Genomic DNA, 72089 nt, shown 5'->3' on the forward strand with positions numbered 1-72089 from the left:
TTAATATATTTATTTTTATGTTTGGAGTCTGGTGTTCCACCATCTGTAGACTTATAGTTTAGGTATTCTTTACTTCATTCTCTCAATTTTATTTCTGTGTGTGATTTCCTGTGATTTCTGTGTGCAGCAATCACACACAGGTGTGACTGCAGGCAGAGCCATGCAGTCATGCCTTATATGGGGATTGGTGGGCGGCTCCCTATGGTAATTAGGATGAACTAGCACACCCCTTCAAGTTACGAGGATTGGGATTCATCATCATCAAGAACATAGTTACGAACAATTCTGCCTTTTAAGAACGTTTCATGAATCTGACTCAACTTCTCTTAGGAATTCACTTAGGAAGAAATGTAAGAGGAAACATTAGGAACTTATTGCTGCATGAGCCCATTGTTTCCATTCATCTGTATAAAAACTGCTGGATGAAATTAACATAAATGTCATATTCACATGGTCTATCGGCTTTCTATACCTCTCCCACTCTCCTCTTTTTCTTTGTCCTTTCGAGTACAAAAACTCACACGCGCACAAACACAAAGCACACACATACATACACATAAACATGTTGTTCGTGAGCAACGTGTTGCTCACAGGACCACACAATTGTGTTATTTCTTCTGAACCATAATTTATGAGATACGGTTTCTACAATTTTGAGAGGATTAGATCAATCAATTCCACAGCTTTATTGAATTATATTTTCTTTTATTTTCTTTTATTTCTGACTGGTCAATCAAGGCATTCTGCTCTTATCTAATATTGTATGTCATATGTATATATATATCTTACAAGGGAGCCCTGGCCAAGAGAGCGGCAAGCAGATTTGACCATATAAAATACAACAGGAATCATACTATGACTTATTGTTATCTATTTAAATTTTTTGACGTACAAAAAAAAAAAAATAACCTACATTTTTAAGTCTGCATTAGACCTTTAAAATCACCTACAGTAAAGGGATGAGGTGTTCCAGTTTAGTATCTTTGTGGAGCTGGTAGATACAGAATGGCAGATTCTGGGAACACAGGTTGTAAGAACTTGCAATCCGTTAAACATGCACAAATACGTAGAGGTCCAGTGGTGTGGCCTTCATCCTTATGGCATGTGCCGAACAACAACAAATTGCACAGGCGCCATTGCAGTTTGTCCATGACTTTCTTTGATTTGGCATTGTATGCCCACGGCTTGCTGGGAAAAATGCAATTTCAAGGTCAGGTCAGCATTTTCGTACAAATGGCAGGGATATGTGAGGGATTTAGCATTTGAATGTAAAGCTCTTGGCCTTAAGAGTGGTAGGAGAGGCCTGCTGCTTATAAAGGTAAGCATAATCAATATGAGAAATGTAACAACAACCACTCAAAATCATATTTCCTGATAGCACACCACTGTTCTGCCTCTGTATGGAATATTCCAATTTAAGCAAAAGAACATGAGAGGCATGTTATGGTAAATAACATCATGGCTGTGATGACAGGCACAAACAGAAGACTGTCATTACCGCTTTGTAGATCATCAAAGCTGTGATTTACCATAACACACAACCTCATTGGGTTTTTGATTTATATAGAAAATAAGGTGTGTGGCTAACACAAGCCTAAAAGGCCATTCACACTGAGCACTATAACTGCAGTATACAGTATCTATAAAAATATATTCAAGTGGTTGCTAGAGTTCACACCAACTATAAAAAAATACAATGGTGAACGATATAGTTATAGTTATCTTTATAGTTATAGGTCTCAGTGTGAACGGCCCTTAAGACTATTTAACATACATTGGGCCTCATGCAGCAACCGTTCTTAAAGGGCAAGACCACTTTGGTAGAGGTTTGGTTTGTGTAGTTACCTTGCCATGATGTAACCCCAAAGGTGGGCAAGAAATAAAAAATAATTGCTCCATTGATTAGAAATTGATAATTCAAAATATGCTCCCCATTGACTTGCATTGTATGGTAAAACAGCTCTCAAAGTCACTATTTTAGCACGTAAACGAACGCAAACAAAGTTGATTCAGACGATATAGAACATCACCAAACCCAGTACTGTTATTTTTTTTTATAAAAATGTCAACTTCCTGTTGATTTTGCCATTTTTAACAACTAGAAAACCTGGACTGGATCCACGGATCCGGATCCAGATCTTCAAATAGTAAAATCAACAGGAAGTTGACATTTTTATTAAAAAAAAAAACAGTACTGAGTTTTTAAGAAGATTTTGGTATACTCCAATGTTTTCTTAGCTGTGATCTGTTCTTAGGTAAGAACAGAATCTACGCACACTTTCTTAAGAGGACATTTTTTCTTAGACCCACTTAAGAAGTTTTTAAGAACATTTTGGTATACTCCAATGTTTTCTTAGCTGTGATCTGTTCTCAGGTAAGAACAGAATCTACACACACTGAAGAGCACTCTTAGGGTGGCCTTTGAGTTCTTAAGTGTGACATGTTTGTGCAAAAATAATTAATTCTCGAAGTTTCTTCAATTCTACAGTATAATATAGGATTTAAATTACAATAACATTTTTATCATAATTATCTTTAGAGCAAAAAAGGTTCTCAAAAGTGTGGTCTGGGGACCCCCAGGGGTCCTTGAGGGAGTTCCAGGGGGTCCACAGTAAACGAGGAACAGTTTAATCACTTTAACCCTATTTTATACTTTGTTTGAAAATAGCCGATCTACAAGCTCACAACGCGTCCCATTACTGGCCATTTTGAGCTTGTAGATCGGCAATTTTCGAAACATTTTGATCAATCTTGAAAACAATTCCCTAGCAGAAAACATTTTCAGGTGGGGGTCTGCAGCCAAATGCATGTCAATTTGGGGGTCCTTGACATGAAAATGTTTGAGAACTGCTTTAGAGTTTTCAACGGGTCTGACATTACAATCTAACCCAACCCACCCTCATCGCCCCCCATACCCCCACCCCCATAACTCCGACATTCACCACACCCCCATTTTCCCGTCCCCTTCCTACCTGAAAGCCCCCCTATACCCACCCGTCACATGTGAAGAGTCTGGTGTTCAACCGTCTTTAGACTTTAATTTAGGTATTCTTTACTTCATTCTCTCAACTTTATTTCTGTGTGATTTCCTGTGATTTCTGTGAGCAGCAATCACACACAGGTGTGACTGCAGGCAGGGCCATGCAGTCATGCCTTATATGGGGATTGGTGGGGTGGCTACCTATGGTAATTACGATTAACTGGCACACCCCTTCAAGTTACGAGGATTGGGATTCATCATCATAAGAACATAAGTTACGAACAATTCTGCCTTTTAAGAACGTTTCATGAATCTGACTCGACTTCTCTTAGGAATTCACTTAGGAAGAAATGTAAGAGGAAACATTAGGAACTTATTGCTGCATGAGGCCCAATGAGTTCCACCCGTGAAAATTATCAACTGTGAATTCTGGAGCTGTTATGTGCCTTTCCTTCCATCTAATTTATAAATTACAAAGTGTGTTGATGAGCAAAACGACCATATACCCTTGTTTACAATTATATACAAGTCATCGGTAGTACATGAGGAAGAGAATGATGCCAGCGCTCATGTTATGTCCTTCAGGGACTTCTTTATTTGAGTTAGGACAGCAACAGGACAGATGGACGTGTTTCGGCTCTAAGCTTTCTTCAGTGTAATGAATAATACAATACAGCTAAGTCAGTTTTAAGGGGACCTTTTTTTTTTATCTCTGTGCTGTACATACACAGTCCACATGGACATCTTAGCTAATAGTCTACATATTTTGTCTTGCAGAAAATAAAAATGTGCCAATGTTTTTGCACAGACCTCTTAAAATCCCTGCTAATCGGGGAAAAAGTGGAGGCCAACACATTCGCAACACCAGTACATCAATAAATACATAAATAAAGTGCTTGATTAACATAGAATTACAGGAGTTAGATAGATAGATTACAACACCCTGTCACGCATCACTGTGGGTCCCCATTGGATTATGTAGTCGTCGGATCAGAATGCACTCCCTGTCCTGGGTCAGTTTACTGTCACAAGGTACCTGACCATCCCCATGCCAGCCAAGGTCATGGGTCATGATGTTAGCCAGCCACGCTGAAAACCATGCCCTTCAGGCTGTAGCGCTTCTCCTCCAGTCCAGGCATGGTTGAATGCAGAGGAAATAGACATGTTGTACATGCTGAGCCATGCCGATGTCAGCGACCGCCAGGTTCACTGTCAGCAACTCAGTGGCTTTGATCTCAGTGAGACGACAGGCCAAGCTGATCAGAACCGTGGCATTAAGACAGATATGAGAGAGAGAGAGAGAGAGAGAGAGAGAGAGAGAGAGAGAGAGAGAGAGAAGAGAGAGAGAGAGAGAGAGAGAGAGAGAAGAGAGAGAGGGGAGGGGAGAGGGAGAGATAGATGGAGAAATAGAGAGAGAGAGAGAGAGAGAGAGAGAGAGAGAGAGAGAGAGAGAGAGAGAGAGAGAGAGAGAGAGAGAGAGAGAGAGAGAGAGAGAGAGAGAGAGAGAGAGAGAGAGAGAGATTTTGATTTTTAAGACCACTTTATTAAAACCTTTCCAAAGCCTTTTTGCAGTACAAGAAAAACAATCATGACGATCAAATGATTCTATCCAAACAACACAGAATTAAAACAACATCTCTTTTTTTTTTTCTTTTTTTTTTAGAAGGCAAGTTGTAAGGTGCCATCACTAGCGACTGTACATAGTGCCTCGCCTACACACCACACCTGTACAAACCCCCCAATGTCCCCCACCAGGCTGTAGTAGGCGTTCTCTATTTTGATGGAGCTGCCATTATCCCCTTTGCCATCAACAAGGGATCAACTGATCCCAGCCCCTGAACCTGGTTCCTCCTGGTCTTCCAGATGGCCAACTTAACAGTCCCATACACACAATTAACCAGTGTTACAACAGGTCTTCTCCTGCTGCTGTATTTTGGACCAAAAATAAAACTTTCAAGAGAAAAAATCTCCCCTAGTTGCCTAGTTATCCCTACTGCAAAGTCTAACACCCTGCCTAGTCTGGGACACTCAACAAACAAGTGATACACAGTCCCCTCCTGTCTACAAAATGGACACCCCACCCCATTACTAGGATCTAGGTGTGCCAGATACCTGTTCGTAGCTATCCCCCCATGTACAATTCTCCACTGGAGATCACCTACCCGTTTTTCAACGGGTGGTTTGTACAGGGACCGCCAGCTGCCTTTTGGGGTAGAGCCTGGACCAAAAAACCCGTCCCACCTCGATGCCTTCATTCCCCTCAGAGAAAGCCTGTGGGCCACCTTCACGCACGTGAGATACGCTGCCTTCTTGCTTGTGTCCTCAAAGTCCCCCAGCTCTGGAGTTACGAACGACAGGAAACTCCCATCCTCCTGCCAGTCCTCCACAGCAGCAGAGACAGTGAGTACAGGGAAAGTGTACTCTCCCTCCTCATCCCACTGGTCGCAAACAGTTTGTTGATCGATAAAGGCCCTATACAGTCCTGGCAGAGATCCACGGACCTCCTCGACCATCATCTGTAGCCGCCGCGACGAGCGTATTTCAGCCCTCTCCCCCAGCTCCTCCACCGATATTCTGGTGGCCTTGAGGAGATGACCTAACTTCACACAGCTTCCCGCAGGCTGTTACGTATACTGGCAGAGGATAGCACTGTTGATGTAATAAAGTCGTTATGGTTCGAATAGCCACATCCCATGGTGTTGCACCAGGTACCCGGTTGGTCTTTAGCACCTGCCAGGCTTTCACCACAGAGTAATAGAAAGGTGTGAGTCCCGTAAAGTCTGTCTCCTCTGATTTCAGCAGGAAGAGGTGCTTGTCGTAACCCAACTGTCCTCCTCTCCTCAGCAGTAGCCTAGCAGTATCTGCCCAGCTTACGCCATAGTGGTACAATAATCTTTGCACCGTCTGCAGCCTGAAAGCCATGACCCTCGATGGGATGTCTATCAGGCCCTGCCCTCCCTCACGCACTGGCAGGTATAGGGCTGCAGCTTTGATCCAGTGTTGGCCTGACCAAAATAAATTGACCAGCGCCCTCTGTTAAATCCCCTTTCTTTGGTAGCAGAGACAGTGCAGCTCTTGTGCATGTGAGGGGTACTGTGCCTCTCTGGAAGCACTCCTGTAGCACCTCGAGCAAGTCTGCCCCTATAACATTACAGTCTGTTAACTGTCTGATTTATGTTGTTGAGAAAGAGGTGTATTGCTGGCAAAACACTCTTATCTGTGCCTTCCCTATGTCCCACCACTGACTCACAGACTCAAACTGCTGCTTCTCTGCCTGCCACTGAGCCCAAAGGAGCTTAACATTTTCACAAAAGACCTTATCCAGGAGCAATTTATTATTAAAATGCCAGTAACTTCTGTGTCTCTGCGTGGACAAGAGACACATCTCCACTATCACCAGATGGTGGTCACTAAAACCCACAGGAAATATGTAGCTGCCCTTGAGTCTTGTGCTAAAGTCTTTACAAACAGAGAGAGAGAGAGAGAGAGAGAGAGAGAGAGAGAGAGAGAGAGAGAGAGAGAGAGAGAGAGAGAGAGAGAGAGAGAGAGAGATTTAAAGACCCCTCTTGTCTGTAATGCACAACATGACACTTGTACAAGGCCAGAGGCTCATTTGATAAAAAACTAGAGGGTGGCAAAAAGGTGACCACTTCTGCCCGATTAAAAAAATTGCAAAACATTGCCAATCTACAAGCTCACAACATAACGTGATGCAATGTGTTGTGAGCTTGTAGATGTTATAAAAAAAATAAAAAAAAATAAAAGGCCTGTAATGACATGCCCCAAAATAGGGAGGTCAGTTTTAAAGTGATTAATGAATGTGTGGTAGCAGAAACTAAGAAAACAAGTGTCTATAAGTGATTTAAAATCAGATTCATCTGCAAAAAAACATTCAGAGGTGGGGGAAATATATTAATAAAAGACCTGAATTCTATAGGAACCCAAATGACGCCCCTGGCTCAAGCCAATCAAAACAGGGACTTTGACTTGATGTTTGCTTACATGGAACAACACAACATGGATAGAGTGAAGGTGGTTAGAAAAACTAAAGTTGAAAAGGAGAAGACTCTAATTAGATCCTCTGAGTCATAGACATAGACAATATATGGAGGTTGACTCGTCTCCATGGCACGGTCACAATGGAAGTCGACTCGTCTCCGAGGACACATGAAGGTCAACTCGTCTCCGTGGCCTCCGTGAGGAGGACTCATGTGCATCTTTCTCAGCACTGAGCATTCAATAAGCTATTGACACAATGATAACCGAATAATCATGTTTTCTCTTCACTAAGCAGTGGTGGACAAAGTACTCAACCCCAGTCAAAGTATAGATATAGAAGTATAGTTAAATATTACTCGGCAAGTGAAAGTTGCTCTGTCAAATTTGTACTTGAGTTAAAGTACTGGAGTACTTTCTTTCAAAAGTACATTTTCTTTTTTCCAGAAAGTTAAAAATATATATATAAATAATAGTGAAAATAGAAGATCATGACATGTTGTGAGCTTGTAGATCTGCTATTTTCCCTATGTTTGAAATATTTGAAATAGGGCTTAAGTGGTTAATTCATAATATACTTTTTTCCCTTCCTAGAAATGTAGTGGAATCAATACTATATTTGCCTTGGAAGTAACACCTGGAACCAGAATTCTTTGTAGAAAAAGCAAGTGAGTGTTAGGTAAAAGGTGCCTGTCATGTTATCCCACGTGATGTTTGAGTATGTAAATGAGACAAATCTCTATCACATATCAACCATAAAATAGGGTTTAGCCAACATTGACTCAATTATACAGATAAGTTTGGCGATGTTTTAAAGATGAAAAATTGTTAACAAACGCCGGATCTAAAAATAAAGCCATGAAAGAAAAAATTGTCTACAGTACGTTTATGTAAAATGTATGGCCGAAGCTGTGAATAGTAGATTCCTTTAAAAGATGACTGCAGCATTAATTACTGAGAAACTGAATATTTAAAAGAGATCTTAGAGAGGGAACTCGAGAGCACATAGCATGTACTCATTATGTTGCTATGCATGAACACCATCACTATCACTCAAACATGTTTTTCCCTCCTTCTCCTTCCTGGAAACAAAATAGACGGATTAGAGAGGTTACCTCTATCTAACCTCTCCTTTGTGAGAAATTGTTGCACATATCGCAAGTGGATTTTCAATGCCATGAATATGCATATTACAGATCTGATCAACCTGAACAGAGGTTCATGATCTCCAATAATGACAGAACACAGACAGCAGTCTGCATGGCGTTTATCCAGATCTGCAGGTTGAATAGTAGTTGTAGAGAGATGTGCGATGTACCGTAGAATTCTACACCTCACCTAACATCTTTATTCGAACATAAAACAAGATGACAAGTTATTCAAGAAAAATATTAACTAAAATAAATCAGCGCCTCAATTGGGAACATTCAGGTGCAAGACATCTGAAATATAGCCATAATTAAAGGTAGGGTAAGTGATTTTCTTTGGTTAAAATAAGTGTTAAATAGCTCTATATTCTGATAGTACTCATTGCTATAGAGTGTTTGTTCAGTAAAAGGAGTCTCCTTGTCTCTCCAGCTCTTTATAAAACAGAAAATACATTTTCGTTTCAGTTTCATTTCCAATTTTATCCAATCAGGATAGAGAACTCAATCAGGATATAGATTAAACAAGAGAAATTGGAAGTGATGACACTAAGAAATGAGCAGGCAAAATTGTGATAGTGATACATTCTAATTGTATGCAACCATAAAGAGATATTCACTTTTAAATAATAGTGGTTATTATTAAAGATGGCTCTTTAATTACTTCAGTCATCAAAACAATGTATACTCTTACATGTAGGTTCGTAATGGATTAAATTACCAAGTGTACCCATACTTTTCCTGTGCTAGTAAAGCCTGATAAAAGTATCAAATTCCCTGTTAAAATGCACCCGTCCAGAATACAGGAAATTACATCTACTGTGTTAAAAATGTTCTGGGGGAGGATCCCCAACCACCCCGCCGAACTTGTCCCAACCACATTAATTTCACCTTATAATGTTCATGTCTATGTATCAAAACGTTGTCTTTACTAATTTAAATCACCCTTTTACCTTGTTTCGCTTACCTTTTTACATGAGAGAATGTGATGTTTTCTCATGGCTGGTCCAGAATGTGACCATTAGATGGGAGAGTGCATTGTGTCAAAGGAGGCATATAATATAGCACAACAGCACAGCACAACAGCTGCAACAGCAACAGCACTATCGTCAAAACTATGACGCCTCACCATTACCTGTGTGTACACTATGTTTGTCTGTGTTTTCGACTGTGCATGATGTGTGTGTGTGTGTGTGTGTGTGTGTGTGTGTGTGTGTGTGTGTGTGTGTGTGTGTGTGTGTGTGTGTGTGTGTGGCGTGTGCATGTGTGTCCGTGTGAGAGAGAGAGAAAGAGAGAGAGAGAGAGAGAGAGAGAGAGAGAGAGAGAGAGAGAGAGAGAGAGAGAGAGAGAGAGAGAGAGAGAGAGAGAGAGACTGTATTTACTGTAGGTGGACAATTGAAACAACTGAGATTAATCACTTAACTCATGGTAATTTCAAGCACGTAATCAGTAGAATGTAAGGGATTGCATTTTCTGCTGCATTAATGTATTAATTACAAAAAATGCTGCCAGTATTCCCTCCATCAGTAAGATTTGATTTATGCATACTGGGTGCAACCTGCTTTGTGTAATAGTTCAGGCCTCTGCCATGGGCTTATGCAAATTTGATTAATCCAACATGTTATGTTGTGCCAGTATTCATTTATTTATTTGCATAGCCCTCAAGTAAAATCTGAAATCCCCATAATCTGAATTTTAATGTGTGAAAAAGAGTGAAGGGAGGCATGCTCTTCACAAGTCTTAATGAGTTAACATCAAGTGTCTTTTTCAAAAGTAACCTTGGGCACATACATGGCCTTTCAAACAACGCTGCATAATAAATAGGCACCTATACACTTGTATACTTATGTAGCTATTGGATTTTCATCCCTTGGATCATACTTTATAGCTGTTCCACAGGAGAATAAAGAATATTTTCTTTTGTTAGGATTCCATAGTCTTGCATAGCCAAATAGGTCAGATGGTCTCGTCTGACTTCATCATTCTTGACTGTTCTTGCCTAGGGGAACACTTCACTATTGAAACCTTCCTTTGCCCCTGACACATCCAGTACATTGCATAAACTACACTGAGAGCACCTTTGTCGTACTGTATACGGATCCCTCCCTTAGCCCATCAGCCCATACCACAGCAACAGGCGAGTTCAGCTTGTGCTAATGTCCAGTGTTTTGTTGCATCGTGTGTGTCATTATACAGTAGGAGATGAGGGGAGATCATGGGGTGTGATGAAGCATACAAACATTTTGTTCTTTAAGAGACGCTTGCCTGTCTGTAACTGCAGGCTCTGGGGGGCCTATACATGTAATATACATCCCATTGGCTTTGCAGTATTAAACAGCATGGAACAAACAAACACATTTGCACTTGTGTGGGAAACAAGATTTGTCCTTCAGGGGCAGAAGTAGAACACTCTGTACATGTTTATTGTTTAGCACTTAAGCCCTATATAATTTGTTGTATGACAGTAAACCTGGTGTTGCAGAAAACATCCCCCGCCTTTTTGCATGTCCCTCGGCAATTTTTATTAGGGCTGCCATCTAAATTAGGTGATCTAGAATGCATTTTATTGAACTGGATTCACGAGAAACCTCCATCAGTGACTGGCAGCCACTGATAGACTACTTGCCCAAGGATCTATCTACTTTGATTATAAGGGAAGTGATTCTTTGGATTGGAAAGCCCCGGTTGTACTCTTACAATTTGCCTTTTGATGTGCTCTTGTGTGTTTCTTTTTATATGAATGTTTAACTGCGTGTGCATCTACACTACAGTATAGTCTTATGTCATTGTAGTATGCTGCTTGCCCTCAGCTCCCTTTATTGTCTCCACAAGCCCCCTGTCCGTCCGTGGACAGGGGGCTTGTGACAACTGGCTTGTGAGCTTGTAGATCTGCTATTTTCAATGCAACCAGATCTACATGTACAATCTTATCTGAATGACTGTTAAAGCAGTTTGTTTAAATTACTTTATAAAATGTTATATTTTCACAGGGATTATTTATTGAGTGGATTATGTGTCCAGATGCCTGTCAGACAGTCAGACAATGCTGCTCCGCAGGTCTAGGATGGAATAAACGGGTGCAGCCAACGTCAACAACTGCTATCGACCAGACGTGAGATCTCAGCTTACGGTAGGATGAATCCAATGTCAGGATATCTAACTATCTAACTATAATTCCAGTAAGCTCTGAGACCAACCTCTGAGCCCAAACCTCTGAGCCCAAACCTCTGAGCCCTGAGCCCAAAATGTTTCTGCCCGGTTCTCCTCAGTGCCTGGAGCTATTGATCTCAAATTGCGCACAGCCATTGACCATTACCATGTGCATGGAACTGTGAAGCCCGTTTTTCCATTACATCAAATCTCAGCTTATTATTACCGTTTTTGTGTCAAACAATCTGAGACCAACCTCTGAGCCCAAACCTCTGAGCCCAAACCTCTGAGCCCTGAGCCCAAAATGTTTCTGCCCGGTTCTCCTCAGTGCCTGGACCTATTGATCTCAAATTGCGCACAGCCATTGACCATTACCATGTGCATGGAACTGTGAAGCCCGTTTTTCCATTACATCAAATCTCAGCTTATTATTACCGTTTTTGTGTCAAACAATGGGAGATCACGCTGACAAACAAGCAGCAAGGTCTATGAAAACAAGGCCAAACGAAGCGAGCCCTACAAGCAACAAGGTCTATGAAAAGAAGGCCAAACGAAGCACCGTCACACATATACATTGCCTCTTGGAAAACAGCCGCTCTACAAGCTCACAACGCGTCCCCACACCCACCTGCACTTTCACAACCAACGCCAAAAACACACTTCCACCAATATTGCCCCTAAACCGCTTACAATAGGCGAACATGGCAACACCAAAGTCTGTCACACCATAGACTCCGCCCACTCTGGGCCGGGGTGGGAGCGGGAGGGGGCGGGCGACTAACATGCCTACGCCAGGGAGTCACATTTCATTCTACATCGTGGCTCCGTGGTGGTGTGTGTGAGATGATCGCACCACAACTTGGGTCCGCGCCCGTGTATGCGTGGACACGCACGTGCGCATGCACGTTGGGGAGGCACGTGTGACATGTCACAATGTACATTATTTGTGTTTGCGCGACGCCCGTGTGTGTGTTCGCGACGGGCCACGGGCCGCAGTACCGTGTGTGTGTGTGTGTGTGTGTGTGTGTGTGTGAGCGCTCGCAACGGGTCGCGCGCGCGTGTGTGTGTGTTGAACGTGCTTCGCCCAATTTACAATCTCAGCTGTTTATTCGCATTTTCATGTCAAACACAGTCTCAATCAGACAATCTCGCCATGCTTATGATGCCTGGAGAGAGAGAGGGGGGAGAGAGAGAGAAAGAGAGGGGGAGAGCGAGAGAAAGAGAGGGGGAGAGAGAGAGCTGTGTGTGAGAGTGAGTGAGTGAGAGTGAGAGAGAGAGTGTGTGCATGAAATGCAATGCAATGCAATCTTTTCGTGCAAAGGTGGTAGCACGTCGCGTTTAAGTAAATCTCTCCACCAGAGACACAAAAGTTAATCTCATCTATAGCCATTACACCATGTCGACTCTCCGAAAATCTGTACACGCTAACGATACGACCGTTCCACAATCTCGCCCCTAAACACGGTCGCCCAGGCTCGCACCGAACGGTCTGGGGTGAGCAATCTGCGCCTAATTGTCTCGCCCCTAAACACGGTCGCCCCGTATCGCAACGAATGGTGGAGAGCGTTTCTTTGTTAAGGACGCCCATACATTCTCCACTGTTGAATGTGCACCCTTTACGTGCATATCTGCATGCACATAATTATATTGTTGTTGTTAAGTTGAAATAATAGTTGTACAAGTTGTAATAACAGTGTTGTATAATTATTTTTGCTGTAGTAATCAATTCATTCTAATATAAGTACAATGCATGACAGAATATATATGTATGTGTGTGTGTGTGTGTGTGTGTGTGTGTGTGTGTGTGTGTGTGTGTGTGTGTGTATATGCATATATGTATATGTATATATGTATGTATGCACAGTAGGACGTGCAATAACCCCACGTTTGCAACTACTTTTGCCTGCGCACTTCACCGGGTATGGTCTAGTATTGATAAATGCCGAAAGGTGCGGTGATCTCGCCGTACGCCCATTATTTGGTCTGCACTGCGTTGATAAATGAGGGCCAGTATCTCTATAGTCATGTGATAAACACGGATCTGTCCGATTTCCCATATTCCATCCTGATTGGCTAAGGTTGGCTTCCAAAGTCTGCAGGATTGGTCCGTTTTCAACAAAATGCCTCAAATTATGCACGCAGCTTGCAATTTCCGTGACATTTCACACGCGCATTCCCACTAGGCCGAGGAAGAAATGCCACCCTTTTCACATTGGCCTTTTATAGCGCCACCAGCAGGTCTAATTTAGCAAAACATTTCTTTGGAACAAAATGCCTCAAATCATGAATGCAGTGTCCGATTGCCATGAAAGGCCTAAGAATAAATGGCACCCTTTATACATTGGCTTATTATAGCGCCACCAGGAGGCCACAATAACGTACCTGACCTGGCGGAGACCTGTGCTCCGAGGAGCACTTTTTCTAGTTTGTTATTGTTTTGTGTTTTGTTTTCTGTGTTTTTGTTTGTTCTCTTTGTATTGTATGTCTTTAATTCATATTATCCCAGTTTGTTCATTTGAATACAATTATGACACAACTTTCTGTTAAAAAGAAAAAGTCAATATTAAAAAAAAGAAAAAGAAATGGATGTCCCAGAACTTCTTAAAACTCAACGAATCTAAGTCAGAAATTATTATATTCGGCCCCCCAAACTCCACCCACTCCTTCCATTCAGAAGGAACATCGCCAAAATAAAATCATTCCTATCCACTGCAGATCTTGAAACTGTCATCCATGCTTTCATTTCATCTCGCTTGGACTGCTGTAACTCCCTCTACTCGGGCATTAACAAAAAAAGCCATATTCCGTCTCCAGATGGTGCAAAACTCTGCGGCAAGATTACTAACCAACACAAAGAAACGCGACCATTTTTTACCCATCCTGGCTGCTCTACACTTGCTGCCTGTGAGCTATACAGAATTGATTTTAAGCTTCTATTGATCACTTTTAAAGCCCTACATGGACTGGCTCCCAGTTACATTGTGGACTTGCTGAAACCCCATGAGCCAGAGCGCCGGCTTAGATCTTCGGATATAGGGCCCTCCTAGATCCTCCCAAAACTCACTGTGTCACCCGGGGGGACTGGGCTTTTTTTTTACAGTGGTATAGGATATAGGCGTGATTAGTAATAAGAAACAATGTCTCAGCTTCTCATGGGCTTTCTGGTACAGTTCAAGCAAACATGAAAATATCCTGCACACTGCTCTTGCTCAGCAGCCCCGTTTCCCACTGGACCTTCATCAAGAGTGTCTTACAGCAATGATACCAACATCTTCTCATATATATACACCCCTTCACGTTATAGGTGTGAGACAATCACACTCCTCTGTAGGAGTGTCTCTCAGTGATTGTCTGTGACCTGTGTGTGGCTAATCACCCTAACCAGACCAGGACATGATTCTGTGACATCATGACCTATAGGCCTACCCCGACGATTTACAGAAAATTCACAACTAAGAAATGTAAACATCGGCTTTGCAGCTTTCATAAATCATGTGCATAGTGTACAAAGTGTATCTTAGATGCACCAACTAGACGCTTCATTTCAATTTTTCAATTTCATAATCCCAAATTTCCTTACAGCATAACATGCCATGGAATCAATTCAATCCTTTAGGGAATACAGTTTGTAAACTATAAATCCAATATACGTCTCTTCTGTTAAGAATTTCATCAGTGTTCCCACCTCTCTCTGGTAGAGACACTTTTTCAATACCCCCTGGAACCTGAACGATGATATCATGCTTAAAGTCATTAAAATGTGCTGCTATTGGGTAATTTCTATCATTTCTCCTTATGGTGCTTTTATACTCATTCTTTGTTCTAACTGGCGTGATGTTTTACCCACATAGACCAGCCCGCATGGGCATTTAATCAAACGTATGACATGGGTTGTGGTACAGTACATGTGATGACATCATTGTTAGAGTATTTTCTCCCAGTATGGGGATGAGAAAACAGCTCACCTTTGACCATATTATTACATTGGGCACATCCTCTACACTTGTAGCAGCCATTTGGAAGAGGTTTTAGCAAAGCCTGTGTGCTCCTTTTGATCGCTTTTATATCTGCATGTACAAGGATATCTCTAAGATAGACAGACCTACCTCCCAATAACCCTACAAGGGTCTTGAGGTCTGCTGACCAGTCATTTCTTCTGGTCCCACAAACAAGGTTGAAGACCAGGGGAGACAGATCATTTTCCGCTGTTTTATAATAATGTGACTGTGAACTTTTTCTATTAAAGCTATTTCACAGTTGAGTCTTAAAATGCAAGATATTCTAATAAGACACACTCGAACAGCAATTAATGCTACACTACACTGCTGATGAAGGCAAGGTCCTCATCTGTCAAGCTTGGAAAGATTTTTTCCCCATGAGTGCAAGCAAAGACTGATTCTCCACTGAACCATGCAGGTTTGCCTTTAACTAGAGATAAAGTACACATCCATTACACACCACCACCCATGTTTACAAATTGCTTAGTAGGATACGATTTACATACCTGTCACTTACAGACTGCCATGCATGCTGAGAATTTTTTTTTCTCGGCAATTATAATTTTTTATTATTAAATGATGCGTATCTATACACTAGGGAAAAACTATTACTGACTGTGTTATGTGGTTTAGAGCAATTCTTCAAGCTCCACTTTCTTGGTATTAGTAAGGACTCGAGCAGCAGCGTTCTGAATCAACTGCAGTCGTCTGATAGATTCTTTAGGGAGACCTGTAAAGACACTGTTACTTTAGTCAAAGTCAATTCTACTGAAGATGAATGCATGCACAAGTTTTTCTAGATCCTGCTGAGACATAAGTCCTTTAAAGGGCAAGACCACTTTGGTAGAGGTTTGGGTTGTGTAGTTACCTTGCCATGATGTAACTCCAAAGGTGAACAAGAAATACAAAATAATTGCTCCATTGATTAGAAATGAACAATTCAAAATATGCTCCCCATGACTTACATTGTACGGTAAAACAGCTTTAAAATTCACTCTTTTAGCACATAAACAAACGCAAACAAAGCTGATTCAGACAATATAGAACATCACCAAACCCAGTACTGTTTGTTTTTTAAATAAAAATGTCAACTTCCTCTTGATTTTACTATTTGAAGATCCGGATCCGGATCCGCAGATCCAGTCCGGGTTTTCTTCCTAATAAAAACGGCCAAATCAACAGAAGTTTGTGCTCCTCATTTTACCGTACAATGTAAGTCAATGAGGAGCATATTTTGAATTGTCCATTTCTAATCAATGAAGCAATTATTTTGTATTTCTTGTTCACCTTTGGAGTTACATCATGGCAAGGTAACTACACAACCCAAACCTCTACCAAAGTGGTCTTGCCCTTTAACCCGTGCTATATATTTTTTTTTGTTTATAATATTTTTATTAGGTTTTTTCAAAAGAGACAAGACGTAAAAGAAAAAAAAAGGATAAACGAAGACAAAAAATAGAAATAAAATAAAGAGACAGGGCACAATTTCAAAACAATGATGGGTCATTGTAGTACATTTACACTGCTAGATAAATAATAATGATAATGTAGAAAGTGGAAAGGCATACAGTCATCAAATAGGTTCAGTGTGATATTTGAGCAAGGTGATCTAGAAGTGGCTGCCATATATCATAAAACTTGTTTTTGTGCTATATTTTTAACCACTTTATCCCTATATACATGGTCTATTTAAAAATAGCAGATGTACAAGCTAATTTTGAGCTCCTGGATCTGCTATTCTCAAAACGTATTGAAGATTATTTTATTTTTTTTACAATTTTTTTTAGTAACACAAATCTTGTAAGGGTGTTCCTGGCACAATTCATTTGGGGGTCCTTGACATGAAAAGGTTTGGGAACCACTGGTTTACATCACCGGTGCACAAACTGTGTTTAGTTTACATAAATTACATGATTGACGCTTGTTTATGTGATTATGTTATTTTTGTACGCTGATTATTCTGCCCTCCTCATGTCACATAAACAGCAATCCACTCTGGAGAGCTCCCTGAATGCAGAATGATTGATGGTTAACTCCTGGCTCATTGACAACAAGCTTTCTGCACTGTGGTAAAACTGAGGCTATTCTTTTTTTGTTCCAAAATAAAACTGAACCGGTCTCAGCCAGGCTGGGTTGCTAACCAGGGCTTACAAACTTTGGCAGGCAGTCAATGCCACTTGAATGGGATCTGAAAAATCTGACTCATACATCTTGATCACATGACCCCAGAGATAACGTGTACCAATTTGTGAGTTTTGGACAAAATCTGTAGGAGTAGTAGCGAAAAGTATGTTTTTAAAAAAAATCGCACTTATGGCATAATCTGGCACAAACCTTTTGCGTCATGATTAAAGGAATCCAGGAAAAAAAACATTTGTATTGTACAAGCTATGGTTCAAAGGTTAGTGGCCAAAATGTGAAGTGGCCTGTTGTAGCGCCACCATGAGGCAGATGTAAAGAATCTGGGGTGGAGGTTCTTCCTTGGCCAACTGACAGATACGTCTTGATCACATGACTACAGAGATAAGGTGTAGGCTACCGGAATGACGTGAGGTTTGGACAAAATCTGTAGGAATAGTAGCAAAAAATGTGTCCAATGCAGATGCAGTTACATGAGCCAAGTAAAGCAGCGATTCCCAACCTGTGGGCGGGGCACCACTGGTGAGCAGTGAGGATATTGCAAGTGGGCCCCCAAATAATTGGCAAAACTAGACTAAACTGAAACGATTTTTCATTGTGATACAGATAAAGAAGTACTTTAAGTATAGTATGTTAGTTCCATTGATCCAAGACAGAATACAATCGATTGACTGATCAAGTGATCATTAAAACAGACATGATCTGAAAATGCACATGGCCCACTTAAGTGGTCAGATGGGTGCGGGTCGTGAACACTGAGCTTGAAGATCAGCTATTTTTGGCAAATTTCCCCTTCAGAATAAGGAGGCTACGGTTCAAGTCAGACTGAATTAGCTGATAATCATAATGTGCATGTTGTTGTTTACTGGTGTGTTGAATGCATCAGTTTATGTACTTTTGGTGTGCCGCCTTGAACAACTTAAAGGTTTCATAACGTTCAGTTTTACCACACATTAAAAGTCTTTGTCATGGTCCTTCAAACGTGTATAGAAAGTTTTAACAAAAAATTCCACTCCATTGATCCATGGCAGGTGTTTTTCTCTCACATTTCTAAAGCCTTTTCAACTGCAATGAAAAAATAAATCTTTGCCTGCGGGTGTCGCTGGTGAGGGATTTTGCCTGTCAATCATCGCCTCTGCTCCGCCCCCCCAAAGGAAAGGATAGGGGAGGGGAGGGGCGAGGAGGAGAGTGGGCGGGATTAATCAGCTGTGACCTCACTGCCGAAGGGCCAAGCTCAGATTACTTTTCAGCCTAATTATTCAGAAAACCCCAGACCACAGAAAATCCACTGAATGTTCAAAGTTCAGATTTTTTGGGTGTAATTGAGGTCATAAAACCCCCCAGAAAACATAAAAAATAAAAAAAAGTGAAAATGAATGTCATAGAACCTTTAAGAGATATAGCTGTTGTCAGCAGTCAAACAATGAATTGTCAATTATTTCTCATATAAATACTACATTGGGTTGGAAATATAATACATATTGCACTTAGTTGGGCCTTAATGCCTTAATATGGAAATGTGCTGTGGAAGCCAAAATCTCCTGCATTCTCTTCATTTTAAAAGGCTAACACCTTTCTGCAGAGCACAGGCTCCCAAGTGCAAACCTCAAGTCTCACTAAAGACAAGTGAAAAGCGTGCACTCAATGCCCTTTCCAGTGAAAAGTGAGCACTCAACACCCTTCCCAGAGCATCCCTCATTGACACAGCTGTTCCATAATGCTTGAGTTCACCTCGGAATTCAACCGTTAAATCAGCCGTTTATCTTCCAACAATCAATTTGACAAGTGAAAAGAAAAAGAATCCACATAAAGTATGTATGAGCCATTCTTTGACAGAAGTCAATGGTAGGGTAAAGTGTGGCAGCTTACATTTTGCAGGGCTTATGATTTGAGTAGCGTACTGACAAAACAAAACAAAAAAGGGCGGTGTGTGTGTGTTGGGGGGAGGGGTATTTTGCAGTAGCTGTGAGGTTAAAACGAGCTGGATTATGATCAGAAGGGAGACAATTCTAATTTCCTGAAATGAAGAGCAATCAACAACAAAAAACCAAACCCTCACTGCAACTGCAACCAAAGAGCTTGTGAGTGTTGACAATCATTCAAACTCAGTCTGTCTACCCGCCTTCCAATAGTCATCACAGTAGATCATACGCGCAACTGACTGCGTTCTTATTTCAATTTCTTTTGTGTCATATGGATCCATAGGAGGCAGAGGTTAAAGGTTAATAACACGAAATGCTGTCTGGTTCTGCTGCTGTAGAGAAAAAATTATTTATCATTCAGCAGTGTTTTGCAGCAACAGCAATGGCAAGATTGCAAGATTGCACTTTACTTAGGAAACTTATACACCCACACACACGCATGCGCGCACACAGACAACATATCTTAAGGGTCATTTAGTTCCTTGAAATTCCTTGGAAACATACATTGTTACAGTAATTGTTGACCTTTTCAAATAACAACTACTGAGCTGACATACTGTAAAAAAAAATCAAAATATTATATTTGATGACATAATACGCCATAAAAAATACTTTTGCCTAAACACTGTTAGGCTTTTTTTGATTGATTGAATACTTAATTAGTTAGAAATGTAAACAGCACGTGGTACAATTAGACGTTAAGGCTAAAAGGATAACACAAAAAAGTCATGGGAACTTGTTTCCATTGTGGTCCTACAGTATGTATTCAATTCATCAACATAGCATAAAGAATGTACGCAAAAATCTCATCAACAAACAAATACAAAACACTATATGTACAAAGGAGAAAAAGGAAAAACGGCGGCAGTGAATGACACCTCCTTTTGATGGGAATTTACATTTACCTCCCCTTGTGGCCTGGTTTTCAGGCCAATTTGGAAAGAAACCAGTGATCACAACGTTTCATGGATGGTGTCACGGCATTCCACATTTTGGTGGTAGAGTAGTAGAATGAGGTTTGCTCTAAATTTGGGTAGTGTACCCGATCATTGTCGCTCCCACTAGTGTTTTGGCTGTGGATGTCACTCACTTTGGAGAAGTAGTTAGACAGGTATGAGGGTATTGAGTGCACTGCCCCTTAATTGGCATTGAATGAGGGCTTCAGCTAGAGAGCGTTTTTGTTGACAAAAGAGGAAATCCTGCCCAAGGATCTTGTTCTTTGATTGACTGATCACTTTTGATGCCATTTATTCACCTGCCAGTTTGTTGTCAAGAATACAGTCCAAATAGGTAACCTCTTTTTTGCTTGAGATTACTATATCGTCAATGCTATACTCTACATACTAAATAAACAATATCCAAGTCTGTACAGAATAAACGATCAGTATGTATAGAAAAAGGACATTCCCACTGAGATGGCGTTTACATATACAACTGCCTTGTAGCTCTACACCATGAGGATGTCAGTATAAAGGATCATATTATTGACCCTTTGCATGTTTTAAAAAAGTGTTTTCTTCTGAAAGTACGCTGTTTCTTTCTTTTCGTCGAATTAAGCCTACAGTGTTAATTTAACTCAAAAGGACCCGTAATGGTCAAGTTGGTTACATTGATTTGTACACTCTTGGAGTTAAAATAACACTTTTGATTTTACTGCGTGTGTACTCAAGTCTTATCTGATCTCTCTCTCTCTCTCTCTCTCTCTCTCTCTCTCTCTCTCTCTCTCTCTCTCTCTCTCTCTCTCTCTCTCTCTCTCTCTCTCTCTCTGTGCCCTACAACCACAAATATATTGTACACACCATGCTGCCCAGATGTGACCTCTGGTTGGTATCATTCGTTGTTTCAGAAAACAACTAGGGGGCAGAAGAAAGTAGGGTCGCCAGGTTAAAACTAGCTTGTTATAAAATGGTTGCAGACAAGAAAACGTGATTATATCATGTGGGTGCGGATTGAGATGCACTCAGTGCCCCTTCTAAAAATGAATACATGCATAAAAGAACGGATCTGAGGTTAAATGTGAATGCTAGGGGGTGGCCCCTGGGACGCCAAATGACGCCCCTTCATCATTCCAATGAATGTGATAAAAGCTGTCGCATGTTTGCCATACAGTAGGAGGATGTGAGGGTCTTGCTAATGCTTGATGCTTGCTTTCAACGTGTTGAGTCACAGGCTGTCAAAGGCTGAACCTATGTTTTTACACCAAGCACTGGGTTTTGTTGCAAAGTACTCAAGGCAAAAAAAAGAGAGTTCAGAGAGTTCCTGGGTATTGTGTGCATGTATAAAACTTGGCAGTACAGCAAACTGTACAATTACGCAATTAATGCTAATAGATAGCTGATGGTACTCTCTGGTGGCAAGCTAGACTTATCTCCTGTTGTAATTTGCGGTCAGGTGCTCTTTTAGGGTGGTTTTGAATGCAGATAGGGAGTCGCAAAGTTTGTTGGCTGGTGGTAGGGGCCAGGGGGTTCCACATTTCGGTGGCAGAATAGTAATGCATTCATCCCCATGTTAGTGCCGAAATTGGGGGGAACGAGATCAGTGGAGCTCCCTCTGGTGTTAGAAGAATTCCATTGACCATTGAGATCTGTAGAGGGCGCAGTGGAGGAACCAAAATCCTTTATTCCTTCCGGTGAAATATTTTATTTTCTGGCCAAAAAGTGTATTTTAGACGCGCTCAGAGTGTTCCCACTAAGTAGAGTAGGCTTTCAACTCCATAAACCGTTTTTGTTTTGGTCTTTGAGTAGCAAAAGTGTATTTTTACTACAGACGAGAGGCTGCGCAGCCTGCGCTACCGCAGGTGTGACGGGAAAGGATCAAAAGTACCATAGTGTTAAGGAGAACTCCTTCAAGGCTATGGACCACCAGAGCTAGACCAGAGCTAGCTGTTTTCATGCTGTGTACAGGAATGAGCTGATTTTCCCCCCAAATGCTGTCAAAACTATTAGAGTAAACAAAATCCTTGCTGAAAAACAAAATTCTACCCCAAATTACAGAGATAATTCGCACTACTATTATCAGAGGACCTCTGTGTTTGCTGAAATATGGTAGGTAATTTGGTCTGGAATTCTTACTTTACAAATTACGTACATGGTCGATTCGCACTGGATTAAAAACACCGACTCCACACATACTACTAATCCAGCGCGAATCTAATCCAGGGCTTTTGACTACCGTTGATTACATTAACAGAGTAATGAAAACCACTCTGTGCATGGTGTTTTAGTAAAAAAGTGACAACACATGCTAATATTCTACGTAAGTGGTGACCAAACAAGTTATAAGAATGTTCTTGCTGTACTACAGTATGTAAATCTTTACATATGTATCTGAACTGTATATGTACAATCAATGTATTTGTCAATATCATGGAAATGTATGAAATGTGATCGTTATGAATGTATAAAGAAAAATTATTTACTTAAAGCTGATTTATTTATTTAATACACACCAACATGATGAAATATATTAAAGTATCAGCGAATAGAAAAATATAGATAGGATTAAATATTATAATACATATGCACAGTTGTATACATGTCAACACCAGTCTCTAATCAACACTAATTTATATACCGGTACGTCAGCGAGGAAATTAATTTGTATCTACAGTCAATGTCACATTGATTACTTCTAAAAATAGATCTCAATATGAAAATCCATGGAGAAACACATTCACACAACATGCACACAACATGATGTTGACGAGAATAAAACCAAACAAATGGATTTGTTCACAGTTCCAGGGAAAATAAATATGATAATATTCCTTTTTTTTGTTATAACAGAGTAATATTAGTATAAAGAAAATAAGAGCCGGAGAAGGGGGAACAAATGCATAGAATGATCATGTGTGATGGAGAAATTACAAGTCGATCTACAAGCTCACAACGTGTCGCACCACGAGCCTGAACCGCTGATCTATAGAACATCTCCCACACTCGTCATCGTAAAACTCTCTGCTGGCTATGAGCATACCGTTGAAAGCCTTTATTGTCATTGTGTGCAATACAACCAAATTGGTGCAATAGAAAAAATGAAATACTCTTACTTTCTACTTGACTGGTGACAGAGTTGGTTCTTCTGGCATCGTCACCACAAACTTCAACCCCCTCTCTACCATTTGCCCTTCTCTCTTCATCCACTCCTCTTCTTGTCTGTCCCATTCATTAAATGTGTGCTTTCAGGCTGTGTCAAGTGTCTTTTGCTTTTCCTACATCCCATGCTGAAGTGTCCTGTCTCCTGTGTCTCTGACGGACCTGTTTTCTCTTGAGTCTGAAAGATCTAAAGTGTCCCCTGATCCTCGTCACCATACCTTCTATTTTCTCTGTCACCTCTGAAATGGCCCAACTGGAGAACTGGAGAACATGGTACCTACTGTATACAACATAGCCTCACAGAGGTTCGTACTCCTCAACTGCTGTCTCTCCCAGCCACCAGTCCCCATGTGAATAGAACCACAGTGTGTCTCCAGATTCTGTCTCCCCAGCAGCCCCATGTGTTCCATATTCTGTCATCTTCAGAGGATCTGGACCTGACAGAAACAGAGAACCGCACAGCATGGGGCCCAGGAGAACACAGAGTCACACTGTGTAGAAGGATGTGTTTGATCTTCTTTGATGGAGGTGTAGTCATCCTGCCTAGGGAGTTCACCACACTCATATGTCTTCCAGCCACACGCGGTGGTGGAAGAAGTACTCAGATGTATCTCAGCGGCGTCCCCAGGAATTACATTTAGGGCAGGCAAGAATTTTTTTTGCACCCCCACTATTACCCCCAAAAAGAAATTTCAACTCAATCGAAAATCGGCGATCGAAAACTGGCGAAAGTTGCAGTTTTCAAGATGTTTTGGTCATTATCTCTGGAACGGAAGGTCCAAAGCTTGTTGGATGCGTCACTTTGAGGACACTAAGCACGCATGATTCGGGTTATTTGGGTTTTCTAGGGGAGGCGAGATCTTAGTTGGGCAGGCGACCGCCTCTACAGTGGGTACGCCACTGATGTATCTACACTTCAGTAGCAATAGGGCTTGCAAAGTTCGCTTGGGTGGGGGGCGTGATTTGGGGGGCGTGATTTGGGGGTCGTGGCCAAGATCCGCCATGTTGTATGGGTCACTACCTACCAACGGACGGCAGCGGTGCATCCAAAGCATTACATCAACCATGTTAAAAGCCAGCTGCAAAAACAAACTTTTCAAATGTTTAAAATTTATAAAAATCTTTTGAATATAGCAGATCTACAAGCTCACAATTGTGAGATTGTAGATCGGCTATTTTCAAATTGTCGAAATGTATAAAGGGTGGGTGTTGCCAAGACGACGATGACGATAGTCCCGATTAAGGACGTAACGCCAGTGTGACGCCCTAAGATCATACGACACCATGTCCCACCCATAAGTACAGCGGAACGTGGGAGCGGCCAGCAGACCAGCTGTAGGATAACCACCTGAAGAATACTTGGAGACTTGAGATAGAGCTTTACCTAGAAGAACTATTCCTAGATAGAGCCATACCTGGAAGAACCATTCCCAGAGGAGCTTCCTAGAATCTCATAGTTAGCTGAGCCGCTCGTCTCAGCCCCAAACAACCACACTACTTGCGACAGTCCCAGGAGCCTGTAGTACCTAACGAATAATACAGTCCTTTAATACCACATCGAAGTCGTGACAGAGTCCTCTGTTACAGTGGGTATGTTTTGTAATAATCCAAATCTACAAAGTAACCACTGTAAATCAACGTCACATGAAGGTGTCTATTTGAAAACAAGGTACATTTACAGGTTACTATGTACATAAAAAGGAAACCTCATCAGACTCAAAGAGGAGTGAAAGGGTCTCTGCCCATCCATATTATAATGTAATCATTAACAGGTGATTTTAGGCAACTGGTGACCGGAGCTATCATCATCAGGATGCGGTTCTATTTGCAGTGAATGAAAGCACTGCATAATGATATTGAAACTAAATTCACACACATGCACCTTTAGCATCACCTTTTGGAATGTATTATCAGGATAGGCCTATGCATTTTAACCAGAATGCAGTTCTATCTGCATATACATAATCATTTGATGTAGAAAAAGTCCACTCTGTAAGTCAACGTCACATGTTGAATGTGTCTTTTATTTGAAAACATTTACAGGTTACTATGTACAGTACGTTATATAAAAAAGGAATAGATAATATAGCTACAGAGCATAACCTCATGTGTGCTTTAACTGTGTACAAGTTGGTCAGATCACAGCACGCTTGGACAACCTTGTCAAGGATTGTCATGTCCTCGCCCACTCCTGGTTTACGCATCAGAGTGATGGGTACTCTACCATTTAATATATGGTACTTGTTGCGTATAGTGCCTATAACCCTCTCTACATGGATTCTGAGGTGTGCTATCTTGCGTGTTTCTTCCACGTCTTTTGCTGTCATCTGGGCAACAGGCTCGCAAACCACATTTCCACCTGGCTTCTGCACCTGCTGCTTCTGCCTGGGAACACACAACAGAAATAGTTCTGTCAGACATTGTCAAGCTGGCTAATAATATATGTTTTGTCAAATCATTGATTGTTTGGTGAAAACAGGACCTCCTCTCTGTGTCACCACAATGGAAACAAGCCCTCAGGTTTTTTTTGTGTTATCCTTTTAGTATGATTGTATAACAGTGCCTCTGTACTGTACAGTACTGCAAACTGTTAATAAAGTATTCAATCAATCAATCAATCAATCAATCAATCAATCAATCACAGTATGTGGTTAAACTGACCCCCTGGAACCTCCTCAATTACCCCTAGGGGTCTCCGGACCCCACTTTGACAACAAGATGGACAGGTGACACATGCACTGTGGGTGGGCTGTCAGTTGACCTGTGTAAGGGCTGGTGAAGAGGGGGGGGGGGTTCTGTGGAGAATGAAATCTGTGTTACCTTGCATGGAGAATGAAGCATTGTTCATGCAGTCATACGTGGCCCCAGCTGTAATCTGTCAGACTGCTGATAAGGATAATAAGTGTTCCTATTCAGCCACACTTTTTTTTACGCACCAATCAATTTCAATTCAATTCAATTCAAAGGGGCTTCGTTGGCATGAGAAAACATACAAAAGTCTAGACTCTAGACAAATGATATAATAATAATATGTCTAGACTGCACAATTAAAAGGGAATAGAGAGATTTGAAAATCGATCTGTGTCACATTGCATCAGAAAAACTAGCTTACAAAACCAGGAGAAATGTGCATTTGCAATCACAGCCCATTCTCACAACAAGGCATCCATTTAAAACATGTCTCCCTTCTACAGTGGTTCAATGCTTCTCCACTGCTGCTGCACACACTGCTGGCAAAGCTTTGCTTCCACCACCCCAGACTCCACCTTTCTAGTTCACAGTCTTGCACGGCTCAAAAGTTAAACTGAAAAAGTTAAACTGATATTCAATGTTTTGCATGGCTTTAAGTTAAACTGAATCTATTGCTTTGGGATCACTCTTGTACTAGCTGTAGAATACAACTCTCGTAGACGTATTTATGATTCTGACGTTTTCAATCTACGAGAGTTGTAGGGTTGATCCCCCATGGACACAGGGACTTTCAGCACTATACCCCGTAGACTCGCCAAACATGTACAAATTGAAAAATAAAGGTGCTTAACTCAACGCCCCAAATGTTAACTCTTTCTACGGCATAGTAGTTTAATGTAATAATCCATATCTTTCAATAAAGAAGTGTTTTAATGCCGTCATGTGGCCGATTCTGTCGGAAGTTCCTAATTGGCGGTAGTGACGCGCCCATCCTGTGAAACCCGGAATTACACTCAATGTAAAAAATGGCGTTCGGCCACAGATGGCATTAAAACACTTATTTAGTGAAAGATATGGATTATTACATTAAACTACTATGCGGTAGAAAGAGTTAACATTTGGGGCGTTGGGGTAAGCACATATTTTTTTTGCATTTGTACATGTTTGGAGATCTACGGATCTAGGAGATGAAAGTCCCTGTGTCCATGAGGGATCAACCCTACAACTCTCGTAGATTGAAAACGTCAGAATCATAAATACGTCTACGAGAGTTGTATTCTACAGCTGCTCTTGTACAGTGTGTTATTATTACATCCCCGGTTTAGCTTTGCATGCTGCTTGGCTAATTAAGGGAACCTTTTGAGAGCAGCAATCATCAAGGCATCTTATCTATGACGTGTGTCCCTGACTGAAATACTATTCTTGTCCATCAACGAGCTGCCTACAACGAGGACAAACATTCAGCACTATAAGCAAGTATACATCAGATGACAAACACATCAGATTTAATTAACATGGAGGGTCTATGCCATGGTGACCTATGTTTTTCACAAATGTGTCAGAGGGAAGATGCCATGGCTCTGAAGTGTGTGTGCGCACGCACGCGCGTGTGTGTCTGTGTACTTGTATTATACTATACTTGTGAGGGCCAAATGGTATTATACTATACTTGTGAGGGCCAAATGTCCCCACAAGTAACAAGTCACTTTCAGTTCAGCACAGCTGAGGTGTGTGTGTCACTGTCCAGCTGACGCTCGTTGACACTCGTTACTTTCGTCATAGCAATTATGTTGTGTTTCTGCATCAAATACTACACCTAATATAAGATTCCATCAAAGCCAAGAATTTTTACATGACCCTCTCTGGTAAAATATTTTTTTTGTTTGAGCTGTTGGAAATAATTAGGCTGCACTTAGTTGTTAAAGTCCAGATGAAAACAATATGACTGAAATAATTTGGATTAAACTGATTGGGAATAATTTTTGAATGAGAATTAAAAACAATTAATCGTTTTGGATCGAGAAAAGAAAATCGGAATCGGAATCGAACGAGAATCGTTTTGATTTGGAAAAAAACGATTTTAATCGAATCGTGACCCCAAGAATCTGAATCAAATCAAATCGTGAGATGACAGAAGATTCACAGCCCTAGCACTGGGCCTCAGAAGAGAAATGGTTGTTTTGTTGTTAATTCTTTTTTTTTAGAGTTAGGCTTACAATTAGAAAAAGATTCAGGTTGGGGTTAGGATTAGGCATTTAGAGGTTCGGTAGGTTTAGGGGTTGGGATTATTCTAGTTGCATGCAGGTGTAATATGCCCAAAATTACCCATGTACAAGTCCACAACAAGTTCACGACAAGTTCACACCAACATGTGTGTGCGCTCGCGCGCGTGTATGTAAATAATTCCTCTGTATGCACAGGAACAATGTGTGCATATACATTGCATGTATTTGTGAGTAATTAGTGTTCCTGGGTACTGGGTATTTCTATGTACAAATGATCATCTGTGGACAATAGCAAGTTTGTTCTTCAGTGCTGTGATTCACAGTTTGCGGTGTCAGAGGTGTCAGAGGGTCAGGTCCCTCTGTCCATTCAAGTCCAGGGTCAAGTTTACGGTACAGGACAATTAGAGAAGAATTTCGGACCATTCATTCATTCAACCTTTATTTAAGGATTGAATGAATGACTCTGGCTATTCAGGAATATTGGCATTAAAAGTATATTTTACAGTTGGAACAACCACACAGTTGTCCATTTACAAATGGACCCAATTGGACCCTTACCAGAATCAGATTGTTTTTTAATTTTCACATCACACGATTATTACAAGATAAGAGAATAGAGAGGAAGGAGCACAGAACACACAACAGGTCAATTACACAAAGGCATAGACTAATAAAATATAAGTCCAATATATATGTGGTGCATGATAAAACTAAAACAATATAATCAGGACACATCAGTGTATTCAGATGATGCACGTGTATTGTGCATCTAATCATGCTAGAAGACTGAACAAGGCTATAATGAGAGAGAGACATGGTGATTTCCTTTCTCTGTGTAGCTCCCCTGATGCTAGACAGTATGATGGAGACTATTCTTCTCCTCTCTCCTGCATTCTTGACTGGGTTACTGAGTTACTGGGTTACTGCGTCATTAAATGTTAAACGTCATTAAATGTTTCGATGAATCGAGTATGCTTTCTTTGGTTTAAAGAAATCTTAACAGACCTTGTATTGAACTTTACTTCCCTGTGCTTGTCTTTGCAAACTGTTAATAAAGTATTCAATCAATCAATCAATCAATCAATCAAAACTTACACCCAACAAGCTGCAGTCTGACCCGTTTTCCGTCGAACACATACAGTAATACAATGACAAAATCCCTGGCATTGGCGAGCAAAGTCGAACAATGTTAAAGGTAGGGTAAGTGATACATTTTGGTTATAGAGTGTGTGTTCAGTTACAGGGGTCTCCCCGTCTCTCCAGCTCTTTAATAAACCAAAGATACCGTACATGTTCAGGTGGGTTGCCAATTTCACCCCATTAGGAGATTTATCAGTTTTTCCGTTTAAATTTTGTCTGCTCATTTGTTTGTGTAATCACCTCCAATTTCACCTGTTTATCCTGATCCTGTATGAGTTCAATTCAATTCAATTCAATTTTATTAAAGTGTCAAATCACAACAAGTTGTCTCAAGACACTTTACATGTAGAGAAGAGACCCGACATCCCACCCTGAGCAAGCAATTTTGCGACAGTGGCAACGAAAAACTCCCTCTTAACTGGAAGAAACGTCAGGCAGACCCTAGGCTCTAGGGTGGCGGCCTTCTGCCTCGACCGTGTCGGGGGAAAGAAGAGAGAGAGAGGGAGAGACAGACAGAGGAGAGACAGAAAGAGATACAGTGCAAGTAGTAACAATAACAATAGTAGCAAATATAATAGTGTAAGATAGTATATGATAATATAATATAGTAAGCAATAGTGTGTATGCAGTATATAATGGTATAATATAAGAATGTTAAGATAATATACAGTATAGTGTAGTGGTATAGTGTAGTGTAGTAGAAATCCACGGTCGTGCTCCATGGAGAGGCCCGGTCCGCAGTCACAGTCTTGAGCCGCAGCTGGGGGTCCGTAGTGACAGTCCATGGACCTGCGACGTGGGAAATAAAAGAAACTCCGGGGAGCGGGTCCCCGGTTGTAGAATTAGTGGCAGGCCTTACTAGAGCGTGAATCCGTACAGGGTTAATTACGATTGTACCAATGGGACACAAACCCACACAACCAAAGGGAGGACGAGAAGAGAGAGGACGAGAGGAGAGAGGAAAAAGGGGGGAGGTGGGGAGGGGAGGGGAGAGAGGATGACTATAGGGTGACTGAGTCTATACACTTCGGCTATAGGCTTTATCATAGAGAAAGGTTTTTAGTCTAGTCTTAAATATACAGAGTGTGTCTGCTTCACAGACTGAGACTGGGAGAAGGTTCCACAGCTGAGGTGCCTGAAACTTAAATGCTCTGCCTCCTGTTCTAACTTTTTGGGGGTTTCCTGGAGCCGTAAGCATTTTTTCATACTGTGGACGCAATGGTGTTCTGGCTGGTTTATAGGGCTCGATGAGTTCTTTGAGATATACTGGTGCCTGTCCATTGAGAGCCTTGTATGTGAGGAGGAGAACTTTAAACTCTATTCTGTATTTAACCGGGAGCCAGTGCAAAGAGGCCAATGAAGGAGTGATATGATCTCTTCTTCTGGTTCCTGTCAGTATGCGCGCAGCGGCATTCTGGACTAGCTGCAGGCTATTTAGGGACTTACTTGGGCAGCCTGATAATAAAGCGTTGCAATAGTCCAGCCTAGAAGTAACAAATGCGTGAACAAGTTTTTCTGCATCATTTTGGGACAGAATGTGCCTAACTTTTGCAATATTACGCAGGTGAAAAAAGGCATTTCTTGAAATTTGTTTTATGTGGGACTGAAAGGACATATCTTGGTCAAACGTGACTCCCAGATTCTTTACAGTGGCCCTGGAGGTCAAGGTAATACCATCTAGGGTAAAATTCTTATCGGCTAATTTATCTCTGAGGTGCTTAGGGCCAAGTACAATAACTTCAGTTTTGTCCGAGTTGAGGAGTAGGTAATTACGGGTCATCCAACTCTTGATGTCTATAAGACATGCTTGAAGTTTAGCCAGTTGATCTGTTTCATCTGGCTTCATCGATAGATATAATTGTGTATCATCTGCATAACAGTGGAAATGTATAGAGTGTTTCCTAATTATCTCACCTAAAGGAAGCATATATAGAGTAAATAGTATTGGTCCAAGTACAGAGCCTTGTGGGACTCCGTATTTAACCTTTTCGCGTAATGAGGGTGTATCGTTAACGCTTACAAATTGAAATCTGTCAGACAGATAGGACTCAAACCAGTTCAATGCAGCACCCTTAATGCCAACCAAATGCTCTAGTCTCTGTAACAAAATATGGTGATCAATAGTATCAAATGCAGCACTGAGGTCCAACAAAACCAGTACAGAGAGAAGGTTGTTATCGGATGCAATCAGGAGGTCATTTGTGACCTTCACCAATGCTCAGTGCTATGGTGTGCTCTGAATCCTGACTGAAAAGCTTCAAATAGCTTGTTGTTATGTAAAAAGTCACATAACTGCTTGGCGACTGCTTTCTCAAGGATTTTAGAGAGAAATGGAAGGTTCGATATAGGTCTATAGTTAGCCAAAATGCCTGAGTCGAGAGTAGGCTTCTTGAGGAGAGGTTTGATGACAGCTACCTTAAAGGACTGTGGTACGTAGCCCGTCACCAGAGACATATTGATCATATCGAGTAGGGATGCACCAACCGGGGTCAGGACCTCTTTAAGTAATCTAGTTGGGACTGGATCCATTGAGTTGAATCTCATGAATCATGATTGGATAGAATTGGTATCCTGACCTGAAAATGCATTTTCTGCTTACTAAAGCTGGAGAGACCGTTACTGAACACTCTATAGCAATGATTACAATATAAGATATTTAACACTTTACTGCACCTTTAACACTATAGCCACACAAACTTCTGCACCTTTAAGAGTGGGTACACGGGACCGCCTGGAGAGCCGGGTGTCCCCCGGGGGCGACACACACACACAAACTTTGCCCAGACACATCCCAGGAAAGCAATCATTTGTAAATGGTAAGTGAATGCCATGGAACAATTGATCATAACAGCCACGATTACAAAGATATCACGTGGTAACATAATTAGGCTATGGATTTCCCCCCCATTTAAAAAAAACCCCTCAATTGCCATAAATCAATATGAACCATCAATAAAGACGCTTTCCCACTCTTGCAAGAATTTTCAAGCTTGCAGAATCCCATGCACAGTGACAGCCTGTGCATTTGGCTCACACTGTGTGTAAGGGTAAAAATCCTCCAGCAACAGTATCAGGAAGAAAACAAATTAAGAAATTAATATTAGGGAAGATACCAATGATACAAATGCATTCATCCCTCAAACAAGAAGCTAACAAGGTCATGGTGGATGACCTCATTAGCTTCCTCATTTGCAATTGTTTGTCGTACTGGTTAGTTTTTAACTGGGCCAGTAATTGACAACAGCACCCAAAGCCACATTCCTCATCTGAAAATGTCAAATAACTAGCAGTGGTGGACAGTAATTAAGTGCATTTACTCGAGTACTGTACTTAAGTAAAACATTTCAGTATTTGTACTTTACTTGAGTATTAGTTTGTATTGTTTGGTTAGGGTTAGGCTTGACTTTCACTCCATTACATTTAAAAGACAAATATTTGACTTTTGATCCCACTACACCCCCCACGAGGGAAAAAGTGCATTTTGAATTTATAACTTAAGCCCTGTTTCAACTATAGTAAATAGCTGATCTACAACCTCACAACACGTTGTTGTGAGTGTGTAGATCTCCTTTTTTCACTATTGATATATTTTTTGAAAACTTCTGGCAAATCTTTTTTATTTTGGAAAATGTCAAAAATGTTATAAAGCAATGCATTGATATAAAATTAATGACTTTGTAATTTGTACTTTTGAATACTTGCATTATAGACCCGGCCTTCATATATAGTCTTACCAAGTATTTTTAAAAGCAAATACAGTACCCTCAAGTAGACATTTGACTTTCACTTGTAGTCGAGTAATATTTGACCAGGAGTATCTATACCTTGACTCAAATACGGGAGTTGAATACTTTGTTTACCACTACTGATATCTAGCCATAACTAGACTAGTGCATCAACAGGCATTAGCTTTACTATTGTCTTCCTGGCTGACCAGAGCCCTCTAGTGACTGTTTGGGACATTGGAACCTAACTCTCAACCCCTGCAAAGGGTAGCCTACTGTGTGAGGAAGAAGTGGAGCTCATATGCTCATAGACCTATGAGAAAAGGATACCAACCACTTAAGGCCCATTTTGTACTTTGTCGAACCATGGCAAAATATAGGTGACAGTTCAAAATGCATTGTATATGTGACTTGTGAGCTTTGCAGATCGACTATTTTCGTTTTTTTCTAATTCTATATTTATTGAGCACTGTAAAGTTGGTTACAGGAAATGCACATACAAAATGTTAGTAAAAATACTATTGTATATCTTTTTTTGTGTGTATAACCGTTCTCTTTATACAATTTGTTCAGTGCCCTTTTTCCCACTATGTTTTTTAAAAAAAAGAGCTTTTCTGCCAAAATAGGGATGTCAGGTTGAAAGTGTTTAAATAAACTGGTGTAATTCCAAGAGGTGGCAAATGAATGATAAGGCAAGCATTAGGGTATGGATTGCTTCTGTGTATGGGATCTGACTTAAGAGGGGTTCTGAATGGTCTGCATTTGCAAGTATCACATTTTGACAATGAGCTTATGCTCACCCATTCACACACACATTCATACAACTACCAGTGGCAGAAGCAACCATTGCAAGGCCTGGAGCAGCTTGCTCAAGGACACTTCCGACAAGACACCAGGAGGAACTGGGAATCGAACCGGGAACTTTCCGGGTCCCAGACTGCCACACATCACTGCCGACTTGATTTGACTGAATGGGAGAGGTGGGGTGAGGCGAGGTGTTGGATCATGTGACAAAGGAGTGTGACATGGACTGCAGTCAATTACAAGACTCTGGGAGGGTACAGTTGGCTGACATCTCTTCAAGAGGATGTCAAGAGGGGACACATCAGTTAACCACATTAACCCTAGCATAAGCATACCTATTTTGCACAGATTTTCAAAAAACGTTTTGTTAAAAATATAAAATAAATAATCAATAAGTAAATAAATAAAAACACCCGCACACTGCCTTCACTTGTTCAGTAATGAGACTATTTTATTAGTTAGCAACCTTTCGGTCGAAGACCTTCTTCCGGGATATACTGACAATTAATGGTAAATGGTAATATAATTAGGCTATGGATTTCCCCCCCCTTTTAAACGCCCCCCCCATCAATTGTCATAATTCAATATGAAGCATCAATAAAGATGCTTTCCCACTCTTTTTTTCAGGCATACAGAATCTCATGCACAGTGACATGCTGTGCGTTTGGCTCACAGCAGTGAGCAGTCCCTCCCCTAGAAAATAAAGTAAAAGACTGAAAAACAGGCAGTGAAAAAAATCCAAAGAGAATAGTGGCCGTCGGACCTCCTCATCCATTCACGCGGGCAGGCAGCCAATCACTACCGTATCCATTCAGCAGAGCAACGTCGCCTATAGTGATGCAAATGTGTGCCTTTATCTTCATGGGGTTAAGGATAATTGCTTTTGACAGGACGTTCATGAAAGTCCTTGCGGGCTTGTTTCCAATGAGGGCCTGTGAGCAATTAGGGGTTAAGAGTCTTGCTCAGGGACAAATTTCATTTCATCGACACATATGCTGGCGTGGCCTGGAATCGTACCTGGGGCAACTAGGGCCTCTGGCTCCCTAGGCGGGCTCACTAACCACTCAGCTACGGCCGCCAGGAGTGCCAGGTGTGGGGGTCTGGGCCATACCTGTACTCACCTGGCATAAAAGGGGCTCTGAGTCTGAGAGCAGCTTGAGCCATTAAACTACAACATGAAGAGACCACCGCTGAATAATTGATTGATTGATTATACTTGCATATTGTTTTTATTAACGTTTTTCAGTTTTGTAGTCAGTGTAGTGTTGTTGTTAACTCGTTCCCCCCGAGATTTTTCCCCGAGAAGGGGGGGGGGGGGTAGGTTGAGAAAAAAATCTCGCCTGCCCTAAATGTAATTTTAGTTAATTTTTTTCAGTTTTGTAGTCAGTGTAGTGTTGTTGTTAACTCGTTCCCCCCGAGATTTTTCCCCGAGAAGGGGGGGGGGGGTAGGTTGAGAAAAAAATCTCGCCTGCCCTAAATGTAATTTCTGGGAACGCCACTGGCTCACAGTGTGGGTAGAAATCCTCAAGCAACAGTATTAACTGAACTCTGTTATGGCTCAAGGTTCAAGGTTCAAGGTTGTACTTTATTGTTACATCTCATGTACAGGTACATAAGAGTAAAACTTATTTTGGTTCGGCTTCCTTCAGACAAGTAAGTAATAACAATAGAATAAAGAAAAAACGTAAAAAGATTTAAAGAAAGAGGGCAAAAAGAATGAAAAGAGCATCATCAAATCAAATCAAATGTACATGTGCATAAAAATAAAGAAAAAACACTTGGTATGTTATATACACCACCAGCAATTTTCTTCAGTGGCTGGCACCTAACTTTGTGTAAACAAAAGGCTTATCTCCCTCTCCCTTTTGACTTCAATGGATCCTGCCATTATATCACACTTCGACAATGAGCTTATGCTCACCCATTCACACACACATTCATACACCAACCAGCGGCAGAAGTAATCATTGCAAGGCACCAACCTGCTTGTCTGGACACCTAGGCCAATCAATAGTCTGATTAAACGTGATAATGTCCCATTCAGTGCATTGACAGCATCCGAAATGGGTGGTCTGGAGCAGGTTGGGGTTAAGGGTTCAGTGCCTTGCTCAAGGACACTTCAGACACGATGCCAGGAGGACCTGGGAATCGAACCGGGAACTTTCCGGTTCCCAGACTGCCACACGTCACTGCTGAATGGGAGAGGTGGGGTCAAGTGACTAAGGTTAGAGTGTGGCTCCCCTGGCACAATCATAACTGCGGTGTCAGAATGCACACCACAGCAGGAGTCTGACACTGCAGTGCTCTGTGGATTTGTCTATACTCTGGGCGGGTACAGTTGGATGACATCTCTTCAAGAGGATGTCAGGGGGGCACACATCAATTATCCACATTAACCCTAGCACAACTTTTTGTTAAAAATATAAAATAAATAAGTAAAATAACAACACCCACACACTGCCTTCACTTGCTCAGTATTTTATTGGTTAGCAACCTTTCGGTCGAAGACCTTCTTCAGGCATATACTGACAAAAAATACAGGTAGTCTTGTGCAAAAAATGGTAAACCAGGCACTTGGGTGGCACAGTGGTGCATCCGGCTTTGTCAAGCGTTTATACCAGTGGTTCTCAACCTGTGGGTCTCCCAACACGATTTGTTTTGGGGAGGGCGGTCCCCAGATGACAGCGAAGTGACAATTGAATTTTTCAGTAATTTCAGTTATCTGAATGATCAGTCACAATCTTACAAAAAAAACGTTTTAAAATAATAAAATAATGAAATTACACAATCTACAGTACAAGCTCACACAAAATAAACAATACAATGTCACCAGTTATAGCTGTCCATTTCAGTAAACCTGAGAATATGAGTACAGCAGGGGTTGCCAAAGATTTTCAGGCCCTTAGCTGAGGGTGAGACGAAGCAGGGCCCCCCACTGCCTATAGGGCATAGCAGTGGCGGCCATTTTCTGGTTCCACTTCAAAATACTCAATGCATTTTTCCCATTGACATTTCCAAAAATATTTATATCAATTAATTTAAGCCTAGAATCAAGCCATCCAGGGTCCTGGTGAATCATGACCATAAAACATTTTTTTCTGTATTTTTTTTTTATTTCATATTTAATTATATCATATACTATATTTAATAAATACCCTTTGTTTTTTCAAAAACGTTTTTTCACAGAATCAAACGTTTTATGGTCATGATTCACCAGGACCCTGGATGGCTTGATTCTAGGCTTAAATTAATTGATATAAATATTTTATGGAAATGTCAATGGGAAAAATGCATTGAGTATTTTGAAGTGGAAACAGAAAATGGCCGCCACTGCTATGCCCTATATTGTATGAAACTGTGTTGTATATGAAACCGTTTTCTGAGTAAGCCTCCCATGCAACTTGATAACAGGCTTTCAAAGCTAGCTCAACCATATTTAGCTGCCAAATCAATATCCGTTTACCGTTGAGAGATTTAAGACTAACTTAGTAGTACAGCATTCTACAGGTTTGTAGAATGTGCCTATGGGTTGCCTCCAAGAGATGTTGCAGCGTCGTTGATGCCTTCATAGAATTGCCATTTCGTTTGACAGCACTACCATGCAGTGTTGTGTTAATTAAATGGGTTCATCTTTGCCAATATGATGTTTTCATGTTAAAGCTGCAATCTGTAACTTTCATGTCTTGAGATTTGAACCCAGGTCCCCCATGCAAAATGTTTTTTTATTACCGAGTACTGAGTGAGCCAATGTAACAAAGCACACCTACATACATACTCAGGGGATAGATTTTTGACCTTCAGGCAATACCATGTGTCAACAAGTAGTGCTCAGGTCCTACCACAAGATCAAAATGTCTCAATAGAAGAGCAGGGAGACCAAATACAACCACTGCAGGTGTGTTAGTTATATTGTATTAACAGGTCAAAATAACATTTTATGAATGAAAATAAAGTTACATTGTGGTGGAGCTTTCGTTTGACAGCGCACTTGTGGTTAATGCTGAGTACACCCTAGGGGTCGCAGACCCCCTGTTGAAGTCCCTTGGAGTACAGTATCTCTTCATTTTCATGTCTTCATGTTCTGATTCCGAGTTGATTCCAATTCCGATTCTGATTCCGATTTAATTGCTGGCTGGCACGTTCTCCTGCGTGTGTGCCTGAGCAGGTGGCTCTGGGATCGGAATTTGTACCCACAGGTAGAGCACTCATATGGTCGCTCATCAGTGTGAATGCGCTGGTGCAGTTTGAGGTTGTAACCCAGTGGGGTGGTATAGCCACAGCTATTGCACTTAAGCAGCGGGGAAGAGTCTTTACACTTCTTGTTGCTCTTGGAACAGTTTGTGCTGCTGCGCAAGTGCCGTGTGAGGTGGGACTTGAGTCGGAATCCAAAGTTGCATGCGGGGCACACATAAGGCCTCGTATCTGTGTGTGTTGTCTTATGTATTTTCATATTATAAGAGTTGTCAGCTGTGTAGGAACATTCGGAGCAGGAATAGGTTGCGGACATATTTTTAGGTCTATTTATAGGTCCCCCTTGCTCTTCCTTTTTCACAGCATGTGCCAAATCTGTATTCTCTTCCTTTTTCACAGCATGTGTCAAATTTGTATTATTTTCCACAATACTGTACTTCCTGCGGCCTGTCGACCCCTTTTCATTGTTAGAGGGCAGGTCCATGCCATTGCCAAGGGTTGGATTATTGTCTTCCTTCGCTGACATGTCCTCTGGATTATGGTCTTCCTTCGCTAACGAGTCCTCTGGATTATTGTCTTCCTTCGCTAACGAGTCCTCTGGATTATTGTCTTCCTTCGCTAACGAGTCCTCTGGATTATGGTCTTCCTTCGCTGACGAGTCCTCTTCATCCTCACTTTGGAACATAATGTGCACTGGAAGGTGAAACTCTCCTTTGAGTCAAAGACAAAACAAAAAAACATTTTAATAAAACACATGCAAATGATTCTGTCCTAGGGAACATGTTTTGTCTAAATGTCATAATTGTACATGAGAGATAGATTAATAGCTTGTTGTATTGTGAAACCCCCCCAAGGCTATGATAGAAGAAGGTAGGGTCAGTCCACGGACCAGTCAGGCGCCATTGACGCGCATGGGAGGCAAAACTGCATCCGGAAGTTCGGTGAAATACATAATTGGAGTCAATGAGAGCCGGCTGGACCAGCTTGTGAACAAATACTATTTCTGAACGATTGTGTCCTTTGTCAGTTAATCGGTTCAGGAATATAAAATTAGACATATCACAGGTTTTCTAATCACTTGTTTTTTTCGATGTGCACACAGCAAAAAAACCTGTGTGATATGTCTTCTTTTATTTTCCTGGGCCGAGTATTTTACAAACTAAGGTTGCAGTCGTTCAGACATAGTTTGTTCATAAGCTTGTCCACCTGGCTCTCGTTGATTCCAATGTATTCCACCGAACTCCCGGCTGCAGTTTGCCTCCCTTTGCGACGAATCTGCCGGCTGGAATTGCTGCTGGATAGCAAAAATGACATTTTCAACTTCAGGTTGACCCCCATTTTTGCATAAAATGTCTGGACTACTTGGCCTAATATCCAGTAAGAGAAATGCAGCTGGTTCCTTTGACTGGTTTATTGATAGGGTTGCCATTGCCATCCCTTGAAATACGGAATTGTCCCTTATTTGGAAAACTAAAAGACATGTCCCTTATTGAACTGATAAGGCACAAACTTTGTTCTAAATTGGGTAATCAATCAATGACACACATCTTACAAGTTCAAACAGCTCACATACATACACTGATACAGATTGTTAATATAATATACAAAAACTGTACATTATATACAGTGAGATTTTATGTTTTCCTTAGGGGTCCTTTATTTTTCTTAGAAATAAGGGACGCCCGTCGACCATCTGTGTCCCTTAAGTGGTTGGCACGCAACAGGATATGTGGGCGCTAGGGAGATCTGGGCACCTTGATGTAAAATTGGCTATTTTATCCAAAATGTTAAGAAATAAAATATTTGAAAAATGGTCCTAATTAAAGTAAAGTATAAATGATTAGAACATGCTTAAACATTCGACAATTAAGGTCTAATTGCTACAAAACCTGTATATCCAGTCATTTTGGTGCATAAACAAGAAGTTGAAGGATAAAATTAAGTCTGATAATGATGTACAGTACCGTGCATATTCACATCAAGTATACTTTACATTACTTAAAGGGATATTTCACTTTCAAAAAAACTTTTGGTCATTTTATCGTCTACTCGTCTGTGAGCCCCCCAGACCGTTTTTAAGTTGCTTGATTCAGTATTTAGATATTTGATATTCATTTTATCAGACACGCCCCCTTCCTTTACAAACCCATTATAACTTCAAACTCCATTTTGAACATGTTAGATTCGTCAAAAACACCCGTCCTTGGTTCTGGTGACCCTGCCCTCCTAATATGCGAGGGGGCCGTGTTTTTTCGATAACTTTTTTCATTTATTTTTTATATATTTTTTGGAAAATGGAAAAAATTAAATACATTTAAAAAATAAAATAAAATCAATGAAAAAAAAATACGACCCCCTCGCGTATTAGGAGGGCAGGGTGAGTCAGCAGAACCAAGGACGGGTGTTTTTGATGAATCTAACAGGTTAAAAATGGAGTTTGAAGTTATAATGGGTTTGTATAGGAAGGGGACGTGTCTGATAAAATGATTATCAAATATCTAAATACTAAATCAAGCAACTTAAAAACGGTCTGGGGGGCTCACAAAAGCCTGAGTAGACAATACAATGACGAAAAGTTTTTTTGAAAGTGAAATATTCCTTTAAGAAAGAAAATTTCTCAATTTTTTTTTTTTTTTTTAACATTTTGGACAAAATAGCCAATTTTTCATTGAGGTGCCCAGATGTCCCTAGTGCCCACCTATCCTGTATCCAGTTGGACAACCCTATTTATTATTGAGAGTAGAGCATAGGAGGGCATTCTAGGGCTACCATCCATGTACCTTCATTGGCAATGTATCATTTTCTTCAAGATTAATTCTTAAAGTAAACCTTAGAATAAACGTTGCAGACTCGTCTGTCTGCACCCTTATACAGTCTATTGTCTACTACTGGTGGTCTGGTAAGCTATTATTGTTTGTTTTCTGCACAGCATGCAATGATCTTGTGATCATTGAGTATTTTTAACTCTATGGTACCACTCCCCCCCAGCCCCTAAGCCAATGATCACGTGACAGTCGTCTGTCGGGACTCCCTATTTCCTTGGTGTTTCGCCTTGGATGCGCTTAAACCCTAACATAACATTCAACTTCACTAAAACTATGCCTAAACCTAACCTAATCTAACCTCACAGAAATTATGCCTTAGTAAAAACCTAACCTCAAAACCCTGTCCGCCTGGGCGAAGCACCCGGGAAAGACATCCTCCCGTCGTCTGTCACGACCGTCATGAATGAACTTCAACCTGGTGTTTGCACTTTCTCCGTTTACCCCGTACATCTACATGAAGGTTCAGATTTCAAATATAAATTGCTTACCCCATAGCCACGGATGTTACAATTCCGTTCGGGCTTGCATAAGTACCAGTATCGTCCGTATTGTTCAATAAAAAGCATTTTAATCCGATCGGTGGCCATTTTCTTCGTTTTTTTTGCCATATGCTTTCAACTACGCGACCCTATCCGTTGGGAGGTATACTGCACTCTGATACATTATAACTCTATGAGGACAATGGCCACCGATCGGATTACAATGTTTTTTATTGAACAATACGGAACATGCAGGTACTTCTGGGCCCGTACATAATTGTAACATCCGTGGTCATGGGGTAAGCACTTTATATTTGAAATCTGAACGTTTATGTAGATGTACGGGCCAAAAAGGGAGAAAGTGCAAACACCAGGTTGAAGTTCATCCGTCATGGTCATTAGCCCAGGTCCAGAGCGTTAGCTAGTTAGATGGCCGTTTTGGATCCATGGCTCATACAGTCTGGTCAGCGCCGTCGTAGGCTTTTATTGTTTGTTTTCTGCACAGCATGCAACGATGTCATCATTGAGTAGCCTACCAACTTACTTATAGTCGAATCGTCTGTCTGTGGCTCACTCCTCTTTTTATCTTTCGCCTTCCTCTTCTCTGCTCTAGTAGTCGGAGGCATAATGGTTGATCAAGCACGCTTTTAAAACACGGCCAGTATTTTCTCACGATCCGAGCCAAATTCCAGTACATTACCAGTGTAGTGTTGCCATGTCTGCTTATTATAAGTGACTTTGGGCTTGCTTGTAAATATTGGTGTTTGCGTTTTTTTGGTCTTGTTTCTAGTTGCTTATTTGGGCTTGGCTTCCAAAAGTTTTCTAGTTATTTTAACCAGTGGTTCTCAAATATTTTCATGTCATGATTGGACCCCCAAATTAATATGTATTTGTCCCCTAACCCCCATCTGAAAATGTTTTGTGCCAGGGAGCCCCCGTACCATATTTGTGTGAATGTTTAAAAAATATTCCAAATATTCCACATTTTATTTATTATTATATAATTATTTATTATATATTCATTTATTTTTGAAAATAGCAGATCTACAAGCTCACAACGCGACAGACATATATATATATAGTGCGTGTGTGTGTGTGTGTGTGTGTGTAGCATGCCACTTGGACACAGGCTGGGGTCTGATCAGCCTCGGTTGGGTTGCCTGAAGGAGGGTGTCTGTTGCAACACACAGTTACTTACTCCAGGAAACACACATATATTAGACTTTATTACTCTAATAATTAGAGTAATAATAATGTATTTCTTTCTTTCTTTCAGATACTCAAAGCTTATGGTGTCCCTCCCAACCTACTCTAGGCTATGTAGATGAGTACAAGAGCCAAGGTCATAGGGGCATTTCTAGGCATAGGCAAACTAACAGTTGACGATCTCGCCTAGGGTGCTGGGATGGCCAAAAACGCCACTGACGACCATCTCAACCGGACCATCTCGCCTAAGTCAAGACTGCCAGTTAAAAAAACAAACCTTCTGGTACTTTTTTATTAATAGACATGACAAGGACTTCAGCTGCTGTCGGCAAAAATAAATAATTGTAAAACCCTGCTAATCGCGTACTTACCCCCCCCCCCCCAGCACTGGGCCTGTATACGCCTGTGAGTGCTGGACCCTGAAGCCTGCCCTACAGAAGTCCCTGACCACTGTGCTAAAGAATGCTATGTGCAATATTAAACATCAACCAGGATGAACATGTTACCAACAAGCATCTGTATGGGACGGGTGGCTATCAAGGGTGAGTCAGAAGATGGCAGCCAGGAGAATGAGGCTCCAGCAGGGGAGGAAAGTACTGGCGAAGCCAGCCAGATGTATGGAAGATCGAGAGTATTGGAGACGCCGCTGGAGGGCTTCTCCAAGGACCAACTCGAGATAGTGGGGATATATATCTCTCTACGATGAGTCCCAAAGTTTGACCTGGCCATCACTTACTCAACTGATGAAGTCAAGTAGAAGACTGCTCAAGGTAGGAACCTTTAAAAAAAAAGCTGCTGCTTGTGTTGTATGCTGTGTGGATACTAATGTGATTCAAGCACTACGTTGCACTATTGCTGTTATTTTGGGACCCAATGTCTGGGTGGCAATGAAACATGTTTGGTGACTGTTAGTGGATCTGGACTTGAATGCTGATGTGAATCTACAGTGTGTATGTTGTTGTGTTGTTTCTGCTGTTGAAGGTGGTGAGTTGTGTCTGGGAACAGACAGACCAGTGTATAATGTGGCTCTTTGGTGGTCACTTCAATTATCCTATGTATGAGTTTGCTATTTACTTTTAAGTTCAAGCTAGAGGATTTGGGCTTTGACATAACAGCCATCAATTCCAAATGGAATGGAAGACTGATGTGATTGTGAGTTGTGACAGGGTATTGGTTCGTGACTGGCTTGGTGGCTACACTGGCTATGTAGGCCTATTCCTCATGGCCATTACTCATTCTTTCTTTCTTTATTCTCTCTCTCTCTCTCTCTCTCTCTCTCTCTCTCTCTCTCTCTCTCTCTCTCTCTCTCAGAATTGAAGCCTTGTTTTTATTTCTTGTTGAGCTGCTGCTTGTGTTGTATGCTGTGCATAAAAAAATAATTCAGTCATATTGGCCCTCATTTATCAATGGAGTGTAAAAAACGGCTTATTTTTTGCCTTAAATCTGTCCGTAGGCCAACGTCCAAGTGGCACTTATCAAAGGATCCTATACAGCCAATCCTACGCGGCTGCCTGGTTACTTACCAGTGAGCTGTAAAAGCTGCAAAATCTGCTTTTATTTCCGACACTGTCTCAAAAAACAGCCACAAAGCCCACGTTTGTGGCTGTTTCCCTTATCAATCCTGTAATGCCTCTCCTTTCACCCCATCACTCATCCACTGTGACAACTTCCAAACATTTTTCAGTCCAGAACGTTGCTGTCCGCCTTCTCAGAGGAACCAAAACGTTTGACCACATCACACCAGTTTTGGCCTCACTCCGTTGGCTCCTGGTTAAATATAGAATTGATTTTAAACTTTTGCTATTTGCTTTTAAATCTATCAATGGTCTGGCCCCCCCATGGCTGAACTTATAAAGCGCCATAATCCACCCAGAGCTCTGAGGACTGTTGATCAGTCGCTGCTGACTGTGCCAACAACCCTAATCCTCAAAACCAGAGGTAACCGCGCTTTTGCGGTAGCGGCCCCAGAGCTGTGGAATAACCCCCCCCCATCACACACACACACACACACACACGCACACGCACACGCACACGCACACACACACACACACATCAAGATCTGCTCAGTCCATCGAGATTTTTAAGTCCTTACTTAAAAATCACCTCTTCTCTCTGGCTTTTAACAACATCCGATCCTAAATATTATGTTTTTTTGCGTTTAGCCTACATGGTGCTCAATGTACAATTCCTGTTTAACTCCTATCTAACGTTCCTACCTTCTGCGTACATAGGTTTAAATGTACAATCTCGCTCTGTGTCTGTGTCTCCTGTATGTATACATGTTATGTGTTTTTTGTTCTTTGTTCTTTGTTTTGATGTATTGCTTTGCTTTTACCTGTGCAGCACTTTGGTCAACTAAGGTTGTGTGAAAGGTGCTCTATAAGTAAAGATTTCATTTTCAAGATTTCATTTTCAATCGATTGCTATAGCGCCCCCCCTTTGGCCAGTTGAAGGAAGATTTGTTTCAGTGCTGTTTGGCCATAGGCCTACTGCAAAGTTTTGTAAAATGTATGCTGCATTTATTTAGTTTGGGGCAGAAGAAAATGTACTTCTCTTCCACTGGGTTTTTAGATATCGGTCCATAATTTGTGTGAAGAAAGTTTCATGCAAATTGCAAAAAATCCCAGGAGGAGTTTGAATTATCTGTTTTTCATCAAATTCAAAATGGTGGAAGATCTACTGGTCAGAGGTCTTGGGTCACAGTGGCAAAGTTGTTCGTCATGAGGAGACGCATATGTGTATTGAAGTGTCATGGCTGTAGGTCATCAAACAGGGCATGAGTTATACCTGCTCAAAGTTTGCATTTTCAATTGAATGCTATAGCTCCATCCTTTGGCCAATGGTTGTGAGTTTCATTTCTTGGCTGTTTTGCATGACCCTCTGCCATTATGCCAGGTTCCGTAGACAGTGACTGCACGGTTAGGCCACAACTGCAAAGACCTGCGGCAGAAGAACAATAAAACTAACAAATATAATAGGGTGCCTACGCACTACGTGCTTGGACCCCTAACTATGAATGTATAAGCTGTTTTCATGAATGATATATATGTCACAGGGAAATTGAAAAAGGAGCGCTCGTTTTTAGGGGGGCTTCCGCGCGAGGCGGGGCTTTTCCAGACAGGTTTTTTTACGCGAGGCGCTCCTCCTTGCGAGGAGGAGGATGAGGAGGAGGAGGAGGAGGGGCGCGCCGACTTAGCAGAGCTTGAGGCCGTGGAGGCGCGCCCGAGCGCCTCCAGGCGCGAGTGCCCGCGCCGACCGGCTGATGGTCTGCTAGTCGAATCAGCGCCGTCCGAGTTGTAAACCGATGAGAATAGATATTTTCATGGGTTATTATCCACGTGTGCGTGTGTGTCGTGGATAAACTAAAACAAATGTTAAAAGCCAGAACACAATGAAATTATCTCAACAGTCATGCTTTCAATAAACCAAATTGAAAGCATGAACGTGCGTGCATGCACGTCTATGCACGTAGTGTGGCTTGCATTGCCCTCTAGTGTTGGTTCTACAGAATTGCCTGGGGGGGGGGCGTTGAAAACGAGCGCTCCTTTTTCAATTTCCCTGGAATGCCAATTTCCCTGTAACATATACAATACAGCCTGCTCTTTGTCACCATACAGTAGATGGGGCACAGTAAAAATCCTCAGTGATCATTTAACACAGAGTGTACAATTGTAATCTGTATGATGTGCTCAAATTTCTAGAGCAAGATGGAACATCATGAATTATTATTATTATTATTCATTCTTTTACAAAAACCTCTCTTCAATAATGCAATGCAGGCCCTTCTTGAGTGCCGTCATAATGCATTCAGCAGCTCTCTAACGGCATGATCGGAAATCGTTCCAATTATTGTCTTCGGAATACGAAATTAAAAGGCTCCTAAAGGCAGAGAGCATTCATTATTCAGTAATCCGTCACCTCAAACGTAAAAATGCATGCCGGTGACAGACGATGGCATTGTGTGCAGTGGATCAACAACACGGAGATGCTGCTCACTCACACTGAATCCAAACATCTCTGCACTTCACAGCCCGCATGACATCAAAAAATAAGTTCAGGACATCTACTTTTCATGAATAAGATAAATAAATGAATAAAAAATGTAACTAGATCAGCGCTTCACTTCCAGGTGTTCCTAAAAGCTATATAAAGCAAAATTCCTGCTTTCTCAGTCTCACATATGTCAGCACAAAACAAAACACAAGGGTAACTGTTCATAGCCGCCTAGACACAACTATTAACACTTCATTTTAAGGTACACACAACTGTAGTTACTTTTTAGCATATGGTAGCATATTGACTCTTTATCATCAAGCATTTAGTGTATTATACTGCATGGCCATAGGTTGTAGAATAAGTCTGTATTGTATGTAGACCCTATTCTACAACCTAATGTCTACAACCTAATGTAGACCTAATGTAGACTCTACATTGTAGAGTCTACAATGGGTTGTAGAATAGGGTCTACAATATTGCCAAAGTCAAATATTATGTTGTATGTTGTATAGTCTACAACATTAACATACAACATAATATTTGACTTTGACTTTGGCATCTTTATTGATAATAAAACAAAGTAAAATGACATACATTATCAAAAGGATAAACACAAAAAAGATAGCGGTTATTTCCATTTCCCATTCATACTGTGTGCAAATTATGTTGTGTTGCATGATGTGATGTGTATGTGTGATTGCACTTAAGTCCACGCACCCAAAGGTGCCAAAAGTGTCCTAGTGCATGTCAGTCCAAGCACCCATAGGTGCAGGAGAATGTCCTTTGATACCTGAGAAATACAAAACAAGATAAATACCTAACAATTGTACAACTACAAATAAATAAGACACCAGGGGGCTAGACAAAGAAACCATGCATTTCAATACATTTATACCATGACTAGACCCAGACTCTGCTCCGCCTTAACCATTCCTTTTGGGAAGATTTTAAATAACCATAGGAACTGTTACTCTTAGGTTACCCATTCCATGCCACATGTTGTGCGCTTGAATGTACAATGTACAATGAAACCAATGTTTCTATTCAATCTGACAGGATTTATTTATTATATTCAGTTACTGAATATAATATAAATACTACTCAATAGACCCAAATTCTTTCAAGGTGTAACCCATCACTTAAGCAAAAAAATAATTAAGCTAGTGAATTAGTTATTCTGAGTTAGACAGACTTAATTTAGAATTATTTGAACAGTATTATCACTTGTAGTTTTGTTTTGTTACATTTGTACCAGCATTGCTGCTGCTGCTACTACCACCTTTTAAAGCCAAAATGAGAAAAGCATATTAAGAACATAATTCATGTACAAGTTACAACTTCGGTACTTACTATCAATAAGCAGTAATTAGGAGGTTATTGGAGGAAAACTCTTTACTGGCTTACTACTAGGCTACTGTAGTTGTAGAATAAAGCCAAAAGGCATTAATAACTGTTTCATACATGAATTTGTGTACCTTAATATAAGGTGTTACCAACTATTTTCCATTCACTTTCATACGTAACCCAGTTCACTGTCATACAAAATGACAAATAAGGAGTAAATTCAGAAACCTTCCCCAAGGATGCAAACCTCAACAACAGAATAAGCAAAGAAGTAACCACACTGAGACTGTATTTGTACAAACTCCAATATGTTCATTTCAATCTGAGATAAAATGAACACTCTGGATTTTACTGTGTATCTTTGCACTCTTTCTCACCACTAGGGAGCAGGATTGCTCTCCTTATGAATTCCCTCCAGTCACAATGCCTGGATCATGTACTTGGCGACCTCCCTGATTTGAAGGAGTTATGGATTTCATGTTGGGCCAAGAAAATTGAATCTTCTCGCAGTCTGCTTTCCTTCAACTGCACTAATCTGACAAGAATAAATGATGGGGAAATTATGGGCAGAAATGTAGCTGGGATCCAATTAAAGCTCTGTTTTTCAAACTTAGAAAAAGATGATTGCAACACTGGACCACACATTGCGCACAGCTTCATACCAAAGCAGATGCCCTTTTTCTAAACGGTTGGATTCTTACCCCGTAAGAATAAGGGCATCTGCTTTGTAACCATACATTCTGATGTGTCTGAAACGCAGCACAATGTGTCAGATTGTTATTTTCATTTTCATGGTGTGAATGCATGGCATATCAGTCTAATTGAAATTATAATTGATCTCATAAGCCACAACAGATATTTTCACCCATATTGTGGCATCGTAAGTAATCTCTTGTTGAAATTGATTGGTGTCAGCATTCTGTGACCACTGACGCATATAACGTTTCAATATTTATTTTGCACATAAATAATCATGCTCATTCACTACAAAAAAAGAAAAAAAAAGTGAATGCTCCGGAGAGGCATGATAAATTTAGTTTCCAGGAGGGAGAGTAAAAACAACTTTGACAGCGGTGATGTTTTAACAGGGCAAGTGAATTTTGGCACCACTAAAGGCGCTTTCCTGCATTTCTTTTTCAGAGGGATTCGTACGACCCGGTTTAATCAAGGCTCCCGCTCACAAAGGGGGCATTTGTTTAATCATTTTGGCACAGAGAAAGGTATGCACAGACAACCTTGACCCCACTCACACAGCCGCCACTGTCTGTGTGTGTGTGTGTGTGTGTGTGTGTGTGTGTGTGTGTGTGTGTGTGTGTGTGTGTGTGTGTGTGTGTGTGTGTGTGTGTGTGTGTGTGTGTGTGTGTGTGTGTGTGTGTGTGTGTGTGTGTGTGTGTGTGTGTGTGTGTGTGTGTGTGTGTGTGTGTGTGCGTGCGTGCGTGCGTGCGTGCGTGCGTGCGTGCGTGCGTGCGTGCGTGCGTGCGTGCGCGCGCGTCGTTGTGAGCTTGTACATCAGCTATTTGCGGTGTGCACCATTGTATGAAGGAGCATAAATTGAAAGTGTAAATAGCCTATTGTGCGTCTGTGTCTGCACACATTGGCGTGTGCACCGCTTTGAAGTTTACTGATTGCTGTAACACACACAGGTTGCACACATGCCTACATTGCATGCACCCTTCAGTCAGTGTTTATCAGTCTATCTGCCTCTTTCTCACAATCTTTGGCTCTGTCTCCATCATCCACTCTTACAGTGCTTGATGTCATTTTAGGTGTATAGCATCCCTCTGATACAACAGGAGTTAACAGCGATCAGCTGATCCGAGATCCTCTTGTGTACAGTATGTGTTGCATACTGAGAGGGTGGGAATCTGCTATAATCCGTTATAGTCAACATGCTGTGCAAAAAGGCGTCCTCGGCGTCAGCATCGGACACGAAATGTACCTGACAAGCTGTCGAAATATGACGAGTCAGGAGTGATGATGTGTTGTTACTAACAGCTGCCGGTGGCCGTTGCTAGGTTACAAGAACAGTAAAACAGGCGTTTTGATTGCTTGGAGATAATTGGCTAATTTGGCACTCAATTAGAATGTCCTCAGCCAATCGCAATGCAGTTGGAAGTCACCTTAGGTATAAATACACTTCAGTAAGTCAGCGTGTGTCAAGCAACATGCCTGAAAATGTGAATTTAAATAAAGAAAAGCGAGCAATGTGGTTCTTATTTGTAGCGCATAACAGCTTCTACCTAGAGGCCCGTACAGTGTGCACTGTCAACCCAGTGTCCACTTCTTGCACACCGCCAGCCTTTGAGAAACCCAGAAGCAGAGTGGAACCCGAGCCCTGTTGACACAGTGTTTAAACGACAGTATTCCACAAACAGTGAGGCAGGGGCCTCCTCTTGGGACCTGTACAAGTCCACGACTCCTGTGTACAGTATAAATAGCTTGAAGAGTATTAGAAGGATCAAATGGCCGAGGGACAAAACCACAAAGGGGAGCTCTGCATCGTGTGAAAACATTAAGGTGCTCATTACGATTACTTACGAGCTGTTGACTCACTGAAATTGCTGTGAAATTGGCCCTACTGTTGAGGAATGCTGTGCCCAGACAGACAGTAATTGCATTTCCTGTTAGTCTCTAAGTTCAGCCTCTCTCTCTCTCTCTCTCCCTCTCTTTCTCTCTCCGACCCTCTCCTGCTTCTCTCTCCTCTCACACATGAACAGTCTCTCTCTCTCTCTCTCTCTCTCTCTCTCTCTCTCTCTCTCTCTCTCTCTCTCTCTCTCTCTCTCTCTCTCTCTCTCTCTCTCTCTCTCTCTCTCTGCAACTGAGCAGCTCTCTCTGCCGTCCCTGATCATACAGCCTGTACTGTAATGGAGACAGTAGGAACGGAGGCAGCAATGCCGCGTATCCATTTCACTCACATCCTATATTAAGAGGAAACCTTCAAAGGAGGAACGCTTTTCATTACAATTACACCAGCGATCATGCAGGCAGCTCTGCCCATCTAAATCAGAGCTTGCGGTGAATTTCTGATGACTGTATAATAGGACCTGACCCTATTAGGATTAACTGGGTTTTGGCTTGGTTTTTCCCATCCACTTTATCGTCAGAGAGAGCCTTCACCTCAGAAAGTATGATTGCTGAAAGCTGACTGCGATGGTGTACAGTACATACACACATATGGCACATATAAAAAAATGTACGGGGGTGGCCAGCGCGTTCGAGAAAAGAACTGAATCCAGGCCCCCAGTACTGGCACCGGTCGGATAGAACAGGCTCTCTCCTCTCGGTCCAATTCGATAAAGCCGGCGCTTGGACGTTTGCCATCGCCGGCGGCGGGGCTTGGCAGGATGTGGGGACTCTCTGAGGTTTGAAACCCCATTAAAAATTGTCACTTTATTTTAAGCGGCTGCCACACTTCCATGACTCCCACATCCTTCTGGAAAACCAATCAGAGCCCCAGTGCTGGCTGAGGATTGGCCAAATGAGACTCATACTCAGATTGTCTGACTTGTTAAAGTTCACCCCCCCCAGAAGAGTCTGGGGTAATTAAGGCTTTTAATTTTCCTGACAGCTGAATTAGAGGCTGTCCGGCGTCACTCGTCTGTCTTGAGCGGCTGGATAGATTATTTATGATTCCTTGGGTGCATACCTGACTAAATTGTGATGGTTGTGTGTGGGCCAACACTTAATCCTGACAAAATTTAATGAGTTATGCTCTTGCACGAAACTTTATGGGGCCTACTGCCAGGGCCCATGTCTAACTTAGCTTCTCCATTGCCAACTAATAGTTGCATGGTTGATAAATTGATCAGAGATAAACTCTCTTTCTCTCTAGCTTAAAAGAATGATTTCTTGGTATTCAGCATGCAACAAGTGCCAAGAAAGAAAATGGGAGGACAGATGCAAAGTATGTTTTTCAGATTGATGCCAGTTCTATTGTCTTCTTGTTATCCTAGTTACGTTGCGCAAACTTGTTTTCATAGCACTCTTAAGTCCATGCATGGCCACTTACCCTGTTGACTAGGGTTCATGACACTTCCTGTGACCTTGAACTTGGTAAGTCGCTCTGGATAGCTAAATGCCTAAATTGTAAAGACTAACAGGTGGAGTCCAAGTGTGCCATGTCACCGGGTCACAGACAGTACTCATCTCATGGAGTCTGAAGCACAAACACACAGTCTCGAGACTCGAGGCATGAGAGATAACAGACGCTCGCTCCATTTGCTGTGATAAAGGATGCTTGTCGGGTTGTGCAAAGTAAACATTGTTCAACGGGATCGGAAGACGGAAATTGACAGTAAATTCACAAATTAGAGATGTAGAAATTGAGCTGATTGATGCTCTGCAGAACTTATCAACCTGCATTTCCTGTTTATCCGCTCTCTCTTTCTGTCTGTCTGTCATTCTCTCATTCACACACTCGATTCAATTAAAAAACAACTCTATTTATCCCTGATGGGCAATTAGTTTCTGGGCATACTGTCAACAGCAGGGCACAGTAGACATGACACTTGAGGATTACGGTAACCACAAAAACAAGGCCCAATATTGTGCAATAGCGCGACAAAAATAAAAATACAATAAGGTCAAAATAGTCATAATAAAGCAGAGCAGTGCAAATAGCACTATAAATAAAATCCCATCTGCGCGACCATAGATGGTGAGATTGTAACAGCACTTAGTAAAGTGTGAGGGTGTGGGCGTGGGTGGAGGGGTGTAGTTCTCTCCCTTTCTCTGCGCGCGCGCACGCACGCACGCACGCACGCACGCACGCACGCACGCACGCACGCACGCACGCACGCACGCACGCACGCACGCACGCACGCACGCACGCACGCACGCACGCACACACACACACACACACACACACACACACACACACACACACACACACACACACACACACACACACACACACACACACACACACACACACACACACACACACACACACACACACACGTATGAACGAATGTGCTCACACACATATTCATTTACGCGGAACAGATTTGTCTTGCTCGCTGGACACGAGGGCTGCCAACTGACTCTGTATAGCATGCAGACGGCTGGTGTGAGTCCAGTGTAAACCTCATACCCTGCCAGAGAGAGTCCATGCTACCTGCCAGCAGCTCCAGGACTGTATCATGGTCTAGTAGAACCTCACCAGCCCCGTGGTTCCTAGTGGGCGTCCGCCTAGCACATCCATACACGCGGCCTAGTTCCTGTTGTGTTTCTGTCCTCAAACGCCCAGAGACGACTATAAACATGGCCAAAGCCCCGGCAGTTTATTGTTCCAGGTACATGGAGTCGAGGCTTAGTGACTAGTGGGGGGCAACGTGCCACTGTTTATTTTACATCCAGTTCAGGAGTGTGCCCGGAGACAGTCGGAACAGGATGAATAACACATTTAGGAGGAAGGCAAAGACAAAAAGCTAAATAATCAACACTGAAGCAGAAAGATTGCGGGGGAGTGTGCAGGGATCCTGGCACGGTTTTGCAACAGCAGCAGAAAATTGCAAGAACGAAACGTTAAGTCGACACACGTCCCCTTCATGCTTGAGGAACAATTATTTTAGAATCGGGAGAAAGGGGAAGGAAAAAAGAAACGTGAAACGGTTTTGTTTTTGTCTGTGAAAGTTAAAATGTTTTGCCAGGCCCAGTGCCAGTGTGTAGGACAGGCCCGTGTAGTTCCCCCGCTGTGTCGGGCCAGGAAGCGAAGGTCAGCTCAGTTTGCTGAAATCAAATCCAGTGTCTCCCAGTGAAACAACAATGTAGCGGAATGGCCCAAGGGTAATGACATGATTATGTTGTTTCTCTCTGGGCTAAATCTAACAAGAAGTTCAAGCCCCAGCACTCGCTGTCTCTCTAGATTACACTGACATGTAAAGCCTGTCTAAGCAAAAGCCAGGTGCCTTTTCCTATCGCCTTGTGTGGCACAGAAACGGCTGAAGTGGCAGAACCTCAGCTAACGTTAGTCCTGCGTAGCAAATGAGATCTCGTATTCACTTTCATGTTTGAAACCCATACGACATCTCCGTCAAACAGGCCTGCTGTATCCGAAACCCGATGACTAAAGCAGATATACAGTGCACAGAATAGTTTATTCAACAGACACTACATGTGTAAAACACAATTTAAGATATCGTTCCTGCATGCTGCTGGCTCAAAGTCTCACATGAAGTAACGAAAGATCCCTTGCAGTTTTTATCACGTATCTGGTAAATGTGACGGAGATTATTTAATTCAAGGCTGGAATGTTGCCGGGTTCCCAAATGTGAGATGTACAGTCAAACCTGATTTATGGCCACAGCGACAAAGTGTTGTGCGACATGTCACTCAACAAAAATAATGTATTTTTGTTGCCGAAAGCATAAATCAGGCTTTAAGAGGACCTAGATGCCACAGTGGGGGGAGAAGATTGTTTGAAATGTGACACAGTCACACAAGAGCCTGCTTAATCAGAACGAGGCACGGTTTTCAGATGGTATTTAGATATGTAATGCTAGCAAATGAGGCTTTGCTATTATGGTAACAGACTCCTAATGTTATTTTAGCAGCCGAGTCCCTCTCTTTCTAGTGGTTAGGGGAGCTTAGACAGTATCCTCAGGCATGGAGTAAGCATGTTTGGGTACGCACATTCTCTCCTTAGCGTGTAATTGCTGTATTATTGCCATGAAATATCGCTATGCGCAGCCCATGAACGCTAACGTTCAACATTGAATTTCAACTGAAATTGAATTTGGAGTACACACAACACTCATTCAGGTGGAGGCCTCTGGTTGTTCCAACTGCAGGGCCCTGGCCTGCACTCTCTATAGGAAGACAAATGATTTAACAGAATGGTGAATGAATGTCAGTACAGCCCTAACAGCTTCACACCACCTCATGTCATTCGAGATGTAATTCATGCTAAACCTGTGGGCTCTCAGCCAGCTCGGTGCTGTCATCTACAAAGTCCTCCTTGTCATCGGACAATTTCTCTCTCTTCTGTTTTATTTTTGTCCCTCGTGTTGCTGTCTCTTTCAGCCAAATCCCACACTATCCTCTGTGCAGCATATCAAGGAATGTGCGTATTCAATCAGCCATTCCCGTCAGGTAGCGAGTCTAGCGACTGCATAAGGGGACAGTTTGTCCTGCCGAGCTGTTCAGGCTGCAGGGGCCCGTGTTTGGCTTGGATGCCAGTGAATAACATTGTATGAGGGGGGAGGAGGAAATAAAAAATGCAGGGATGTAATTTACAGGAGAGTGGAACTGATTTAAAAAAACTTTTAAACGTTTTTATTTTTTTCTCTCACCATTTTAGCTTAAAGGTTTCCAAATATGTCGCAGCTCACTGTGAACTGAGATTTGTTCTGCTGGCAATAGCAAAGTATGGCAAAACTTGCCAGCTGGGTCTACCTGCCTAAAAAAAAAAAACGCCACCCCAAAAGGCTGCCCCCCTTCTATTTGGCAAAGACAGGATGCTGCTATGGTGAGCCATTCATAAAATCCTAGCGCTTGACATGCCTAACTGATTTGAGCTCTGCAGTGAAACACTGTTTTATGTTGTTTTGGGGTATGCCCAGGTATTTTTCACTACAATTACCAGTGCTTGTGCTGCACTCCCCTCGAGACTGTGTTGGCTGATGTCATGGGTTTTCCTCAGCAACATTCCTTCATTATTGGTCACGCCTGCTGAGTTTTGGGTGAGGACGTACTGCCTGCTTGTGGTGTCGGCACTCTCGGCAGTGAAGTGTTGCACAGGTATCCATTGATAAATGAGTATGAGCGTGATGGATGTACATTTATGAGGCAAGGCAACACTGTGTAAATGTATGGCACAACTGACATATCACTTCTGTGCATGGTGACTCATGACACCTTTCCTTAAAAGAAATACGGTATTTTCGAAACTCTTTACGGGGTCCCGGGAAGACACCAAATTTCTCTTTTGGGTATTGAGCTGAAAAGGTTTGGGAACCCCTGAATTAGACAGTTTATAGACTGAAGTCACTGAAAAGCTGCTGTGAAGGTAACAACCCTCATACAGACAGAGCATGTGATTTTCTCCGGTCTCTTGATTCTGTGAGCACTGAGCAGGACAAAACAAAACCTGGGTTTCTAAACATACAGGGCTGCCTAAAGACAATGACAAAATGGAACTCAACATGGGCCAGTGGCCCATTAGGGAAAGATTACATGCCTTGTGTCCATTCTAGCTGCTGAGTTGAGAAATACTGAACTAGAATTTTTTTCTTCAGAGCTTTCTCCCTTTATAAACCTCACATTTGCTGCAGGGTAACTCGACCACTTCCTCCTTTCCTGTGAGGGAGATCAGGCAGTCACGTAGGGTGAAGCCAAGCAGAGCAAGGGCCGTCGGGGCCAGCATACAGCTGGCACTGTACTCACTGTACCTTTAGCACCTGTGGGTGGGCGTCAACACTGTCGGCTAAACAAACAGGACCGTCGCCCAAACGCTGACCACAGTAGGAATGGGGGAAGCGTGTAGAGTTTAGAGCGCCTCCTGCAGCAGGGGAGGTCATGTGGCAACCCCCCCCCCCGTCCCACCCCTGTTTAAGGTTTCCTGCAAAGTAGTGTGTCTGGACCAAAATAGTGGTGTCAGAATTACAGCACTCTGATGGTATTGTTCAGGCGTTCAGCTCATTTCAATTTTTTTTCTTTCTTCCCCCCCTGTGTTCGGATTCCACAGGCTTCCTGAAGATGGCGATGTTGTCCTAACTTGAGAGCTGAGCTCTTCCCAGTCCCAACAGCTATGTGTGAGGCCCTTTTCCTAATTGGTGACATTTAACAAGCCTATGCAAATGCCCCCCCCCCCCACCCCAACCCCTGGCCTGTGAGCTTACAGCACAGATCTTACAGGCTGATATCAAAGACCGTCTCACATGATGCAGAAAACGAAATGCTCAGCTCAGGGGGAGGAAGTGAGGGGTGCTTGTGTTTTTTCCCCTTTTTTCGGGGGGGGGTCATCTTTCTGAGCCCTACCCCCCACGTGAGCCCCTTGGAGAGAGAAAAAAAAGTTATATATATATTTTTTTAAATCACTTTCCAGGAGACAGAGGTAACCTAGATGGATGAAGTGGCCAGTGAGCTGTTTGCCTAAAACAAACACAAACGGGGGGTTTTTAGCCTCCGTAATGGTCACATGGAAGACGTTAGGGCTTCAGGGGGCACACACGCCGCCACCGCCGGAGGAATTTTCCTAAAACAAGAGGAGGGAAGAGTGGCGAGGGCCAGATAGACAGAAATAAAACCGTGGAGGAGAGGAGAGGACCCTCCAGGGAGGAGTGAAACTTTCCACAGGTTTCACCGTGTTTATGTGGGGCTGGCAGGGCCCGGCAGGCTGAGGGAAGGAACAGCGACGCCCGGGGGTGGGGGGTGGGGGTCGCTGTCTGTGTTAGGGCTGGACGATATGGACAAAATCAAATATCACTATATTTTTTAGCAAATGCCTCAATATCAACATTGTGACGATAATAGCCCTTTCCCCCCCAAAAAAAAATCATGACAAACTCACAATGGGTCACACTCACAATGCATCGCGTTGTAAGCTTGTTGACTGGCTATTTCCTCGCTATTTTGTTTTTTTTTAATACATTTCTTAAAGTATAAAATAGGGCTTAAGTGATGAAAACCACGAAAAAACAACAGTTATGCCCTATTACGACATCCAGAATCCCACACGATATCTAGGAACACAATATTGATATAATATCAATATATTGCCCTGCCTTACTCTCTGAAAGTACCTCTCTTTTCTTCTCTCCAAATCTCTCTCTCTCTCTCTCTCTCTCTCTCTCTCTCTTTCTCTCTCTCTCAACTCAACTGTGCATCTATTTCCCTCTTTCATTCCTGTTTTCTCCCACCCTACCCCCCCTCACCCCCACTTTCTCTACCACTCTTCTCACACCCGAGATGTGCTGATGCGTATCCAGGAAAGGGAGGCAGTAATAGGCCTTAAGGAAACAGCCAGTTTTCCCAGATACACACCATCTCTCTCTGCCCTCCCTAGTGATGACACTGCTTTTTTTCCCGTCCCCTTCATTAGGAGCCCAGAACAATAGTGAATATAGTTGAATCATGGTCATTTCTCGCACGGACGGTAATTTTCTGAAAAGAGATTTGTTTGGAAACGAGCACTAAAAGGTGCAATCCACGGTCGCCGCCTGGAACCGGAGGGCCGGTATTTACTATGTGCAAATAAACACTTGAAGTAGATCCGTATCGGGGAATAAATACGCCTCCGTCCGCTTCGATTTAATACCATTCCTGTTAGGCAGATTTGATTTACATTAAGAGATCAGCCAAGATGATAGAGCTGTCCCCTCTAGGCTTCCATACAATGGCCGCAGTGTGCGTCACCAGCCCCCGATCTCGTCCATCATCACAGAGACGTTTACCCTTCACTTCTCAGCCCTTCCTCGGCCCACGGGATGACAGGCCGGCACGGGACGTGTTGTATATGATAAACTATTTCATATCATCGCTGTTGGGCAGAAAAGCTTATCCCTGTATGCCCAGAACCATTGCTTTATAGGAAATGGAAAAACAACCTTTCCAATGGGTCCAATGTAGTTATTATTTAGTCACTAGCTCTTGTTGTTACTTTTCATTTTTAAATATTTGTAAAACACATTATTTACAAAAAATTTGACCACCATCAATCTTGCTTCCCTATTTTTTTATTACCATTACAGGTGAACTTTAAAAAAAAATCGAATGTTGAGACAATAGCCGGTGTACAAGCTCACAACGCGTCGCGATGTGACACGTTATGAGGTTGTAGATCGGCTATTTTCACTATACACTGTCATATGATGAAGTATAAACCATCAATTTATGAAAAATCATAAAAAGGGACGTACAAGATTTCTGCCTGACAATATGATAAACTACTTGCTATGTTATCCCCATTGACCCCCTCGCTCCCCCCAATCGCCCTCTTCCCCCTTCCCGCTCCCAAATTCCCTTACAACCCCTCTTCTTTCCTCCTCAATAAATCCGCCTCTCTCCGATTCCTCCCTGCCCCTGGCCCCCCTCCCCTCCCCGCCTCCTCCACCACCCCCCCCCCCCACCCCTCTTTTGCCCGGCCGTTGGCTCTCTGCCTGTGGCTGAGGATGTTAGTACCCGGCGACGTAGTGCGATCCCCGGGGATGAGGAGTCAGTGAGGCAGGAGAAGAGGGGGGAGTAGGGGGTTGGGTTGGTTGGGGGTGGGGGGTGGGGGGCTAGTGATGGCGGTCAGGGTCTGAGCTAGCCGAGCGCCCGCAGGAGAAACCACAGCGTGTGTTTGTGTGTGTCGCAGTGTGTGCGTTGGTGTGAACAGCTCGTCCCTGGGGTCAGCTCGCGCTACGGTGCATCCTGCATAACCGACGTGGCGGGCCTTTGAAGGTTGCATGACGAGCGTGCCTGCGCGTGTGCTTTGCCCGCATGCATGCGCAAACGCACCTGAAAGTACGAGCCGCGCATACGAGCATTGCAGACACGTATACTGTACGCGCAAACATGCATGCAAGCATTCGGTGGATGGATGCGTGCATGCACACACACACATGCGCGCGGACACACAGTCACACAGTCACACACACACACACACCCCCCCACACACACACACACACACACACACACACACACACACACACACACACACACACACACACACACACACACACACACACACACACAGGATCACTGCTGCAGAAAGCATTATGCGGCTCAGCCACTCTCCTAGAGCGGGATCCCACTTGGAAGTGTGTGTCATAAAGTGATTCCCTTGTCTAATAAAGGGGTTCGTTAAGCTGGGGTAAGGAGGACCACCGCCACACACCTCGGTAATGATGACCCACTAGGCTCAACACACTGAGGCGCTGGAGAGGGAAGTGAAGGGACCCCAAAGGAAATTACTTTATGTTATTCATGTATAAAGCAGAAGAAACCGTTACAAATTGAACTCACAGAGATCATTGGAATCACATCGCACTTACAATAACAGCCAGAGTCACCGCATATTATGCATGAATATGAAACATGCAAGCAGGAAGGTCATGAAGGGCCGTTGAAACATCTCAAATTACGTGCAGAAATGCTAATACCTGTGCAGAGTAAAGTGATTGTGTTTTTGCAATGGCAATTTTGTTCACTCTGTGTTTGTGGTTGACTAGTTAGTTCAGATATGTGGTGCAATAAACAGCAGTGGCAGTATAGTGATCTTCACCAAGGTCAAACTTCATAAAATGCTAAAACTAAGCATCCTGACGTTTATTACTTAACCACTTAAGGCCTATATAGATATACTCCACTGTACTCCTGTCTCATCGCAATGTGATGAGCTTGTAGATCAGCAGTTTTTAGTTCGAACATTTTGAAAATGTATGTAAGATATTATGGTATACGGTATACAATAATACACCTAGAGTGTATTATTGAGATCATACGTACCACAGTTTCATCATCAACATTCATGATTGCATGTCCAGACAATTTTGACACATGCAAGTTTATTCCACAAAGAAAAGTGTGTAGTTGCATCCAGGTGCTGGACTGTAAGAGGAACAAACTGTTGATTCATCCCAGATGGGTTGATGCAACTTTAGGTGCGGGTTAGTGATCAGTTTTAGGTTCATTGTCATGAAAATGTATTCAAATTAATTTGTTCAAGCCAATAGATTTGACAATTATGACATTTTGTCATTATTATTGATAATAAAAAAACAATAATTAAAAAAAAAGTAACAAACTAATAATATAATATGTTTCTGACAGCTGGCTGCTATTGTACTGTAGGTCACAGATATAATAAGATACATAAGGCGGAGTGATACTTTAATAGAAATGTGGCGCCAATCACAATCTGAGGTCAGATCTAACTGTGGTATAATAAGCCTTTGAATCGTGATTTATTCATACACGTTTTGGACACAATCACGTCACATTTGTCTCATGAATATTGTGGAGGGAAAATCTTCTTTTAGGTTTCCATTTTAAATCTGCAGTTCAAACTACAAGCCGGAGGTAAACAATCTATTAAAGCTCTTTAAAACTCGTGTTGACCTTTTGCAAATTACCGGTCCATTTATCAATGGCTCTATTTGTCAGTTTATGAGGGAACATTTATGTCTCCGATCCTGTGTTTTGGTTTTCGGTGGCAGGGCTACGTTTTCGTTTACATTCGGATTACAAATTACAAATTGGCTTTAATACTTGCAATCCTTGGAAGTAGCAACAGCTTTGACGTGAAGCTGAGAATTTTTTTTTCAAAGGTTCCTTTCTTTTGAAATTAAGTGGTGGGTGGTACTGCGTATCGTAGTATATACTAGACTGTTTAGTATACGGTTTTGTCACTTTTATGGAGATACCCGTTGTTGCTTTTTAACCACACCCCTTAAACTTTGCGGTACAACAAGTAGCAATACTATGCAGATCTACTAGTTAGTAGATCTGCTATTTTCCCTGTTCTTGAAAATTTAGAAAATTCAGAATTGTTTTAAATTGTTCAGAAATTATTATTATTTATTTTTTTGGGGGCTCTGGTATCTGTCACCAGCAATACAGCATAATGATCTACCTGGAGAACAGAGAATGTTGAATCATGATGGGGAGCAAATGGTCACCTCACTGCAGTCAGTGTGCATGTTTCCTCTCCCCGCCTCACACAATCAGCGTTGCTTCAGCTTGGCTTGATGGCAACCACATCAGACACACACGCACACGCACACACGCACACGCACACACACACACACACACGCACACGCACACGCACACACACACCGCTACAGAGTCGCTCTCCTGGTCTGTGTCAACACCCCTGATCTGGAGGAGAGCGAGGGGAAAGAAACCTGTCTTTGTATGAGCCTGGACAGGTCTTAACAGGATTAGAGCCCCCTCCGTCTGCACCGGGCCCGGCGCGTGGAGAGAGATGTGTACTGCCGGTGCATGTGTGTGTGTTTGCGAGCGTGTGTGCATTTTGATAGGGAAGAGAGGGAGAGAAAGAGAGAGAAAGTAGAAAGGTTGTGGCTGTCATAATACACGTGTGAGCAGTGGATTGGATTAACGTTCCAATGCCTGTTATGAGTTTGCGTCCGTGGATGTGCAGTGTCAGTGTGTGTCTGTGCGCAGAGTCCGTGCGCGCGCGCGCGTGTGTGTGTGTGTGTGTGTGTGTGTGTGCGCGAGCGGCTTCACATCAGAGGCCCAGAGTGTGGTGAACAGCACCTCCTGGCCTCCTCCACGCACTCACATGCTGTTTGTTTTTACAGTTGCATTGTGGGACACCATCACCCAGTTACCCCTGCTCCCAACTGTCAAACAAGATTATGGGGGCTGTGCACCCCATCTCTCCTCAGCCAGAGCACTGCTGCTCTACTGTACCTCATACTGTAGGAACACATGTACGAAATCACGCACGCACGCGTGCGCGCACACACGCACGCATACGTGCATGCATGCACCGACGCAACCACCCACCCACCCGCCTGCACGCAACCACCCACACGCATGCAACCACCCACCCGCCTGCACGCAACCACCCACACGCATGCAACCACCCACCCGCCTGCACGCAACCACCCACACGCATGCAACCACCCACGCGCCTGCACGCAACCACCCACGCGCACGCAACCATCCACTCGCCCGCACACACGCACACGTACAAACACCTAAACCACATGCATACACACATACAGTATACACAAGCATGCATGCACGCACGCACACGGACACACCTCCAAATCCCAGAATCCACAAAAAACTAATATATAAAACATATAGCACACACATTCACCTAAAAAGACGTCACCAAAAACAACAACAACACATGTGCACATGCACGCACACATGCACTGCACACACACACACACACACACACACACACACACACACACACACACACACACACACTGTACTCAGGGCCATATAAGCACCAAAGACTAAACTTCAACCCACCTCCATGGCTTTTCACCACAGCATGCAGAAATAGAGACATGAACCCATAACAAAAGAAACAGTCTTTTATAACAAAAGCTCTACTATTTTGAGTACAAACATACGCATGAAGGACTGTTTCCTTTTCTTTTTTACAATGGCTCAAACAAAGAGTCTTTAAAAGTGGCCTTTATGGTTTAGAGTTGCACAGAGAAATTGGATTGGGGTTCAAAGTCATCTCACTGAAGGGCTTCCCAGTGCAACATGGAGGCCACGAAATTTGACAAAGTACACATGGCCTGTGCGAAGAGTTAGGCCGGTTACATTAAGCTATTCGCTAAATTGTCAAGAAATGAGAACCTGTAATTAAAGTTTTAAAAAGCGGCATGTCAGCATTGGAGAGATATGTGATTTCAGCAGGAACTTTAAATTGCTATCTAGATCTTTTCTGATTATAAACACTTGCCATAGAAAAGTAGAAGAAAAAAAAAACCCTGCTGTGTGTAGACTTGATGAATATGACCTTTTTTGACACAGCTCTCCCTTCAGTTATCTGGAAAGTGAATCAGTGTGTGCATGCTGTCAGCCCACCGCCACAAACCCTGGGTCATAATTCAGAGTTAGGATCCCACTCCCCCCCCCACCCCCCAAGGCCTGTTCCCCCCCTTGCCTGGGCCAGGGACGACCATGAAAACACATGGGCTGTGACAGTGTGTGACAGAGGCCAGTCCGGTGAAGTCCTCAGCAGGAAGTGACCCGTGATCATGTAGGAGGCAAAGCCCATGCAGAAAGGGGGGAGGGTTATCTGTCTTACTCCCGAACCGTGGCCGCGACTAGAGCTCATTTGCAACCTGTGGGCTGTGGCAGTTTTGAAAAATCTGCCATAGTCTGCCAAGGAGGAAAGAAATAACAAAACAAGACACCGTGGAGAGTTAAAATGTCACATATTAGCCCCAGTCACCCATAAATGATGTCACATCCTATTAGGCCCTACCTGGAAGTAGATCCATTTCCTGTATGTGTTGGCCGGCTTTCTCTGGCGCTAAGTCAGAGTCCAGACCAGGAATGAAGACAGACAGACAGAGAGAGAGAGAAAGAGAGATTGAGAGAGAGAGAGAGAGAGAGAGAGAGAGGGAGCGAGGGAGAGAGAGAGCAAGAGACAGACAGAGAGAGGGAGAAACGAGAGAGAGAAGCGAGGGAATAGGTGCTTGAGCACAGTGACTTGGGAGCAATAAAGGAGGATAAAGGATGAGACATCTTCTGGAAGTTGCCGCCGTAAATCAGCCTGTCTGCAGCCGGAGAAATAATGGCGAATGCACGCCTGTGATTTATGGAGCCTTTATAGCCGAGGGAGGTGGCATTACGCACGGTAAAGAGTTACAAATGGGAGGGCATTAACCTCTCTACCTGGGGGCTGTCAGGTTGATACAGTTTCCCCTGGCTCGGAGACAAACTGCCACCCGAGCAGTGAGGAATGGGCGCTGGGTGAAACATACGGTTAGTTATGACCCTCCATCTGATGTTTGTTCCAAAAGGTCATTGAGGTCGAGTATCCTGCACAGTCGCCGGTGGAGAAGGTGCTAGCTCTCTCTCATCACGTCGCTGGAGAGAGGGAATCCTTTATTAGTGTGTTGATACTGTGTAGCGCTCAGTGCGGGGGCGGGTGGTGGCGGGGGTGCCGGAGAGTTTCCCGACCTCTTCAAAGTTTGACTTCCTGTGCATATTTTACACACTGCGAACGAGCATAAGGGCTCCGTATGAAAATGAAAAATCTGCCGGGGTGAAACGGGCCTGTGTGTGTTCTTAATGATGAAACGAGACGACCGGGCAACACCAACAAAAGTGAAAGTGATAAATTCGGCAGCTTCGCTGTGAAAACACATCAAACCCGAAAATCCCTCGTCCAAACATTCCCGAGGCCGCTCGAGCTGGCCTTTGCATTTATTTGTTTTTTAATTCATTCTCATGCATTTTAAATAGATCCATTAACTATAAATATCCCCAACGCACACAGGGACGTATCCTCAACGCCGACCAAGAATAACAGGTCCAGGAAGGGTCGAGATAGAGGGGGCTGTGTATTCATTATGATATGCAGCGTTCAATTGCCACATTAATTAAGCAACTCCTGGGCAGCCGTGGCAGCATGACGGACAGGCCCGGTCGCTGGAGGCCCGTCTGATTCCCTGCCAAACGCAGGCCTCGCTGTCCAGCTGCTGATTTATGGAGAGAGCAAGAAGTCGGAAAAGTATCCAGGAGTCGTATTTTTAGGGGAACGGCCGTGCCGTGCACATGTGCAGGGGCTTAAGAAGGACTCGCGGGACGCTATTTATCTCTCATCGCTGCCATGTTGATAACATCCTCCTCTGTGCGATTCACACATCCTCTCCAGCCGGGAGCACGCTTGCACGCTTGCACGCACACACACACACACACACACACACACACACACACACACACACACACACGCACACGCACACACAGTGCGTGCACACAAGTGTGTGCACACACACATGCACAAAGAAGTGCACTTTTGCATCTGTGGACTCACATGCAAGCTCACACCCACTCACTGACACACATGCACGCGCACGTGTGCACACACACAATACACACACACACACACACACACACACACACACACACACACACACACACACACACACACACACACACACACACACGCACACTGAGAGGGAGCCGGTGGTGGTCAGCGGTGGAGTCACATAAATACACAGTCAGTGTTTAGATGACACTGGTCTCTGCCATGGTCTTTTTCTAATCCTTTTGTGAGTTTGTGATTTGCGGATGTTAAACAGGAAGTTATCGAGCAGTGTATAACGCTGGGTTTCCTTCCTGCTCAGACGGCGGTGTGATGTGGGCCACATATTAACAGTTCCAAATCCCACGCCCCACCACCCCCCCCCCCAAAAAAAGAAACGTTCTCTACCTCACTCCTTGACTTTAAATCCATTCAAATCTCCTCTACGAAAAAGATGGAGAAAAACCAGCGGCCATTTATTTTGGTGCCAGCTGTCCCCTTAGATGTATTCTGTTCGTCAGCTATACACATGTGCGAATGAAGCTTTTCTCGGCTCATTTGAATATCAAAATGGCTGATTATGAGGGTAACATGCGTGAGCACACCCCTTCAGGGGCAGACGGGGGGGAAAAAAGAAAGAGAGGCAAGATGAAAGAAGACTCCAGTTAATAGTCATGAGTCTGGCTCTGTACATCACACAGTCAGAACAGCGGGGTCCAAAGGCTTCGCAAAACTGCATCAGTAAACAATGTGATTAAGATGTCTAAAAATACACACTAAGTCTATCATTTTCAAAGTCAGAGGGAAAAGTGTTTATAAATGGCCCCCTTAGATCAAATGCAGCCATCTTTATTGCATTTGAATGAAATTTGGAGTTCAGTCCAGTTTATTTACAAGTCTGTTTTTTCCAAAGTTACATTGTGGCAAGGAGTCTTTCAAAGTGATCTAAATACATTTTAGACTGTTTTCTCTGTGTTAAGACTCAGTCAATCTCAGTGGAGACGCTGTAAATTGTCTGCGCTCATCAAGATTCCTTGTTCATATTAACCGCTTACAACCTGGCGTCCCTATTCTGGGCATGTTGTTATTGTACAAGTGATGTGATGTGTTGTGCCCTTGTAGATCTTCTATTTTAGCTATTTTCGGGCTTGAGGGGTTAAATTCGATACAGCTTTAGCTTTCTAAAAACACGAATTGAAATTAACCACAGTTACTGTGCTTTGACTAAGTCTGAAAAATGTCTGCTCTACTATTTATCACTAGTTCCCATGGCTTGTCGAATCAATCAGACACAATCCATGTGTACAAAATATAGTATATATTTTTGACTTCACAGCGATCACTACAGCCGGTCTGGCAGCTGCGCTGTTCTAGGGCTTGTATTGGCTTTCATAGCTCACGGTGTGTGACATAGCACTGCATTTATCAATCTAGACTAGATCAACAGTGTAGAGTCATTTGATCTTGACGTGCAGAGAAAACACAAGGCAATCGTGCAGGGATCAAAACGCACTGTATTTTTTTCATCAGTGTCGCATGGCCGTTATGGTGACAGGAGAATGGAAAAATGGCAGAGAGCTCAACTATATAACTGTGGCACACAGTCAAATCCTCAGTGTCAATTTAACTTTACGGGTCCATTTGGTTCCATTTGTACACTTTTGGAATTATATTAACCACTAAAACCCTATATACTTAGCTGACTGGGGTCCCCCTGGGCTCTATACTTGGTACGCTCCTTTTTCCCCTCTACAAATCTCTTTGCCAAAAATAGCTGATCTACGAGCTCACCATGTTGGGACGCACTGTGAGCTTCTAGTGCCCCTAATTTCACCCAGTGTTCGCCCCCAGAATAGGGACGCTAGGGTTCATGTGGTTAACACAGATTTTTACTGTGTAATGACCAGAAGAAATATATTCATGTATGCTGATCCGCCAGGACTGCTCACAATGTGTTGCAAATCAGGGGACGTTTGTTTGCGGTCAGCTTATTTTACCTTCATTGAAAACTGGTGTTTCTGCACCGGTGAGCACTGGAGATGTGCATGAGATCAACAAATTACTCCAGAAGCTTTCATGGATAAATGGAATAATTTTGAGATGGATGGTTTCAGGGTGCAGGATACAAATAAAGGAGTTATTCTTTCATTTATAAACATAATCCTCTATTTAGGAAAGAGCTACTGCACTTCTAATTGCTTTCACATGAATTACACCGTGTAAAACGAACCATGCCAAGCAAAATCTGATGATCATATTCTGGAAATTGATAAACGCTCATAATTTCTGTGGCACACAAACAGGGAGCGGAATTACAATAAAAACCCATTTTTTTCCCTCTCCTGCCCAACCCAAATTAAATAAATCATTTTTGAAATGATATCAGAATAAAGCCAAAGATGTAATTGTACCCATCTTTCATATTGCCAAATGGAAAAAAAGGAAAAAAGAAACTGACTTTATTTCATTTGCCACTGGGATGGTGCCTCTTTAAAAAACGAAAACCGCAAATTGCTCTCAACAATTCCAATACCCCTGGAGTTGACCACTTTTAAATTGGCCCGTTCGGAGATTATAAATACGGCTATTTGATGGCTCTGTTATTACGCCTGAGAGGAGGCGGGGGGGTGGGGGGCAGGGTTGGGGGGGGACTTGTGGCTGCAAGGCCGGATGGTTTCTCTTGATGTGGCCGAGAGCTTTGAGCTTCCACACCACACGCTTCTGTACTCTGCAACAGGAAAAACACAGGAGATCACTTCCAAATGAAAACACACATACACACTCACACATACAGTACACACACATACAGTGTACACACACACGCATACAGTACACACACAGATACTCACACACACACACACACGCACGCATGCACACACACATGCACACACGCTTGCGCACACACACACACGGAGCAGATACAGTACAGCGATAAACAAAATAAACAACTGGCCCCTCTACCACACAATACTAAAAGTGTTAAGCAGATGACAGCATTGGGTGCTGTTGCTATAAACAGTAGCTCCATATACCGTGTTTATATGTTGTTCATCTTTTAAAAGCAATTCTTATATACTAACCCCCCCCCCTCCATATGTGCTACATTTTAAAGTGTATTTTAATTCAGTCGCTGTGAATAATCAAAGACAAACTTATAGTCCTGCAGTCTTCTTGAATGGACAATAAAGTTTAAGCACCTCAGATCTCCTTCCTTGATTTACACATTGTTGCCTCAGACTCTAATGATAAACAGGATAATAGCTTTGCTTGCCTTTCCCCTTTCCTCTTTGTATATGCGTGTGTGTGTGTGTGTGTGTGTGTGTGTGTGTGTGTGTGTGTGTGTGTGTGTGTGTGTGTGTGTGTGTGTGTGTGTGTGTGTGTGTGTGTGTGTGTGTGTGTGTGTGTGTGTGTGTGTGTGTGTGTGTGTGTGTGTGTGCTTGTGTGTGTGAGTGCATACGTGCCTGCGTGTGTGTGTGCGTGCGCGTGCGTGCGTGTGTGTGTGCGTGTGTGTCAGAGATACAGAAAGGCCACAATCAGCGAGGGTTGGCGGCAAACTCATACGCATCACAGGACTTTATTGTCCCAAGTGAGTAGCTCTTCCAGTAAACAGGACCGTTCCGGAGGCCAAATCCCTGTTTGTGTGTGTTTGTTATGGGGGTCAGGAGGACGGCAGTCAAGCGGTGGGCGGTACCAAGTGTGACCAGGACTCTCAAACCAGTTTTAACCACTATATCGTTGCTGTCGGGCAGAAACCTCTTATCTCCATGTTCTAACTTTTTACGTTTTTTCGGGAAATTAATGCCCTACTTGATCATACCACAGCGTCGCACAAAAGCCCCAAAAGTAGCAGATCCACAAGCTAAAAAAGTTTTGAGCTTGTAGATCTGCTATTTTAGCTGTTTTTCAATTTGAATCCTGAAAAGTAACAGTTTTGGACATATGAGGTTTCCACCCGACAGAGACTATTATGTTTACTAGAACGGTGTCCCTCCAGGAGTCCATACTAGGGTCCTCACATTTTTCCCATCTACACAAAATCTTTCCACCGAAAATAGCAAATCGACAAGCTCACACGCTTGTGAGTTTTTAGATCTGCTATCTTTTTTTGCTGAATGCTCGCCTATTATGACATGCTGCCCAGAATAGGGACGCTAGGGATCATGTGGTTAACAAGATTCCTAGCGTTGAGACTTTGAGACTTTCACTCCATTCCTCTGTATCTGGCCATCTCTCAAGTACACCTCTCTCTCTCTCTCTCTCTCTCTCTCTCTCTCTCTCTCTCTCTCTCTCTCTCTCTCTCTCTCTCTCTCTCTCTCTCTCTCTCTCTCTCTCTCTCTCTCTCTCGCATTCCCTCTTTCCTGCCGTCTCTCACTCCCTAGCTGTGGGTAGTTACTGCAAGGCTGACTCAGCCCTCTGCTCTATTCCTGGGTCCTGACGAAGGGTGTTGATCCAGCCTGCCTCGCGGCCATATAGGCCATAAAACCCTTCTTTGTTCCAGCTGCAACTTTGTGCTGAGGTAACACCGTAGGCCTCGTATCTGCTCTCCCACCACTCGACCTGTGACCTGACCAACCCACCCGCCGATGGGCCGTAAACAAACCGCGCATACATCAACAACACAACTTTGTCTCGCAGCGAGAGACACGAGAGAGAGACACAGAGACAGAGTGAGAGAGAGAGAGAGAGAGAGAGAGAAGACTATTGCGGCGAAAACACAATGTTGCGAAACAGCACAGACCTAAAAACATTAAAGACTACCACAAGATAAAGGTCACGCACAAAGATGGCGTGATTTATGAAGACCTGCATTCCCGTGGCCTTTAGGGTTCAAGATGAGACGAGAGACCATGAATATGTTGCACGCCATCATTAATCATATTGACGACGCTGACCAATCACAGCAATGGAGGGATAAGAACAAAGTGCTTTGATCCAATCAGATAGCCCCTCCCCAGAGGAAAGGAGGGTCATCAGCAGCACCTGAGGAAGCAGAATGGTTAGATTGTTGGCACGGTCAATAATTAGACAGGCGAGGACCGCAGTCTCAACATTTCTATTAGACGCGGAGCTGTGACTCCTCTCACTTTTCTTAGTCTCTCCCTAGGCCTCCTCCGCTCTCTCTCTCCAATTTTCTCCATTCCTTGAAGCCAGTCAAATAAATAAGGCAATAAACACAGGGTGAGAGGACTGGTTAGGCAGCTTGCAAACCGTCTGTCTGTGCTGTCGCCCATTAAGATGTGTGATAAATTCAAAGCGTGTCTGATAGTAGCGCGCGGCGGAGGGCGCTCAAACCAAAACCATCTGTTGGCGTGAAATCACGCCATGTTGTCAGGGAGCGAGCGAGGGGATGGCTGAAAGGTAGGAGCGTCACTGCGGCAAGGCGCATGCTGCTTATTACGGGTGTTGAGAGGAACGCGAGGGGAAAAAAAGACTTTGACGTCCCTGAAAACAGCAAGGCGGCGTCATCGTATTATCGCATCGCTGCAACTCTCACAGGGACAAAGGGGACCTTTAAACGTTCCCATCTCGGAGCGAACGGCAGGGTCGCCACGGCATCTGATGCGAGGAGTGTCGGTGATTGATGGGATGCCCGAGGACAGGGGATAGACAGGATAGAGAGTGAGAGAGAGGGAGAGAGAGAGAGGGGGAGAGAGAGAGAGAGAGAGAGAGAGAGAGAGAGAGAGAGAGAAATTGAGAGTGTGTGTGGGGTAGATGGAGTGAGAGGCGAAGTGAGAAAGAGGGAGAGGAAGACATGCTGACAGAGTGCACTGATCTGAGAAGGCCAAGATGAAGAGGGGAAAGGAGCTGTGATCTCTCTCCATGACCCACATGGCTGTGTGTATACAGTACGTGCACCTACACACACACACACACACACACACACACACACACACACACACACACACACACACACACACACACACCACACACACACACACACACACACAGGAGTCACGGAGTGAGAGCAGATACGCATCTGGCAACCCTAGCTCATCAGTCATCTCAATAAGCAGACCATGCCTGGGTTTTTGATAGCTGACATGGCTGCCATCGGCTGGAAAAATGGTAAAAGCAAAGCGAATTTTCACTTTCGACGGATTGCGAGGAATGTTTGAAAAGGAATGCAATCCCCAAACCTTAGACCCGCAAAACCGTTTTTTATCGCTTTATATATAAGGCTGCGGCCGGTGCCTGCCATTAATCTGACGGTGAATATCGGACGCAGACGTCGTCGAAAGATTTAAACGCCTGCAAGGTGTTGTGATTTTTGCAAATCTCTAGATCACTTTACCTCCCGAGAAACAGACGGAGGCGGCCGAGGCAGTCGGTCGTAATAAATTATGTCACATAAATCAATCTGGCATGAAAAAAAAAAAAAAAAAAACTGAAAAAACTGAAAAAGGTCGCGTGGAAGAAAATCTCCATTCACTGCAGGAAGAATGAGGGCATTGTCTGGGCAGTATACTGTACTTCACTGTACAGTGTTCCCGTGTTGGGAGAAAAATCACCCCGGGCTTGTACATGAGTGGAGCATGGTGGGAGGCCAAGATGAATACAGTACATTTCCCCTACTGTTACCCTCTCAG

Source organism: Gymnoscopelus braueri, assembly GCF_963280865.1.
Source record: "Gymnoscopelus braueri genome assembly, chromosome: 16".
Lineage (NCBI taxonomy): Eukaryota > Metazoa > Chordata > Actinopteri > Myctophiformes > Myctophidae > Gymnoscopelus > Gymnoscopelus braueri.